At 40.5% G+C, this 72,089-nt stretch overlaps 1 non-coding gene and 1 pseudogene across 1 annotated transcript; both read right to left on the bottom strand.

The window, feature by feature from the left end:
- Nucleotides 1-12,598: 12,598 nt before the first annotated feature.
- Nucleotides 12,599-14,323, bottom strand: LOC133775957 (E3 ubiquitin-protein ligase Hakai-like; annotated as a pseudogene).
- Nucleotides 14,324-51,424: 37,101 nt separating this feature from the next.
- Nucleotides 51,425-51,607, bottom strand: LOC133776455 (U2 spliceosomal RNA). The gene has a single exon (XR_009868400.1). It is a non-coding gene; the product is annotated as a U2 spliceosomal RNA (small nuclear RNA).
- Between the last annotated feature and the right edge of the window lie 20,482 nt (nt 51,608-72,089).

Raw genomic sequence — 72,089 nt, forward strand, 5'->3', positions numbered from 1 at the left:
TTTGTGATGGAAATACACCCGTGGATGATCCTTCTAATTCCCTGGACTTGTGGTCCCTTTAACTCTTTTTTAGGGACCTTGTCCTTTTGCTTACCTTGGCATACACTTTTATGGCTAGTCTTGATCTTGTCCTGAAACACTATCTCTCCCAGCATCAATTTCAAGGATCCGACAACCCTCTCACCATCTTTCCTCTTCATTTCTTTTAGTGCCTGACATTAATAATCTCTGTCTCCACCCAGACCTTGATTCTTTTATCATTTTCATGTCTTACTCTTCTTTGTGACCTATGTTTAAATTCTTGTGATCATTTAATCATTTTCTTGCATACACCCTCAATTCTTGAACCCTTTCAGTTTGCCCTACCACTCGGTGAGACCACGGATGAAACTGCTCCCAGGACTGCATCCACAGCTGAAAATGGCACAGGTAAAACGTACAACTCTGCTGACCGCCCTCTTTTGCAGTATTGATGAGTAATCGCAGGTGCACATTTAAGGCTGCCCGGTGATTGCGTCGTATTTTTCAGACTTATTTTCATTCCTACTAACTCAGATGGATATTTCTTACTTTCTCTTCTGCCCTTTCCCTTCCTATATTTTCTCTCTCTTTTAGCTATCAAACTCTCCCAAAATTGATTGAAGGAATTTCCATAAACTCCCAAAACTATGTCTGCTTACCTCGTGCACAGTAAGCCAATCACTGACACCAGTGTGATGAAAGACAGTACCTATTTGTTGCAGAGGGTGGAGCAAAGAGGTAGGCAGGTATCATTTAATCTCCTGGGATCCCTGAAGGACTAACGACAGAGAAAACCTTATAAAATGTGTGTGTGTGTGTATGTTGAATATTATGTGATCAGCTCGTGTGGGGTCCCTAGCACTTGTGTCCTGCTTTTGATTGGTCAATGATGGGAGGTCAGCTTGTTCTGCTCAGTGTGGGCTCCAGCCATCTGGGACCTATGGGCAAGTTGGTTATTACTTTGTTTTGAACAGTGCTTGAAGTTCCTGAAAAACATCTCAATTAAAGCGTAGCACCATGATGTTAGCTATAGGGGCAATAAATGAATTTTAAGGCTTGCAATCTGGAGTCCTGTGGGGCCAATCCAACCTGTGTACCAGTCCCTTAATTTAGTGAGTTTATCTTTAGAAAGGAGAGAGAGGAATTGCAAGCTCAGGAAGAGATACTGGGACCTATAAGTTGCTGTAAAAGCTTACAGAACAGTGGCTGGCATTGAGATAGTAACTATGTTGACTGCAGGGGCAATTGTGTCGCTCCCATAACTTTAAGAAGTGGTCTTTACAGAAGAAAACACAAGCTAAGGGGGAGACACCGGGGTCAGATAGAATCTACATTAAAGGCATTAGTTGTATGGGCTCAGCTTCATCTTCATGAAGCAAATGATACCAAGAAGGATGAGTAAGTTAAAGAGATTCCACAAAACTTCTAACCATATGCAACTCCTCACTTGCATTGGTGTTTGCATTCTCATCATGCATTTTTTCCTATTTGCAGAAAACCTCTAGAAAGAGTTGTCTATTCCCATTGTCTAATTTTTCTTCAGTTCTATTTTCCTCCCTCTCTTCCTTCCTTCCTTCCTTCCTTCCTTCCTTCCTTCCTTCCTTCCTTCCTTCCTTCTTTCCTTCCTTCCTCCCTCCCTCCCTCCCTCCCTTTCCTCCTCCCTCCCTTTCTTCCTCCCTCCCTTCCTTCCTTCCTTCCTTCCTTCCTTCCTTCCTTCCTTCCTTCCTAAAATGATTGACTTATTTATATGAAAGACAGAGGTGCAGGGAGAGAGAGAGGGAGAGAGAGAAAGAAAATCTTTCATCTGCAGGTTCACCCCTCAAATGGCTGCAACCACTGGGGCTGGGCCAGGCTGAAGCTGGGTACCTGGCGCTCTATCCAGGGCTCCCAGGTAGATGGCAGGGGCTTAGCTATTTGGGCCATCTTCTGCTGGTTTCTCAAGAGCATTAGTAGGGGGCTGGATCCAAAGTGAGGCAGTCAGGACTCAAATAGGTATCCATACGGGACATCAGTGTGTCAGATGGTGGCCCAACACAGTCCGCCACAGTGTTGGCCCCCCTCAATTCTCTTAAACTCACTCTAAATCAGTTTACTATAACCTTCCAGTCTCAACGCTCTCACAAAGATCTCCAATGCCCAATCCACGTCTACATTTTTACCTGACCCGTCAAAACAGGTAAATATCCTCTTAGAAATCCTTTTCCTAGCCTTCTGTTCCCCTCTCACCTCAAAAACTGCTCTTTTCAGTCTTTTTTGTGCTCTTTCATCTAATTTCCCTAACTCCTAAACACTGCTCTGTGAGTCAATCCCAGGACTGGTCAATGGAGTTGTTTATATGCATTAAATCATTAGATAATCTTACCTGTCCCATGGCATTAAATGTATTAAAGCCAGAGACTCCAAGAATTATATCTTCTGCCTGGGTCTTTCTCCCTCTTCCTCCAGACCCATCTGTATTCCCAGCTCATTACTTAACATTTCCATTGGGATTATAAATGGGTGTCTTCAAGATAACAGGTCTCTAATGTAACTGTTGACATTTCTCCCAAAGTTTGTTCCTTGTGAGAAAAAGATTTCTAAAAAAATGCAATTAAAAGATAAGTTTTGAAATCTATGTATATGTAGGTCTTCAAAAAGTTCATAGAAAATGTGTATCATGAAAAAAATCTATGCATAGATTTAAAAAATCACTTGCATCAAAGTAAACTTATCTTTTAATTCTATTTTTCTCATGAACTTTTTTGAAGTCCCTGTGTATGTATTTACAAGGGCTTTGGATTTTACATGACAGAACACAGAAGAAAAGCAGTGTCTTTTTTTAAAAGATTATTTATTTACCTGAAAGAGTTACACAGAGGGAGAAGGAGAGACAGAGAGAGAGAAAGAGAGAGAGGTCGGCCTTCCATCCAATGGTTCACTCCCCAATTGACCACAATGGTTGAAGCTGTGCTGATCTGAAGCCAGGAGCCAGGACCTTCTTCTGGGTCTCCCATGAGGGTGCAAGGGCCCAAGGACTTGGGCCATCTTCTGCTTTCCCAGGCCGTAGCAGAGAGCTGGATCAGAAGTGGAGCAGCCGTGACTCAAACTGGCACCCATATGGGATGCTGGCCTGTAGGCGCAGACTTTACCTGCTATGCCACAGCGCTGGCCCTGAAAAGCATTGTCTTATTCAGGTAAAAGCACTATTCTACTAACACTAGAGAAAGACCATTTTTTAAACTTTAATTCATGCTGTGGGCAGATTTGCATATTTGGACTTGTAGCAATTTCATCAAATAGGGAAATATATTTTTATATCTTCTGAACATCTGTGGGTATAAAAATTCCATTGAATAAGAGACTTAGAAAAAATAGTGTTTTTATTTAGTTGCTTAATCAGCTCTCTGTATCTTACGTTTTTATTTGCAAGATGATTTATGCCACTTAGTTATTTCTTTTCATTTAGGCTATTGGGACATCTTTTGATTATTTATACAATCCCACAGCATCCAAATGGCCAACAGGAACATGAAAAAATGTTCAGGATCACTAGCAATCAGGGAAATGCAAATCAAAACCACAATGAGGTTTCACCTCACCTTGGTGAGAATGGCTCACATTCAGAAATCCACCAACAACAGATGCTGGCGAGGATGTGGGGGGAAAGGGACACTAACCCACTGTTGGTGGGAATGCAAACTGGTTAAGCCACTATGGAAGTCAGTCTGGAGATTCCTCAGAAACCTGAACATAACCCTACCATACAACCCAGCCATTCCACTCCTTGGAATTTACCTAAAGGAAATTAAATTGGCAAACAAAAAAGTGGTCTGCACCTTAATGTTTATTGCTGCTCAATTCACAATAGCTAAGACCTGGAATCAACCTAAATGCCCATCAACAGTAGACTGGATAAAGAAATTATGGGATATGTACTCTATAGAATACTATACAGCAGTAAAAAACAATGAAATCCGTCATTTGCAACAAAATGGAGGAGGAATCTGGAAAACATTATGCTGAGTGAAATAAGCCAGTCCCAAAGGGACAAATGTCATATGTTCTCCCTGATCGGTGACAACTAACCGAGCACCAAAAAGGAAACCTATTAAAGTGAAATGGACACTATGAGAAACTGTGACTTGATCAGCCCTTGCCCTGACTGTTGATGAACAACTTAATACGTTATCCCTCTTAGTATTTTTTTCTCTGTTCAACTTAATACTATTGGTTTAATTCTATAATTAATACACAGTTATTCTTAAGTGTTGAAACTTAACTGAAAAGTGATCCCGATTAAATATAAGAGTGGGAATAAGAGAGGGAAGAGATGTACAATTTGGGACATGCTCAAGCTGACTTGCCCCAAATGGTAGAGTTAGAAACATACCAGAGGATTCCAATTCAATCCCATCAATGCTGCATGTATCAATGCCATCTCACTAGTCCATTTGATCAATTTCTGTTCACAATTGATCATAATAATAGGACTAAGAATCAAAGGGATCACATAAACAAGACTAGTGTCTGAAAATACTAACTGATAGAATAAAAAAGGGAGAGAATGATCCAACATGAGAAGCGGGATACACAGCAGACTCATAGAATGGCAGATGTCCTAAACAGCATTCTGGCCTCAGAATCAGCCCTTAAGGCATTTGGATCTGGCTGAAGAGCCCATGAGAGTATTTTAGGCATGGAAAGCCCAAACACTCTGGCATAAAAACCACAAAACACAAAAAACAAAAAACCTAAATGAAAGATCTCCGCGAGTGAGATCCCAGTGGAAAGAACAGGTCATCAAAGAAGGAGGTACCTTTTTCTGAAGGGAGGAGAGAACTTCTACTTTGACTATGACCTTGTCTAAATATAATAAGAGTTGGTGAACTCAAAAGGCTTCCATAGCCTTGGCAACTCATGACGACAGCCTAGGGTGGTTACTGGCGCCATAAACTAGAGTGTCAATTTGTTAAGTCAACAACAGGAGTCACTGTGCACTTACTCCTCATGTAGGATCTCTGTCCTTAATGTGCTGTACATTGTGATTTAATGCTATAACTAGTACTCAAACAGTATTTTTCACTTTGTGTTTCTATGTGGGTGCAAACTCTTGAAATCTTTACTTAATACATACTAAACTGATCTTCTGTATATAAAGAAAATTGAAAATGAATCTTGATGTGAATGGAAGGGGAGAGGGAGCAGGAAAGGGGAGGGTTGCGGGTGGGAGGGAAGTTATGGGGGGAAAGCCATTGTAATCTATAAGCTGTACTTTGGAAATTTATATGCATTAAATAAAAGTTAAAAAAAAACCTCTCCTTTCACTTCCTTTCCCAATAGATAATGAAAAACAACATGTGAAAGAATGAAGTTAGGATTTGTCAAAGATTCAATTATTATTTATACTAAATTTAAGTAATCCAGAAAGTAGAAAAATTTACAGGGTGGAAGTAACCTGAATAAAACATATTCAGGAAATTTGAATACGTGGGTTCTTTAGAAAGCTAAGGAGTTAAATGATAAGCTTATTTTGGTCATTTTTAAAGAATCCATGCATAGATTTTTCATAATACATCTATTTCATGATCATTTTGACGATCCCTTGTATGTTGCAAAATATACCAGGAAGATATGTATACATAATATAATTTTTCTGTTTCTATAAATTGTATAAACAAGACAAATCATTAGGAATGGAAGTCAGAATAGTGGTTATTTCTTTTTTAAAAAAATTGTTTATTTATTTTTTTTTGAAAGGCAGCGTTACACAGAGAGAGGGAGAGATGAAGAGTTACAGCTCTTCCATCTCTTGGTTCACTCTCTAAATGGCCACCAGACCCAAGATCCAGGGGCTTCATCTGGTCTCCCACTTAGGTGCAGGGGCCCAAGCACTTGGGCCATTTTCTGCTGTTTATCCAGGCTATTAGCAGGGAGTTTTATCAGAAGTAGAGCAGCTGGTACCCATGTGGTGTGCCAGCATTGTAGTCAGTGGCTTAAGCTGCTATGCCACAGCTCCAGCTTCGGAATAGTGGTTGTTTTTGAGGGAAATTAATGTTTCACCCAAGACTTGCACACCCAAGACTTGTAAGTTATGGTTCAATAAGAAGAAATATTATTTATTGGCTTATATCATTAGTTTCTTCCCAATAACTCACAAGCTATAGATTTGCTGTGGTGTAAAATGAAAAATTTAATTCCTTGAAGTTTGTTTGTTGGTATGTCTATATCTACAAAGTTTCTTTATAGAATTTGCCCCTTCCTAAAATATTCATAGTTTATCTAAGGCACTGTGATTTCTGGTCTAGATTATTGAAGTAGTCCCCTATTTAGTGTGTCTATTTCCCTAAACACCTTACCTTTAGCACTCAGAGTATCCCTTTAAAATTCAGATCAGATCCTGTTAACTCTCTGCTGAAAACCCTCCAAAGTGTTCTCATTTTACTACAAATAGAAGCCAAAACCCACATGTCCCTTCCTGCAGGTCCCTATTCCAAAGTCATACAAATGGTGAACCCCCCGTGTGCTCCCTGTACAAACAGCATCCCTGCCATTTTCCTAGTACTTCCTATCCCCTTTGACTGCTTTATTTTTCTTTAAAAATCAAATCTTCTTGTATATTTAGTGGTTTATTTTTATTTAGTTTTGTGTTTCCCACCTCCACTAGTATGCAAGGCAGGGTTTATGTCTCGTTCTCCTGATCCTGGATGGATTTCTCCTGCTTGACCAAGAGAATGTGGTAGATGAAATGATGGACCAGTTCTCGACAGACTGATGGACAAGCCTGGACGGTCTGGGGGGCTTCCTTTTTGTGTTTCTTAGAACATACTTGATGGAATTTCTGATGGAAAGGTTACGTGTTGTGCGCTCCAGTGGGCTTTCCAACAGAGTCCAGACTTCTTGTCCTGCCTGCCAAGTTTTCAGACAACTGAATGATGCCACCTTGAATCTTCTAGACCAGCCATCTCTCTTCTGAACATCAGCAAGTGACCCCAGTTAAGGCTGTGTGCGGCAGAAACATTGTGCAGCTGAGCTCTGCCTAAATTTCCAAGCCAATAATTATGAAGATAGAATAAGATGGTTAATATTTGAAGCCACAACATTTGGGTGTATGTCATAAAGTAGTGCTCATTAATCAAACAAATTGTTAGGATGTGTGTATCAACTAGCAGGTTTAGTTCAGGTTGCGTGTTTGAGAAGCAGGTAGGCAGGTTTCTTCTCTCAAAGCTAACAGGGATTTCCCTGGGGCACCAATACCCACACTTGGAACACTGGCTCTCTTCAGGCAGGTTGTACAATTTCATTAGAGAGGAGATTTTAGACTTCAGCATGGAGACAAGGATTAGCTGTCCCCAGTCTTCCTGTGCATATGAGGACAGGAGATAAATACCAGGTGTGCCCCATGCACTCTAGAGGTGTTGACGGCAGAGTAGCACAGAGCCCCTTTGGCCTTCTCCCTGTGATCTGGACCACAGCCTCCCACTCTCTGGCTTGCTCTTTGATCCCCTACCCTTCCCTTTCCTGCCTATAAAAATTCATCAAAGGATCTGAGTCTACTTGTGAGTCCCTGGTTTATTTCCAGAGCAGTAACAGGTTAAGGCCTTTCTCTACATCTTTGCTGTCATTTCCATGGATTTGGGAGTGAGAGGAGGGACTGAAATGGGATTCATTCTCCCTTTTAAACTCAGGTATCCATTTCTATATTAAAAACTAGATGGCAGGAATTCTTCCAATGAGAGGATCTTCAAAGAAGTAAATGGAAGAAGCTCTGAGTTCTGGTCCATTCTAGGGTCACCCCATTTGCTGCTTGTTCAGGTAGCACTGTCAAAGCTTTCAGGAGACAGACGCAGTCCAAAGCTGCCTGGTTAAGAGAGGAGGAAGAAGAGAGAATTGGAGCCAGGGAAGAAGAGATTGTCTTTAAACCATATTCCCTAAACAGCCTTTCAGTGCAGAAAGTGAATCTGCCTCATGGAGTTAACTTCACGGAGTGGAAGGCCTAAGTAAAACGCATCATATTTTATTTATTTTCAGACCGTATTTTTTAATTAACTGAATTACACAACATATTACAGTATAATTTAGAACAGTTCATATACTTGTATGGCACAACTAACTACAATTTTTTTTTTAAGATTTATTTTATTTATTTGAAAGAGTTATGGAGAGAGGTAGAGACAGAGAAAGGGGTCTTCCATTCTCTGGTTCACTCCCCAGATGGCCGCAATGGCTGGAGCTGCACCTATCCGAAGCCAGGAGCCGGCAGCCTCTTCTGGGTTTCCCACGTGGGTGCAGGGGCACAAGGACTTGGGCCACCTTCTACTGCTTTCCCAGGCCATAGCAGAGTTGGATCGGAAGAGGAGCAGCTGGGACTAGAATCGCGTCCATATGGGATGCCAGTGTTTCAGGCCAGGGCTTTAACCCACTGCGCCACAGAGCCGGCCCCACTACAATGTTTATTAAGCAGGTTTTAAATGTTTTTTTATTTGAAAGACAGAGCCACAGAGAGAGAGAGAGAGGGAGAGAGAGATATCCTTCATTTGCTGGTTTGTTATCTAAGAGTCAGGACTCATTCCGGGTGCCCAGGTTTTGGCACTCTGAGTTGGGATGCTGGTGTCACAAGCAGTAGCTTAACCCACCACAGCACAATACTGGCTCATTTTTAATGGTATGAGCAAATGCTTTAACACTGAGAAGAAAAGCCAAAGAGAAAGCATAGTTTGAAACTTTACTTAGCTTATCATTTCGAGAATGAAAGGGAAACAAAGAATGAGGATGGTGTTTGAGGGCATTTGTTTTGTTGTTGTTAAAAAACTATGTTGTCTAACTAAATTATTTTTATTGCGAAAATATGCCTAATGTGTTACAGGGCTTCCTAAACCTGGTGTAATATGGGTAAATAAAGCTCTGCTATGGCTGGATAATTCTTCAGACTGTGCCACTAAAGACATTTAGCAGTACTGGATAGAAAGTTGTTATGCAAGAATGCAAGACAGTAAAGAATTTCTAGGGCAAATCCCAGTGCAGGTGACCACTCTGGGAAGTCAAGGGTGCACCAAAGTTCTAGCTGTTGTCCTGCTGTTTTTACCAAACTCAGTGGCTGTTTTTGCACTTGCTTGGTGAGGGAGAGAAGCCCAGTACCCATCCATGTTGGAAAGTCTATGAGGGGACAATCTCCCAGAAAAACCAAGACCCCAGTACCTCATATGAGCCAGAAATACCCAAAGTTGCCCCTTGAGGTGTGCAAAGTCCTGTTTTGGTTTCCAGTGAGAAGGGGTTAAAATATCCCCAAGAAATCATCACCAGTACTCGCCTTTTCTGCAATTCCCAGTTCTGACTTTCACCTCCTTTTGGTGCAGGATAAGTATATGTTTTGGGATTTGACACTTAAACAACTTGAGGTTGGGACACTTACTAATGGGAAAAAATTAATAATTAAAATATTCAACTAGGTACAATCATGCATATGCATTTGAAGAGACAAGTCACAAAGGATTCTGAATTTAAAAAGCTAACAAATATCAGAAACATCAAAAAATCAAGAAAAATGATACATTTTATGTATTAATGACTTGACAGAGAATCACTTAAAAAAAAGATTTATTTATCTGAAAGGCAGAGTGATAGGTATGGGGAAAGAAGGGGGACAGAGAGAGGAGAGAGAGAGATCTTCCATCCACTGATTCACTCCCCAAATGGCTGCAAGAGCCGCAGTTGGGCCAGGCTAAACCCAGAAGCCTGGAGCTCCATCTGGGTGTTCCATGTGGGTGGCAGGGAAGAAGCATTGGAGCCATCATCTGCTGCCTTTCAAGGTGCATTAGCAGGGAGGTGGATCAGAAGTGGAGCTGCTTGGACTCTGATACAGGCTATTGGTATCAAAGGCAGTGGCTTAACCTGCTGTGCTACAATGCCCTCCCCAGATAGAGAATCCTCTTTTCCCTACTCTTTTGGGCTGCTTTGATAGCCTCTTTATCCGACAATGATTTTGTAATGTAGTTTTCTATATGGAGAACATAAAAATGATTTCACATCCACTATAGTGGGATGATAGAAATTTATGTTATTATTGATGGCTTAGAAAAATTCCTTTAAGATTTATAACTCATTACTGGTAACGCCATGAACATTTTAAGGTTTGTCATCAAGTCTGGGCAGTTCTCTCCCAAGTTTCTTTTATGTATGAGCTATACAATTTCAGGGCATTAAATTGTTTTGGGCAATGGCTTATTTTAAATAAATTTTAAATGAATGATCCACATTAACTTGTTTGTTATTGAAATCCAGGTTGTAGTGGCATGAAATTAACTTTATATTACCTTAGTTGATGTAGGTGTTTTGTGTCAAACTAGCAAGAAATTTAGATCTTTTTTTAATGTATTCAGATATTTCACTCTTTCATTAATGGCATTTTCAAGCTACCTCAAAATCCATTCTCACTTTTAACTGAAGCTTAGGATGTCTCTCTCTTAATCATTTCACATTCTGCTATAGTTTTTTTTTTTTTTTTTTTTTTGGCTACTGTTTGCTTTCTTTGAAGTCAGAATACTGTTTATTGATTTCATCACTCATCTTTATCACCTCTGTTGAATATTTCAATAACATTTCATCAAAAATTTTTATTCAGTTTTAAAATAACAAATACAGGGTGGGGCCAGCACTGTGGTACAGTGAGTTAAAGCCCCAGCCTGCAGCATGGGCATCCCATACGGGTGCCGGTTGGAGTCGCGGCTGCTCCTCTTCTGATCCAGCTCTCTGCTATGGCCTGGGAAAGCAGTGGAAGATGGCCCAAGTCCTTGGGACTCTGCACGCATAGGGGAGACCCGGAGGAAGAAGCTCCTGGCTGCTGGCTTCGGATTGGCTCAGCTCTGGCTGTTGCAGCCAATTGGAGAGTGAACCAGTGGTTTGAAGACCTCTCTCTCTCTCTCTCTCTCTCTATCTCTCTCTCTCTCTCTCTCTCTGCTTCTGCCTCTCTGTAATTCTGCCTTTCAAATAAATAAATCTTTAAAAAAATACAAAGTAGACAAGAGGTGACCATGATATGGCTCTAGTTCAGGACACTGTGTTTTATCACTTGTTTTATTGAAACATTCTAAAATAATTTCCTAAATTGCAGTTAAAATGGTATATTTGAGCTTCACTTTTTGAGAAAGCTCTTGTTTGTGTTTTGATTTCTCTTCTGAAGCTTTGATATGTATACATTTGAGTCCTTACAATGTCCTCTATTCCTGCTGCAAGGTGGAACAGTTCACAATGGGCGAGGTGTCTCGTCACAGTTCTCAGATCATTTAAAGAAAACTTCACATTGGCACATGTATTTAAAATACTCTATTCAAAGGACAACTTGGAAAGAAACAGTGTAGTTTTGGCGGAATGTAGAAGCAGGCACCGATTTGGAACTGTGGAAGCCGTTTTTGTGAGATAAGCCTATGGGGACGAGTTGTGGTGGACGTGTTGAGGGTGCTTCCGCCCTGTGCCCCGGGTTACCATGGACCTGACGGTGTTTTTTATTTAACTGCAGGTAACACTTAACGGAGAAGTCATTTCAATTTGCTCAATAGACTTAGATATAGAAACTTTTCAGCTTAAATAGAGTTTAAATAATTTCCAACTGATTTCCTATGGTGTTAAATCTATAAAAATGTAATAATGTTTTCTGTCTCACTTATTTATTATTTTGTTTCAGGTGTATTTCCCATTATTTTTGTTAATGATTCTCAGACTGATTTAAATATTAAACTTGTTTTTCTTTCTTTCTTTCTTTCTTTTTTTTTTTTTTTTTTGCCAACTGCTGGCTATGACTTTCTTTTTTTTTTATTTAGTAAATATAAATTTCCAAAGTACAGTTTACAGATTACAATGGCTTCCCCCCCATAATTTCCCTCCCACTCGCACCCCTCCCATCTCCCGCTCCCTCTCCCATTCCATTCACATCAAGATTCATTTTCAATTCTCTTTATATACAGAAGATCGATTTAGTATATATTAAGTAAAGATTGCATCAGTTTGCACCCACACAGAAACACAAAGTGTAAAATACTGTTTCAGTACTAGTTATAACATTACTTCACATTGGACAACACATTAAGGACAGATCCCACATGAGAAGTAAGTGCACAGTGACTCCTGTTGTTGAATTAACAATTTGACACTCTTGTTTATGGCGTCAGTAATCTCCCTAGGCTCTAGTCATGAGTTGCCAAGGCTATGGAATCCTTTTGAGTTCGCCGACTGAGATTTTGCAGGTGATTGTCCAAAAATATTCATTAAGTAGATGGTTTCCATGACATTTCTGTTATTTGAAGAATACAGCTTTATCATTTTTGTTTGTTATTAAGAATTCTATTCTCATGGTCATTTCTGAAACCTCTTTTGCTCAAACACTGAATACCCACAACTACTTTTTAGATCACTTAAAAATGATAAATGTTTGTCACTTTCTTTTTTTTTTTTTTTTACAACCATATTGAAATTTAATCCTTTTATACAGGTTAACAAAATGTATCACAAGGAAAATTAAACATTGGGTTTAACAAAAGCAGTACTTTTGAAAGTGAAACAATGCAAATTTTTTTTTCAAATTTTTTACAAATGGTCACCTCTGGGTCAATTTACCACACTCAGGGAACAAAGATGTTAAAATACAGCTATGCTCAACTGAGCCACTTATTTGTACTACAGTATAGTACTTGAAATCAATCCTAAGGTCAAGATTTAAAACCATTTCAAGAGACCAGACCCTACGTGTTTTATAGCCTCAGTAAGAGGTACTGTTCCTTCCCCAAACAGTCAGAGCTTAATTAAAAGATTAACTATACAGAAGTTTTTTTTTTTTCCTTATCGTTATCTTCAGTTCAAAATACTATTATCATTGGTAATACGGTCTGTATCTTGTCTGATCTGGATGATGTGGTCCAGGAAGTGGGGTTTGAGAAGGCGGACCCTGCATTCATGGAGGAGCAGGTGGCCCTCTTGGTGCAGGCCATATACCAGGACTCATTCCCCCTGGCTGTGTGAATGGAGGACTCAGAGTTCCTTGATCTTCAGTGAACTGGGGTAAAGAGTTAGGATTGTAATGGTGAGGAGGAGGACTAGTTACAGGCGGGCCACCATGCTGAGGTGGGGGAGGTCCTGGAGGAGGATGGTTCATATAAGGTGGCATCTGGGCAATAATATGTCCAGGGAGAGGGGTGATTGGTGGTGGAGCAGAGGTCATTGGTGGAGGTGGAGCTTGGCTATATACCAAGTGAGGAGTACCTGCGGCCTGGGGAGGATGTGGCATTGGATGGCTTATTGGTGGTGGAGGAGGTGGGGTGGTGCGTAATGTTGCTGTGGAGGCATAATATGATGAGGGTGCGATACCACTGGTTGACCCTGATATTCAGGATGATGGTGAGCAGGTGCTGGGGCAGGAGGTGGTGGTTCTCTAGCACCTGAACTTGAGTCATCCTGAATAGGGACAGTTATTAAATTGCTGTGTTTTCTTGTTGAAATACGAAAGGTTTCCTGACTGACCAAACGAGGTGGAGGTGGAGCCATGGACAATTCTGCTGGAGGAGCACGGATATCCTTGTGAGGCTGATTATAGTGCTCATGGGGCACATGTTGCAAAGGAGGTGGTGGCATCATGATGTGCTGCTTTGGCGGGATGTGGCTCATGTGGTGCTTGTCTGGTGGCATTATAAAGCAGTCAGGGATTTCAGCTGGTGGTGGGGCAATAGGAGGATGAGCGTTTTCCAGTGAAGCTCGAGTTAACAGGTTTTCCAGCTCTCATATGGCGATGGTTGATATGAACCTGTAAGTCTCTCTGTGACAAATACGTTCTCTTGCACCCTTGAACAATGCTACACATGAAGAGAGAACCTCGTGTGCACTGCTCAATTCGCTGCACAGGACCACTACAGCATGGACACATCTTATCTCCCTTTTTTATGTAAAATAGCAGTCATAACAAAAAACATGCTTGCATGGAATCATTCATCCATAGATTTTAATAGGTAATCCACACTTGTCACAGAAGTGAACTGGTGTATCATCCTTTTCACCTAAGATGTTTATCTGAAAGTCCCAAAAAAGGTGTCCGGGAAACCTTCGCTGATTTCCAAACAGTTCACCCCCTTTACAGTCATATCGTTCCTCTTCATTATAATCAAATCCAGGTGCAGCCTTTGCAGGCATCCTGTTTATAGTCCTCTGAGTTCGAGGTGCAGGTTTAGCTTTGTTGGCTTGTTTGGAAATGAGCTTTATAGGAATTCGTCTGCGAACATCGAGACCACCCAGCGATCCAGAACTATTAGTGCCTTGTAACTCATTGTCAGTGTGATCCATGATTCGGCTCTGTTTGTCACTTTCTTTTGGGGAAGTGTTTCATAGTTTTTGATGCTCATGTAAACTATACTTTAAAAGTTTTGTTTACTCATATTAAGGCAGAGTTGGAGAGAGAGAGCGAGGAGAGAGAGGTCTTCCAACTGCTGATTCATTCCCCAAATGGCTACAACAAAGTCAGGAGCCAGGAACTCCATCTGGCAAGGCCTAAGCACTTGAGCCACCATCCACTGTCTTCCCAGGTGCATTAGCAGGGAGCTGGATTAGAAATGGAACATCCTACACTCTGGTCAGGTGCTCATATGGGATGCTGGCATCACAGGTGCCACAATGCTGGCCCCTACTTAAAATTTTTAATAGCCTCTCTTCAGTGATGCTGGATTTTGATGGGTTAGGGAAGAACAAGAGACCGGCTTAGGGTATGAGGGTCAGGGGGAGTGTTGAAAGGTGGTATATGAGGAAGAAGGCAGTGACAGCAGAGTCAGGACTGCTGGGTGCTCTTGCCAATTCCAGGACTGTCTCTACAGGAAACCTGGATGTAGGGGTGCAGGATCCTACACTTCTGCTGACTATACACGGCACAGGGTGGCTAGACCAAACCATTCCTGACTTGGCCTACATCTGATTTTGAACCTGTCCCATTTATATTCTATTATTCCAAATGTGAAGTAAAGTGGTCATTGAATTTTCCTTGGGTGTTGCTAGTCTGGCTTTCCTGACAGAGTGTGGGGTAGAAATGGCCCCGCATCCCCTTGCAGATAACTGAGGAAACTTCTCCAAGGGTACCAGGGCTGCAGAAAGGGAAGAAAGATCCTGACCATTGTGAGCGAAGGAGAAGAGTAGATGCCTTGAATTTTCTTTAAATTTATTTAGTAGAGTAAAAATATGCTTAATTTATTTATTCATTTATTTACTTGAGAGGGAGGAATGTAGGGAGGGAGAGGGATAGAACACTGAGAGAGAAAGCTCTCTTTCTTCCTCTCTCTCTCTCTCTTCCTCTCTCTTCCTCTGTCTCTCTCAGGGCTCTCTTAAGGTCAGGTTACTGAGCCAGGAACTTAACCCAGGTCTCTAATGTGGGTGGCAGGAATCAAGTTACTTGAGTCATCACCACTGCTTCCCAGGATTCATGTTAGCAGGGAGTTTGGAATCAGGTGCTGGAGCTGGAGATTAAACCCAGTTACTCCACTGTGTGATGTAGGCATCCTGATTGGCATATAACTGCCCAAAGACTTGCCCATAAAATGTCATTTTAACTCCACCATTTGGGACAAGTCTGATTGAGCATGTCCCAAATTGTACATCTGCTCCCTCTCTTTTTCCCACTCTTATATTTAACAGGGATCACTTTTCAGTTAAAATTTAAACACCAAAGAATAATTGTGTGTTAATTACAGAGTTCAACCACTAGTACTAGAATAACAACAACAACAAAAAATACTAAAAAGGATAAAGTATTACATTGTACATCAACAGTCAGGACAAGAGCTGATCAGGTCATTGTTTCTTATAGTGTCCATTTCACTTCAACAGGTTTCCCCTTTGGTGCTCAGTTAGTTGTCGCTGATCAGGGAAAACAAATGATATTTGTCTCTTTGGGACTGGCTTAATTCACTCAGCATGATGTTTTCCAGATTGCTCCATCTTGTGCAAATGACTGGGTTTCATTGTGTGGTGTTTTTTTTTTTTCTGTATAATATTCTATAGAGTACATGTCCCATAATTTCTTTATCCAGTCTACTGTTGATGGGCATTTGGGTTGGTTCCAGGTCTTAGCTATTGTGAATTGAGCTGGGAAAAGAGAGGGAGCAGATGTGCAATTTGGGACATGCTTAATTGGACTTGTCCCAAATGGTGGAGTTAGAAATGTGCCAGGGGATTCCAATACAATCCCATCAAGGTGGCATGTACCAATGCAATCTCACTAGTCCATTTGATCAATTTCTGTTCACAATTGATGACTGATAGGTCTACGAGTCAAAGGGATCACATAAACAAGACTAGTGTCTGCTAATACTAACTGATAGAATCAAAAAGGGAGAGAAAGATCAACATGGGAAGTGGGAGACACAGCAGACTCATAGAATGGCAGATGTCCTAAATAGCACCCTGGCCTCAGAATCAGCCCTTAAGGCATTCAGATCTGGCTGAAGAGCCCATGAGAGTATTTTAGGCATGGAAAGCCAAAACACTCTGGCAAAAAACAAAACAAAACAAAAAACAAACAAAAAAAAATGAAAGATCTCTGTGAGTGAGATCCCAGTGGAAAGAATAGGCCATCAAAGTAGGAGGTACCTTTCTCTGAAGGGAGGAGAGAACTTCCACTTTGACTATGACCCTATCAGAATAAGATCAAAGTCAGCGAACCCTAAAGGCTTCCATAGCCTTGGCAACTCACAACTAGAGTCTAGGGAGATTACTGACACCATAAACAAGAGTGTCAAATTGTTAAATCAACAACAGGAGTCACTGTGTACTTACTCGTCATGTAGGATCTCTGTCCTTAATGTGTTGTCCAATGTGAAGTGATGCTATAACTAGTACTGAAACAGTATTTTACACTTTGTGTTTCTGTGTGGGTGCAAACTGTTGAAATCTTTACTTAGTATATACTGAATTGATCTTCTGTATATAAAGATAATTGAAAATGAAAAAAAAACTGGTGTTAAATTGGAAATTGCATAGAGAATTAATCAATTTTTTAAAAATATCATGTAGGATCTCTGTCTTTAATGTGCTGTACACTGTTATTTAATGCTACAACTAGTACTCCAACAGTATTTTTTCACTTTGTGTTTCTATGTGAGTGCAAACTGTTGAAATCTTTACTTTATATATACTGAACTGATCTTCTGTATATAAAGAGAATTGAAAATGAATCTTGATGTGAATGGAAGGGGAGAGGGAGCGGGAAAGGGGAGGGTTGTGGGTGGGAGGGAAGTTATGGGAGGGGGGAAGCCATTGTAATCCATAAGCTGTACTTTGGAAATTTATATGCATTAAATAAAAGTTAAAAAAATATCATTTTAAGAAAATATTGAAACATTTTGAACCAGACTATAGTCCCCTTATATCCCTCCCCTCTGTCTGCCTGGCCGTCATAGTTCCCTCCCCTCATGAGCTCATTCGACTCCTCAGAGAAAAGTCCAATTATTTTGTTGATTCTCCTTCCAGATATGTCCCAGTGAATCTGTATGCATCCCCATGGCTATAGAAAATATATGGTAGAGTTGTGTTTGTGTTCAGTGCTAATTCTATCACATTCAGGTTACATTTTCCCCCTTAGCCTTTCACAGGATCCATGTCCTCAAAGATATCTTCAGAAAAAAATGCTGCAAGAGATATGGTGAGATACTTTTCCCTGGAAATGTTTGTCAGCGATGATAATGAGCTTGGCAATGGAAGATGCTACTGCCATAGAAACTCAGGATGAAGAAAATTGAAAATGGCTTAAATTTTAGTGGGAAATGGATAGCAGATAAAAGAAAAATGGGTACCTCAAATTTCTTCCATCCTTGCCTAGGGTGCCCTCACACCTTAGCAACAAAAAGAGCAAGTGAGGGCTCCAGTTGGCACCAAAATGCCATTAATCGTTTCTTCTTCTTAAGATCAAATCTGAATGAAGAAGCTAAATGAGTTTTCTGTAAGCATGAAAAGGCGCTTGTTCCATTGTGACAGGACTGCTGCAAAGATGAGGGATGAATATGAGGTGTGTGTTTTAAGGACTCTGCTTCCAATTATTCTCGTCCCTTTATTGTTGAGAAGTGGTGCCCATATTCGAAGGAGCAGGCACTGAATACCCTTCAGAAATTCATTATATGCAGCAGCCACTTTTTAACCTTTGCCTGTGAGTGATTTTCGTAATGCACTCATGGTAGACGAGTTTTAAATTCTAAAGGTGAATGAAATGGCATTGTCAAGGCAGTAATGCCTATGGTGATGAGAACACTAGTGCCTGGAAATTGAGTTCTCTAAGGGAGGGATATCATAGGAAGAGTCAGAAAGAATTGTGTCTTGATTTCCAATATACTAACTTATTCAAAGAGCTTCATCTACTTATATATAGGACTCATAGAATGCTAGCTTCAGAAAGACATTAGAAATAATCCAATTATTGAGAGAGGCAGACAAACCGCATTCTAGTTCAAGGTCACACAGTTGGTGAATGGAAGGGAAAAGAAAAACAGGTTTTCTGAACTGGGGCAGACACTATGGGCTGTCTCCCCAGCAGGTAACCTCCTTAATTTGGCCATGCACTGATCCATGTATTGATTGCAAAATTCCAATAGAATGAAGCTTTTGAGAGATGGTATGGGGTGGAAGAAGAGGCATGAGTTATAAAATGAGGCGCCTGAGCTTGAATTCTGAAACTTCCACTTGGGATGTGATTTTATGCGAATTCCCTTACTGGTCTAGACTTAGTGTATCTACCTGAAAGGCTTACCTTGCAGGGATTCGGGGAGAGTTAAATAAATAAAAAAAATTCTAGGTAAACACCAACTCAGGGCTTAGCACATTGTAGGTTCCTGATATGTGATAGTTCTTGCTTCTTATATCTTAAAAGTTATTAAACAGGAGGAAGTAAATCATGATTTATACAACAGACTGGGAGTAGGGGAAGCTGCCTTCATCCTGGTATGCCTCAAATACATATTCTTCTTGGAAGCAATGCAAACTATGCATTTGTTGCATATTTATTTTTAAATATTTTATTTATTTATTTGAGAGGTAGAGCTACAGACAGTGAGAGGGAGAGACAAAGAGAAAGGTCTTCCTTCCATTGGTTCACTCCCCAAATGGCCGCAACGGCCAGAGCTGTGCCAATCTGAAGCCAGGAGCCGGGAGCTTCTTCCTGGTCTCCCATGTTGGTGCAGGGGTCCAAGCACTTGGGCCATCTTCTACTGCTTTCCAAGGCCATAGCAGAGAGCTGGATTGGAAGAGGGGCAGCCGGGACTAGAACCGGCACCTGTGTGGGATGCCGGCGCCGCAGGCAGAGGATTAATCTACTGTGCCACTGTACCGGCCTCATTTGTCCCATATTTAAAGCCAAAATTGTTGTGGGAAATCTTTGTAGTTGTCCAGTTCATGTCATGCTTCCCATATTTTAGCATCTGCTTAGGTGTTCTCAGTTTGAACCATTCTAGGCTGTTAAATATACTGGTTTTTCTCCTGTTACCATTATCAAAAGACGTTGTGAATCTTCTTGTTAACAAACTATGGATTTCCCCTTTAATTTCTTAAACAAAAATAAGTGCTTGAAGATTGTCTTTTTAAAAAGGGAGAGTTAGTTTGTAACGTTAAAGTCTCATTTGATAGAAATTGAAATCATAAAAAAAAGAAATAGACATCGATCATAACAAAACTGCCTCCCTCCCCCCCCCCAAAAAAAAAAAAACAGAAATAACTCTTATCTTGGGCTATTTTCCTTTATTATTTATCCAATTAAGTAACCAATAATAGCTGCAGTTTTGCCTAATCTGCAAAGTGATCTTGGGAATTCAGGCTTGTTGGGATGGGCCGCCAGGGATCTAACCATATGCGATGACCCAAGAAGTAATACGGGGCCAGCGCTGTGGCTCAACAGGCTAATCCTCCGCCTTGCGCGCCGGCACACCGGGTTCTAGTCCCGGTCGGGGCACCGATCCTGTCCCGGTTGCCCCTCTTCCAGGCCAGCTCTCTGCGTGGCCAGGGAGTGCAGTGGAGGATGGCCCAAGTCCTTGGGCCCTGCACCCCATGGGAGATCAGGAGAAGCACCTGGCTCCTGCCTTTGGATCAGTGCAGTGCGCAGGCCGCAGCACGCTGGCTGCGGTGGCCATTGGAGGGTGAACCAACGGCAATGGAAGACCTTTCTCTCTGTCTCTCTCTCTCACTGTCCACTCTGCCTGTCAAAAAAAAAAAAAAAGTAAAGAAGTAATACGGAAGTCTCTGCAACTGTGGGCTCCAGGTCACCAGGATTTTGGCATTCAGCAGTTTTTGATTTCTTAGGATTTGCCCTGGGTGTGCACTTTGAAAATTTAGAAAAATGTTGTTTTACCCAAGGGTGAATACTTGTTGTGGGCAGGAAGGCACTGGTTTTTGTGTTACTTCATGGGGTCATCAAAAATGCAATCTGATGATGGGGCGGGGGTTGTGGCACAGTGGTATAAGCTGCTACTTGCAGTGCTGCCATTTCACATTGAGTACTGGTTCACCTCTCAGCCAGCTACTCTGCTTCCAATTGAGCTTCTTGCTAATGTGCTTGGGAAAGCAGTGGGAAATGGCACAAATGCTTGGGTCCCTGCCACTCATGTTGGAGACCAGGATGAAGTTCCTGGCTCCTGGCTTTGATTTGGTCCAGACCTGGCTGTTGCAGCCATTAGGGAGTAATCAATTGATACAAGATCTCTGTCTCTCTGTATGTGTGTGTCTCTCCCTGAATGCTGCTCTGCCTGTCAAATAAATATAAATAAAAATAAATTGATCTTTTAAAAATGCCCTCTGGTGAACCCCAATCCATGCAGTTTCAGTCCGGATTTCTAAACTTGCTGCCTATAGGTGTTGGGGAGTCCAGGATAAACAAGCCACTGTGTCTCACTTCTGGATAAAATGATCTCAGTCCTTGAAAGGACTGAGAGAAATCAAGATAGAAAATCGATATGAAACAAAGTAGTAGAAACAAAGACGTCGGCCTGGTTCCCGACTCCTCTGATCCTAATGGAAATGACCCAGAAGTGTAAATATTTTTTCATTTGACAAGAAGCCGTCTGCAGCCAGAACAGGCAGCTCTGCAGGCAGAACCAGGTGATAAAGAGAACCCAAGGTGCTTGCGTGGAGCATCTGCTGACGAAGGGCCCTGGATCTTACGGAATCAACTAGAAGGGAACTCAGGCATTCCGAGGAGGGAGAGAGAAGTTTGGAGAGAAAGTCAGAACTTGAGCAATGGAGAGAACAACCTGCTCAGATGAGGGGCTGGGAGCGATTTGTCAGGCGAAGGTAGCAGCAGTGGAGGTATTTTTTAAAATATAGATTTAGAGGCCTTCCCTTTTAATAAGGGTGGCGAGTCCTGGAATGAGGCTGCAAAATGCAAGGGGGCTGACCAGGAGGCTGCAAGGTAGGAAGGGGTAACTGATTCCTGGCAGAGTAGCAGCAGATGGCAGCCACAAAGTGTTTGTTGCAGATTCTGGGGCTCTCTCTTGGCATTGGGCAGAGCGACAACCATGTTTATACAAGGCCCTAGATGAAGTTTGGTAGAACTGGGGCCTGTTCAGCTGCAGCATGGGTTAGAGAGGGACCCTAGGCAGGGACATTTGCACAGGCCCAACCCCATAAGCATCAAGGCACACTAAGGCACAGAGGTTGGTGGGGTGAGAGTGATAAGCAGCCTTCCCTCTGGTTACAGCAAACTATTTTTCTAGCAATAACTGTGGGTTTTTGAATTGGTTCTTCATCCACTGCTCCATGGATTCTCTTATTGCAGGCCCAGATAGTGTCCTGATGATTGTCCTCTGGCTAATATGGATGAGAATAGCCTAGAAAGGAAAGGAAGGCAACGAGGAGAGAATGAGCAGACACCAGCTATGATATGCAAATGACAATGAAATGGAAAAGAAAACCAGCCCAGATTCTGGGAAATTATAGCTGGGAGACCCGGAGTCTGCTTCAACATGGGAGATATGATGTTAGAAAAATTAGTTGGCAGCTTGACTCAGCAGAAATAGTAATTCATGATAGACAAGTTGCTGGCCAGTCTGCAAGTCTTTGCAGGGAGCAAGAACGATGTCTGTGCAGTGTAGGGAGGTAACACATATCATATCAGAGTTCTTGTGGGTCCCTGCCCTCAAAATTGGAAGGTAAACAGTTTAATGTGGACACCCATGGTGCAGGTTGGAGGAGGAGAAAACCCCACGCATCATGTGTAGCGGGCAGCTTGAGTGTTTCAAGCTTGAGACCACACTCTCCTCCTCTAACTGGAGCACTCTTGTGAACAGCCATGGGCAGGTGAGCCACAAGTCCCATCCATTCTCATCCTGCAGCCTGGGCTGGAGCATGCCAACTCAGCTTCTTGTCATGGACTGGTGCTGGTACTCGGTGCAAGTCCTAAACATCTACGAGAGGTCATTGTCAAATCCATGACCTCTTGGCAGCTGACTCCCATCCCCCATTACTGTTGCTATGGCCCTGGCCCTGGCTCCTTAAAGCAAGTGGGTATGAGTGGACTATTCTGAGTCCTTTCATTGTCTCCTTGGCAGGTTTTTCCTTCACGTACTGTAGGCTGGCCAATTCTTCTCTCAACCTGATTTTACCTGTGCTTCCTCTAGCAGAGTTAAATGACATTTTTGGCTCATGGTTTAGAGATGTAGGAGAATGCGTTTATGTTTAAGCATCTATTATTATTATTATTATTATTATTATTATTTTTTTTGACAGGCAGAGTGGACAGTGAGAGAGAGAGACAGAGAGAAAGGTCTTCCTTTGCCGTTGGTTCACCCTCTAATGGCCGCCGCGGTAGCGCGCTGCGGCCGGCGCACCGCGCTGTTCCGATGGCAGGAGCCAGGTGCTTATCCTGGTCTCCCATGGGGTGCAGAGCCCAAGAACTTGGGCCATCCTCCACTGCACTCCCTGGCCACAGCAGAGAGCTGGCCTGGAAGAGGGGCAACCGGGACAGGATCGGTGCCCCAACCGGGACTAGAACCCGGTGTGCCGGCGCCGCAAGGCGGAGGATTAGCCTGTTGAGCCACGGCGCCGGCATATGTTTAAGCATCTAGACAGGTTTTCCCTCCCATAGACTTTTCTCTGGCCTAGATAAGGAGAAATTGTTAATTATGCAGGCACATAGTAACAGGAAATCCCTGGTACTCTTATATTTGGAAACCACCAATTATTAAAAACAACTGCCTTTGCAGAGAATAATGTGTTGTGACAGATAATACTGATGTTCTGCTACTTCTAGCTTTTTCTAATAATCTCTATCACTCAGTACTTCTGTCTCACTTCGTAGCTTTGGTATTGTTTCTCCTTTGCTTTTTGACCTTCTACCATTTATTTAGCATTTTGATTCTGTTTTTCTGTTCCTGCTTCATTTGAACTCCTTTTCCTTTTTCACATATGATTATGGCATACGCTGAAAGTTCAGATAACGTTAAGCTAGAAAGCCCCTGTTAATACGCTCTTGTACTACCAACAGGAAGTGAGCACCTTTGTAAGATAAACGAGAATGTGTTATCTTGCCAGAAGAGTGAATTTGAAGGTTAGGCAATACAAAGACTCAGTGATGTTTTCCTGAGTTCCAGGCCTGCGTGTGGGAATGATATTCCCCCTGGGTTAGAGGCTGGTGTTAAGTAGATACAGAACTGGAAGCTGATAAAGGAAGTACTAATATTGCCGTTTGTTTTTACAAATTTCAATTAAAGGATTTAATATGATGGTTAAGCTATAAATTACATTTAGTAAAGCTTCCAGACTGGCATTTTCATTAATTTAATATTCCTGATTAATGCCAGATGTCATTAATCTCAAAGGCACAGGGTGGTCTCGAACTCAAACTAAATCCCTAGTATTTATAAATCCTGGTTAAACAAGAAATACTGTGTATTAGACCACAGAGTAGAATAAAGTAATAGTATGTCTTTTTTCCTCTAGAGCCTGGAATTTAATATGATTCCATTACACTTGAGACATTTAACAGATCTCAGGATAAATCAAATGTTTGGATAAATCTCTTCAATTTCTCTTTCATTAGCTTGACAATTGCAAATAGATTTCACTGTGTTAGGTCTCCAGGCCAATAACAATGAATATTTAAGGAAAATGAGCATTGCAACACAAATGTGTATACTTAGAGTTATGAAATTATAAAAGTACAGAAAATCAGTTTTGTAAAATTTTATAATGAAAATTCCATCATCTTTCCAATCAGCTGAAGAGAGCTTGTTCAACTATGAAATTTAATATAGTTTCTCTCTTTTTACTTCTCCTATTTACTCTATCAAACAGCAAATTCCAAGTTGATTTGTGTGAGTGTATATGTGTATTTATGCAAACATGCAGAGAGTACTTCAGAAAGTTCATAGATAATGGAATCAAAAATTTTTTTGGTGCGAAACACTGAAATCCATGGATAGTTTTTTAATAATATGCATTTCCCGTGAACGTTTTAAGAAAAGATGTGTTTATTTATTTGAAAGACATAATTTACAAAGATAGAGCTCTTCTATCTGCTGGTTCACTCTCTAAATGATCACAACTACTGGAGCTGGTCCTGTCTGAAGCTAGTCTGCTCTGAAGCCAGACGCTACGAGCTTCTTCCAGGTGTCTCAGAAGAGTGCAGGGGCCCAAGAATGTGGGCCATTTTCCATTGCTTTCTCAGGCCATTAGCAGGGAGCTGAATTGGAAGTGGAACAATTGGGACTTGAACTGGTGCTCAAATGGGATGCCGGTGTGGCAGGTGGAGTTTTACCTACTATGCCCGGGCCCCTCCGTGAACTATTTGAAGACCCCCCTCCTATAGGATTGTTTCTGGACATCTGTGGAAGACTGATTCTAGGACACTCTCCTCCATGGATAGCAAAGTCCTTTATAAAATGGTGTAGATGGTGTTGTATATACCTACCCATATCTTCCCATATATTTTAAATCATCTCTTACTTTAAATCATTACTTATAGTACCTAATACAATGTAAATGCTATATAAAGAGATTGTATTGTTTAGGGAATTTTTACTTTTTTTCCCCGAATATTTTCAGTTGCAGTTGGTTGAATTGAAAGAGGCAGAGCGGCTGGCGCTGTGGTGTAGTGGGCGAAGCTGCCGCCTGCAGTGCCGGCATCTCATGTGGATTCTGGTTCCAGTCCCAGCCACTCCACTTCCAATCCAGCTCTCTGCTATGGCCTGGGAAAGCAGTAGAAGATGCCCAAGTCCTTAGGCCCCTGCACCCAAGTGGCCCAGAACTAGCTCCTGGCTCCTGGCTTTGGACTGGCGCACCTCTGGCTGTTTCGGCCAATTAGAGAGTGAACTAGTGAATGGAAGCCCCCCCCACCGCTCTCTCTTTCTCTCTCTCTTTCTATCTCTATCTCCTCCTCTCCTTCTCTCTCTGTGTAACTCTGACTTTTAAATAAAATAAATTTTTTTTAATAAAAGATGAAAAAGATGCAGAACTACTCCATGAGAATAAGTAATTCTGAAAACAAACAAAAAAACAAAGATATAGAACCTATGGATATGGAGGGGTTCTCTCTCTCTCTCTCTCTCTCTATATATATATATATATATATATATATACACATGTATACAATAAGTATAATTATAAAATTTGTAATACATACATTTTTATATATTTTCTTCAAGTTTGTTGAGTTTGGTTTTCCATTTTAGGACAGGATTCTAATATTCTTTCACGGCCAGGATCCCAAAGCTCCATCTGGGTCTCCCATGTAGGTGGAAGAGTCCCAAGTATTTGATCTATCATCTGCTGCCTTTCAGGGTCCTCATTAGCAGGAAGCTGGATTGGAGCTTGAGGAGTTGTGACTCAAAGCAGGCACTCCAGGATGGTGTCCCACTCAATTAAATACCCACCCAAGGTAAAGGGTGTAGGATCCAGTGCTCCATGCCTTCTCTTACTGGAGGTCCAGACAGTGTTCTGTTAACATGAGTCTGGCTTATATGGATGAGAATACCCTGGATGGGGAATGAAACCAGGGTATAGAGAATGAGCAGATGCCAGTGATGATGATGATGGTGATAATGAAATGAAAAAGAACAGCAGGCCAGATCCTGGAGACCTTTAACTGAGAGACCAACAACCCCTTTCTACATGGGGGGCATGAAGTTAGGAAAATTTACTGATGACTTGATAAGGAGAAGTAACTAAACAACGACAACTGCAGAACGATGCTTCATTACTTGAAATTCTTCCACAGATGTTATTCTCTTTAGGATCAGTTCCTTTATTGCGATTTTCCATGCTCTGGAACCTTGCTCTTTCTGTTCCAAGCCACATTGATTTTATTTCAATTTCTCCAAAATATCTTTCTCCTTTCTGCCCTCAGAAACTCTGCACATACTCTTTCCAGTGCCTTCATTGCTACCTATCCCACCCAACCCCATCCCCTGCTCCTTTCCTAGTCCTTTGGGGAAGTTTTTTTCTTTTCCCATACACAGATCAGGGCTCCTCATGATGTACTCTCACCCTCTGCCACTCACTGTTGTTGCATTCAATTACTCTTTAGTTATTTTAAAAATGTCTCTCTTCCTTGGTGGACTGGTAGTTACCAATATCTCATCTTGTTTATCAGTACACTGTGTGGCATATAATAAAAATTAATCACTTGAGTTAGCAAACAAGGCAGAAACCTGATGTTACAGTTTGAATTGTGTCCCCCTGAAAGATATGTTGATGTCCCTAACCTCTAGTATCCATTAATGTGATCTTAAAGGAAATGGGTCTTTGCAGATGTAATCAAGTTAAGATGAGGTCATTAGATGGGCCTCTAATCCAAGATGACTGGTGTCCTCATAAGAAAAGGAAGCACCATGTGAAGACAGAGTCACAGGGAGAACACTACATGCTTGTAGTGGTACATCGGTAAACCAAGAACACCAAGTATTGATGATCATGACCAGAGAAGCTAGGGCGGGGACAGGAAGGATTCTCTTCTGAGACTGAGCGAAAGCGCAGCCCCGCTGACACCAGGATTTCCTACTGGTAATGTTCAGAACTGCGAGGGAATAAATTATTCTTATTTAACAATAGTCCACCTAGTTTATAATACTTTGTTATGACAGCCCTGGAAAACAAATTCATCTGATCCTTAGTGCTGATGCTGAAGTTACAACTGAAGCAGCAGCAAGTCACACCGGCCAATCTGGCTCTTAGAACCTGGAGATGGAATGGTCCAGTAGGAGAGGTGTGAAGCAATTAAGCTGAGGGAGGAGGACAATCTCAGTTTTGGGCTTGGTTAAGTCTGAGAAAGGACACCTACGAGAAAATAGCCAATATTTACTAGTTATGTATATATGCTGATGTTAACCCAGTACCACATTTGCATAATTTTATTTATCCCTGATCATATCTCCTGTATCATATTCTGTTATTTTTATTCCATAGGTGAAGAAACTAGGGAAAGTTAGGCAATGGCATACCCTTAATTTGAACCCTAACACGTATGAAGGACAGACAGTAGGGAGGCATATCAGAAAAATGGCATCTTGTGTATAGCTATTTAGTCCTCAGAAATACTTATTAAGAATTCATATGGGTCAAATCGCCATCGTGTACTGAGATCCAGCCTATTTCAAAGTTGTTACTGACATATAGGTGTATGCTTTCTATTTTAAGTTTGTTTTTGACAATACTGTCAATCAGTCTACATGTTTTATAACCCCCTAGGCAATGTGGTCTGATGTTGTCATCATATTGAAACTTTGGTTTTTTATCCACCTCATTAAAACCCAGAAGTACTTACTATATTCTAGTCCTGACTTCTTCTCTTACAGGTATCTTTTCTTTCGTTTACAAAGTAGTTCAACCAGTAGCCCAGGAACAGAGGAGGTGAATACAGAAGAATCAAAAACTGGAAGGAATCTCAATGGGAACAGAGATCATTAATTCTTCCTCCAGAGAGAACTGCATCTCTCAAATTCTTGTAATTCCCAAGGGAAAGAGATTCCATTGTGTTCCCAAGGTAACAGAGTGAGAGGTAGTGGGAACAGGGCTGTGCAATTGATCAGAAGGTCTAGGCTTCAAATCTTAGCCTCCCTCTTTGGAGCATTCACCCCTGCACGCTGAGCCTCTGCTTTGTCAAGTATGGTATGAAAGCAAGAGTGGCTTGTTTGCTGTCCATTTTGGGGAGACAAAAATGAGAACGTGCAAAAGAAGGTGTTTTTGCATTTGGGACAATTGCACTAAACAAGTTCTACCAGGAAGGAGAATCTTTTCTTTCATTTAAGAAAAACTTATTGTGTCCCAGAGGTCTTTACCTTCTGCTTTGTTCATTTTTTTTAACCTCCATCAACTCTACTGCTCTTTTGGATATTTTTCAGTTTTTTGCTGCTATATAGCAGATAGAGGCTCAAACTGCACATGGCATCCACACTTTGAGCTGCACACATAAGTCATACATTGTCTAACTGTTGGGAGCCCAGCTTCCAACATAACATGTCCAGGATGCTGGACATAGAACTTTAGGTCTTAATGTTTGTCATGCAAGATTTCAGTCATGCTTTGGTTTGATCCACCCTTTCTACTGACTTGTCTCCTTGATTGTTCCTCCATACCGGCCATGGCCATCCTCCACCAGATGCCAAATTATGAGGCCACCCTAACGTGAACCATAGCCTCTAAACTGTAAGCTGAAGTAAGTCTTTTCCTTCCCAAGAAGCCCCTTTCAGGAATTTTAGAAATAGTAATGAAAAGTGAAGTAGTACATGTATGTACACCTTGAGGGAAATGTTGTTTAGAGGAACTGTATGTTTTTTATTCTGTAGTGCTTCATGATATCCAGAGGTTAATTTTCTTTTGACAGGTAGAGTGGACAGTGAGAGAGAGAGACAGAGAGAGAGAGAGACAGAGAGAGAGAGAGAGAGAAATGTCTTCCTTTTGCCCTTGGTTCACCCTCCAATGGCCGCCACAGCCGGTGCGCTGTGGCCGGCGCACCGCGTTGATCCTAAGGCAGGAGCCAGGTGTTTATCCTGGTCTCCCATGGGGTGCAGGGCCCAAGCACTTGGGCCATCCTCCACTGCACTCCTGGGCCACAGCAGAGAGCTGGCCTGGAAGAGGGGCAACCGGGACAGAATCCGGTGCCCCGACCGGGACTAGAACCCAGTGTGCCGGCACCGCAAGGCAGAGGATTAGCTTATTGAGCCATGGCGCCAGCCCCAGAGGTTAATTTTGGTAACATAGAGCAGATCAGTCATCTTTCCAGATAATTTTTCTTTCTCTGGATATGCTTCTCAGGTGTTCTTTGTCCTGTAACTCCATAATGACAATTTCTTGTTCTTAAGAGCATCTCAGTACTAGTGACATTATTCCAAAAACATAGACAATCATCTCAAAATACTGCAATGTTAGAAAAAGCGTTCAGGGCTGGTGCCGTGGCACACTAGGTTAATCCTCTGCCTGTGGCGCTGGCATCCCATATGGGCACCGGTTCTAGTCCCAGCTATTCCTCTTCCACTCCAGCTCTCTGCTGTGGCTGGGAGAGCAGTAGAGGAAGGCCCAAGTGCTTGGGTCCCTGCACCCGCATGGGAGACCAGGAAGAAACTCCTGGCTCCTGGCTTTGGATCGGCACAGATCTGGCCATCGTGGCCATCTGGGGAGTGAACTACACAAGGAGGACCTTTCTGTCTCTCTCTCATTGTCTGTAACTCTACCTGTCAAATAAATAAATAAAATCTTTTTTAAAAAAGAAAAGTGTTCATTATTCAAATCACGTGTCCTAGTAATGTGACTTGATCCCAAGCACTGACCTCTGAAAGTTCTGTTCAGCATTTATAGGAATGCCAACACAGGAATATTAAGCGTTGATGATATTAATGACCATACAATTAGAGATAATTCTTTAAGGTCACATTGTGTGACAGGCACTGGGTTAAGTTCTTTCTGTACTACCATCTTTCTCTATTAAGCATCTTCAGAGTATTATTATGCTTACTCTGCTGAGGTTTTTACAAGTTAAATAAATTAGAGAAAGCAAAATCAAATGATTTAGGTTCAAGAACTCAAAAGGCCATACCTTATCACCTGCTTCTGAATGCATCCTAGTGAGATCTGAGGTCTCTAAGGATTGAATAGAACTGGTTTTAGAACCTGCATGCATACAGGATGTGGTTATCACTATGTCTAGTAAGTAGAGTCATGGTAGAGTCTTCTTTCTAATTTCTGCAAAAATCTGCTTTCTTGTCCTGTATAGTCACTGTTCCATCCATCTGTTCACAATAAATTTCTTAATCACCTCTGGTGATGTGATTCTGACTCCTAAAGTTCTGTCCCTGCTCCCCATGGGGAATGCATATTGCTAAAGCATCTGCTCACCTTCCTACTGGTAAACTCCAAGGCAGAGAATGCACCAGAGAGTTTCCAGCAACATCTACGTTTGCTAGCTGGGAGGAGAGTTTGCCATCTGTCAGTGGTCATCGAGTATCTGTCACTGCCTCTTGCATTTAATTTCCTGGTCCAAGAACTCCTTCTCCATCCCATTTTCTCTAGTGGTTTTGGGTCTCTTCTTACATAGACGATTAGGACATTGTAACTTCTGCAGGAAGTGCTAAGGTTATGTTTCTAAGCAAGGTGAAGAATATATTCCCCTGTAATATGATTTTAGTTTTCTAATGGACATTTTTATTATAATATTGGAGTTTTTTGAATTTACTTATAATAATAGGATATGACTGTAAATGCAAACCTCCAAAGGTGTAGGTTAAAATTCTTTTGGTTACTCCCTCCACCTTCCTGGAAGCTCATACCTTTCAGGTTTTTGGAATAGATACGATAGATAGATAGATATTAATGTATCTTCATCCAAAGGGTTTGTTTTTTAAAATGGGTGACTTACCATTTGAAGAATAGAACTTAGATAAATGCACATTATTTTTCGTTCTGTAAATGCACACTTTCTTAGAAGCTGCCAAGATGATCTTTCCTCAGCTTCAGGTGCATTCCTCTAAAATGCATGGGTGTGGTTAATGGCACTCTCTCCATTTAGATACATCAAGGTATGACCCAACGATATTCAATATATATATATAACATTCTAGATTTTCTTGCATGCACTAGCAAAATTTCATGAATAATAAAAATCAGCACAATTAACATGTATGCAAGATGTAAAATATGATGAAGCCCTGTCTTCCTTCTCTCCAGTTCTTTCAGCAGAGTGGTATTTTCTTTATTCAATAGACTGGGACAGTCACTCCTTTCCCACTTTTTCTCTCTAGTCTAGCATCTGTTAATCTAGTCTTCATTTTCAGTTCTACCAAATGGACACTGAATTCTTTTCTCACACCTCACTTCCTGTACAAGCAATGAGCTTTTCTGATTTTTTGCTGGGAACACGCCATCTCTCCTGGCCTGCCTTTTGTTACACACAACAGTTTTCCCCTCCCTAGTTGTAATGGTCTCATTAAAGGTTTCAGAAATGGCGATTCTTGGATACCATTTACCCAAGTAACATCAAGGTTTCAGTGGAGAGGGGATTGTGAAAGATAGGAAAACACAGTGCTACATTTCTCTTCACCTACGGTCACCTTCTCACCCTACCATTTCAAGGATGGCTTCATAATTAATGTGGGTGACAGAGGCTGGCAAAACCACTGGCTGACCAAGCAAGTCCCTTTAATGCTTTTTCCTGTTCATAAGACATAAGCATGAATGGTAGCCATATTTTTATATTGCTTTAATGAAACACAACTTCTGAATGTGATATGAATGTTTCCTACATGGTAGCTTTTAAAATGCCTTCATACCTATTTTCAAAGAGAATTCGATGAACTGAGAAGGGTTTCAGGAGCCAGAGACCCCAAATGGCTTAATTATCCAGGTGGCTTGAGACATGCCTGTTCTTGGAGACATGATTTCTTTTTAATGTTTCAGATATCTTCAGCTTTTATTCAAATGCTAGAAAGGACTTTTACATTTTTCACTTTAATTTTTAACAGAATCACTTATTTTTTCATTCAACAGCAAAGTGAAAAGTTGATTTCCAAATAATGAAATCATCAACTGAAAAAAAGGTTTACTTTAGAATAAAAAATGAATTTTCTTTTGTCACTTAAGGAAATAGTTATTTTTATTTTGACTTGTGTTCACAATAGTTTCCAATAATTTGCCCTTGCTATTTTTTTAATAGAAAGCTTTTATTTGATAAATATAAATTTCAAAAGTACAACTTTTGGATTATAGTGGTTTCCCCCCATAACCACCCTCCCACCCACAAATCATCCCACCTCTTACTCCCTCTCCCATCCCATTCTTCATTAAGATTCATTTTTAATTATCTTTATATACAGAAGATCAACTCTATACTAAGTAAAGATTTCAATAGTTTGCACCCACACAGACACAGAAAGTATAAAGTACTGTTTGAAGACTAATTTTACGATTAATTCTCATAGTACACCACATTAAGGACAGAGGTCCTATATGGGGAGCAAGTGCACAGTGGCTCCTGTTGTTAATTTAACAATTGACACTCTTATTTATGACGCCAGTGATCACCTGAGGCTCTTGTCATGAGCTGCCAGGAGACATAATTGAGCATAATAGTTCTCAAGTATTGTTGTTCCCCAGTGGAGTAACCTTGGATCCCTTAATCACACCACTCCCTTCCTTTCATGAGCTGTAAAAGCAAAAGTCACCACCAAGCTGGACCTTCTCTTCAACTTGGGGTACTCACAATCCCAGGCACTTTTCTCACACTATAGTTGAACACAAAGTCTGAAAAAGAGCCAATGTTAAAATGGTCAAATGTCAAAAATGGAAGAGGTCAGCTTGACCCTAGACCTTCTAATGGCCACAGTGACTCCTGAGCTCCTTAGCTAATTTGCCGTTGTTTCTGTCTTTTCTGTCTTCCTCCCTCCTCTCCCTGCCCTCTCTTTGTATTTTGGTTGGTTTCTTCCTTTCTCTAAATTTGTTTTCCTTTTTGTGGACTTCAGATGTTGAGAGCTAGCATCATTATAATTCTCAGTTTGTGATTCATTAACATGAATTATTTTATTTCATCTTTTTTCTCCTTCATTGCTTGTATTTATACTCATTTCTCTACCTTCCCTAGGCACCCTCATAGACATTTAATATCTGTACTTGAACACATAGTGAAAAACAAAGTTTTATTTGACAAATGTCTTTTTACTTACATAAATAGTATTGTGTTATATAGCTTGATTTGTTTTATTTATTTAACCAGCTTTATTTTCCTAAAAATTTAATAATGTTGTTTGTAAATCTCTAGCCTCTTCTGACTGCTACATTCCATCATTTTCTATCAGATACCCATACTACATTTTGGTTATTTATTATTCTAGTGATGACACCTGGATTGCTTCTAACTATGATGTCATAAATTTTATCTATATGTATATATATCAATAGACATTTTAAATAGTGGACATGATCATTTTCTCAACTTATGTTTTTTTAAAACTTTTTTTTTACTTATTTGAACATTAGAGAAAGAGAGAGAGTTGAGAGAGAGAGAGTAAGCAAGTGAGAGCTAGCTCCTGTATGCCAGTTCACTCTACAAATGTCCAGGAAGGCTGAGGCCAGGGACAGGAGCCAGAAAGAACCCAGGTCTCTCACCTGGGTGCCAGGGAACCAACTACTTGAATTACCACTGCTGCCTCCCAGGGTCTGCACTGATGGGAAGCTGGAGCCAAGAGTTGGAGCTGGGAATCAAACCCAGCATTCCAATGTGGGACTCAGACTTATTTATTTATTAATTTACTTTCAAAAGCACAAAGCCCCTAGTTATTGGGAATATAGACAACAGCTAAAAATGATAATTGAATGAAAAAATGACCATTTCACCCATAAAAAGTAAATTTTAAAGTAATCACAGATCATTAAAACTATAGTAGAGGACTCAGACATCTTAACCACAAGGCAAAGCACTCACTCATAAATTATATTTTAATGAATATCCTTATATATGTATCATTAGGTTCTATATGAGAGTTTCCCTACTAAGGAGTATCATGTCTAAAGTCATAGGCATGAACATCTTTAATTTACCAAGTTTTGTTATTTTGCCCTCAAAAATGTCTTATTTGGCAAAGGTGTATAGAAGTTCCTGTTTATCCACATTACAGCTCTTGCTTGGTATTATCTGAATATAAGCTCAAAGCTCAGTTTTCACAGTCTAAGTCAGGTCCAGGTGGGTGATCATGTAGTTCTTTAATAACAACTCTTTTTGGTCTATGAAATTAAGGTGACAAACTGTTCAGTCTCCACACTCCCAACCATCAGGATGACACAGGCCTAGGGTAACCTATGTAGACATTCTTGTTCAAAAAGTGGAGAAATGGGAGGCCCAAAGAATCAATAGAATATAGCTGTTACTAAATCTAACTGGGTGAATGTTCGAAGTTCCTCCATTATGACTCACTCCTATTTCTGCCTGGAAATTTTTCCTCCATGGCTCTTAGTTACACTCTATGTGCCCTTGAAGCCACTCTTGGAGTCATCCTTTTATTTTATGAAATATGGCCTGTGTTTGTAGTTGAACAGTTTTCTCAGCTGTGTTCTGAGATTTGGTGGGGGGAAGGAAGCTCCCAAGATCTTTTTTGTACTGTTGATATTACCTTCAATCCAAGCTGGTGATGTTTCTACATATAGAATTCTGTTAAAAAATTTTGAGTCTCCTATGCATCTTTTTGGAATTTGCTCCATTAAACAAAAGTGTAGCTATAAATCTCCATGACGAGACTTTCTTTGTTTTAGGCTGCCATTTAGGGACAACAGTGGTAATCTTCCTAGAAACTCTAAAGGATCTGAGAGTCATACTCTTTTTTTTTTTTTTAAAATCTGATTAAAAGACCATTTGAGGCACTACCTTTGATCCTTCTGAAGGTCTTAATGAAGAACTTTATGGTCCCTCCCTCAGCTTCATATTTAAACCAAACTTTCTTGAGAATGTTTTGGACTCAATCTTTGTTTGGAGTCACTTATTAATTTTAGAATTGGTTGCCATTTGAAACAATTGAGAAACTTCAAAACTTACAGGTTCTGATTCTGTATCTTGGCTATTGTGAATAGTGCTATGATTACCATGGGAGTGTAGGTGTCTGCTTAATGTTCTGATTTCCATTTCTTTGTATATTTAACCAGAAGTCAGATAGGTGGGTCATGATATATCTGTTTTTAATTTTTTGAGGAACCTCCATACTGTTCTTCATAATGGTTGTTACTGATTTGCATTTTTACTCTTCAGTGTATTGGGTTCTTTTCTGCACATCCTTACTAGCATTTACTATTTTTTGTCATTTTGATAATAGCCATTCTAACGAGAGTGAGGTGATATTTCATTGTGGTTTTTATTTGCATTTCCTTATTGTCTAGTGATACTGAACATTTTTTTCATATACTAAATACATTGTCTACCTTTCACATTACTTCTGGTTACTGTTGCTAAACTTCTGTCCTCTACGTAAGACGGATCTCCTTTCTTCCAGTTTCCAATAACATTATCCTCATTTTAGGTATTCCTTGATGAGCTCCTGAAAGTCTAAACTCCTAAAGTCTGATCAAGCAATTCAGACTTTCACTGATGCTCTCTCTAAAGTCCTTTATCCACCCATTTTTTGTCAACTTACTCTCCCACATTTGAGAGTTTTGTTATGGTGTAGACACTTTTGGCATCCAACTCTATGAGATTTTTCTTGCTGCATACAAAATTATTCTAAAACTTTAAGTAGACTTAAACAGCCACCACTTATTATCTTTCATTCTTAGGTCAGACGTCTGGAAATAGCTTATCCAGTTGTTTCCCCCCTAACATCTCTCACGAAGTTGCAGACAACCTATTGGTCAGACTTGGAATCATCTCAAGGCTTCATGCTGGAAATCTTCTGCTCACTCACAGTTTTTGGTGGCCTCAGTTCCTCACTGCCTATTGTCTAGAGGGTTCAGTTCCTTGTCATGTGGACCTCTCTGGAAAAAAAAAAAAAAAGGCTGTCTGCTTCCCCTAGAATAAGAGATAAAGATAGAGAAATGAGATTATCTATCTTTCTCTAAAAGTCCAATGTGCTATCCATTGTGCCACGGAGCCACCTAAGCTATCTATCTACCTGTCTGTCTGTCTATCTATCTATCTATTATAAGATAAATAAATTAAATAAATCTTTCTCTCTGTCTCCATCCACCCAAACATCCATCCATCCATCCGGAGAATTTACCCAAGATGGAAATTGTTCTTTTATAACACTACTTTATAAGTGACATTTTGTCATTTCTACCATATGCTACTGATGATACAGACCAGCCACGATAGTGAGGAAAAACTTCTACAAGGCTTGTTGGATCAGGTCATTGGAGAGCGTAGCTATCGCAATTATGCCTTTTTATCAACACTATTAGTTAACAGTCTACTGTTTCTTCATTGATATTCAGTTGCTATCTCCAGCATTTATAAAGTTCTTACATAGCTTATGGCTTCTTCACTTTATTCCATTTGTCTATTTTTATACTTATGACTTTTCAGTATGTCATCATTTGTGGTCTTTCAATGTCTTCTTATTTATAAGGGCATGAAGAATATAGATGGTTAAACAACAGGTATATAGCCCTGTCTCTCCCAAAGGAATTTCCCTGGGCACAAAGAAGGGAGGCAATGAAGTAAAATCTCCTTGAAAATATGCTAATAACAGACCTCCCGACAAACAACTAATAGTGTTTGCCAGCAGGGGAGTTTAGCAGGGTTTCTTATCTAGGGTTGTTTATGATAAGCAAGCCCGAAGTCTGTGGATTTATGAGACATAGCTCCCTGGAAAATGTCACATAAGCCATGTAATGCTCTGATTCTATCAGATGAGCAAATGTTTCCTACCAACGCGGCAAATAGGTAATTAAATTTAGAGGCTTGCCCTAATTCAGTTTGTTGTTTTCCTCCAAGAATACTTCATAGGTGGGGTTGTAATCTTCCACAAGAGACACATAATATCTGTTTGTCTTTCGTTTTGTCACATTAACAGTCATTGCCAATAAATGCTTAGATTGATTAATTCTTAGGGGCCGCAGAGGTGGAGTTCTATCATTCCTTTTTTTATTAGCTGGGATATTCTACAAAGAGAAATTTATCTTCATCTACTTTTCGGTAATTCATTGGTATCAGTCTTATGAGAAATGCAGAATAAATGCTTTAGTTTTCCCTTTATTGATTACTTTTCAAGGGATGGGTTTGCTTTCTTTTAATGTTGACCCATTATTATTACTATTGTAGTATTAGTTTGAAATCATGGATTTAAATGTTTTATGTATTTAACTTCTGTAAATCTTTATTTATTTGAGGGAGAAGAGTGAGAGAGATTGGGCAAGGTTGGGAGATGGAGAGAACCCCCAACCACTGGTCCGTTCCTCAAATGCCTGCAATGGCAAGGGCCAGGCTGGAGCCCAGAACCCGGAGCTAGGAACTCAAACCCATTCTCCCACATGGGTGGCGGGGACCCAACTACTTGTGCCATCATCTGCTACCTCCTAGGGTCTGCATTAGTGGAAATCTGGAATCAGGAGCTAGAGTTGGGAATTGAATCCAGGTACACCAATGTGGAATGTGGGCATTTTAAAAAAGCTTTTATTTAATGAATACAATTTTCATAGGTACAACTTTAGGAATACAGTGTTTATTCTCCCCATACCCACCCTCCCACCTCCACTCACGTCCCACCTCTTACTCCCTCTCCCATCCCATTCTTCATTAAGGTTCATTTTTAATTAACTTTATATACAGAAGATCAACTCTATACTATGTAAAAATTTCAACAGTTTACATGGGATGTGGGCATCTTAACTGTCTTAATCACCAGGCCAAACCCTGTCCCACTTTAATATTTGTAAATCCTCTATAGTTACTATTTTTACTTCTGTTGAAATTGTCCCACTGTTGGTAAGTGGAAACCTCATTAAGATGACTCTTAAACATTTTAGACAGGATTCTAATATTCTTTCACAGCTTTATTATTGTTGAATATGACTAGAATTTTCTAATATGACTAGGATTTTCTTGCACATATCTGCTCCAAACTGGAAACAAAGTATTTCTTGGGGATTCCTTGTTTCTTTTAGAGGGAAATGGTGCTTAGAACCTGTAGTCTAAGTGGTAAGTTTCTTACAGTTAATTGGGTTTCTGCATAGTCTTGATAACAAACTTGATGGTCAAACTTTTAAGAAGTATTTACTTTTGATTAATTGGATCTCAGAATAATTTTAGTTTGTATTTCTTTAAATATGAGCAATTTTGAGATCATTTTCTATGGCCAAGATAATTTTCATTTTCTTTAAGTCGTCTGTTCATTTCAGTAGACAACTTTAACATTGGTGAGCTTTCTCTTCTTTCCTATTTTTGGAAGTTATTTATTTCATTAGTTCTTACAGTGGGGGGCCCTAGGATTCTCAAGACTATTTCAGGGGACATCTGAAGTAAAAATATTTCCAAGGCAATGCTTAGATAATATTTGCCTCCTTGCTGTGATTATAATATGAGTGTTCATTCACTGGAATTTTTCATGAGCTACATGACATGATATTGCAACAGATTGAATATAGAAACAGCTGTCTTTTATTAACCTGAGCATTTTGAAAAGCTATAAAATGTAAAGCAATAATAATCTCCTACTAATTTTTGTTTCCTTTTTTATGTAATTAAATTTACCAATCTGTTATGGGGTTTCTGACAGTTACCAGCAGATTCAAAGATACAAGAGAATAGTAAAGAAATACTTTAACTACTAAGGAAGTAGACTATCAGGGTGAGCAAGAAAAGTTATCTTTTGGAAACTTAAGGACTCAAGGAAGTTTCCTATGTGAGGATCCTCCTGAAAGCCGCTTAGACAGGGGAAGGGAAAGCAGGGAGGGTCAAGCCTTGCTCTCACTAACCTTGCTAACTTAAAGTAAGCAAAGTAATGCCTCAGGTGAAGATGAATGGAGGTCTAGGGGCATGCACTCTCCATTGCCGTGGGTAGTGGGCTTTGTTTACTGTTTGTGGCATGGTTTTTAGTAGCCATATGCTGTTGACCTATACTTATGCTAAGTTTTGTTTCCTAAGATGTCCTATAAATGACCTATTGTTTGCTCTTTACTTTAGCAGATCTGGGGGGAGGTCCAAGGATATTAATTACAGGATCTTATTTTTGAACTTGGAGTATTTCATCTTATGGTTCTCTGAGGAAACCTCCTGGGATCATTACTATGACTCAGTTCAGTGTTCCCTTCTCCATTAAGGGTGTGTATATGGGACCAAGTGGGGATCCTGGCTGCTTTTGTATCCTACTGACAACAGTGAAGCTCATCTCCAGTTCCATACTAGGAATCCCAACTTCCTCCCTAAACTATTGAAAAAAATCACACATGGAGGCTACTGCTGTGAAAATATTGGATTGCTTCTGAAAACCTATTTTTTTAGGACCTGATCCTTATGAGGTTAGTTTTATTCTTATGGAAAATAGCAGTTACACATTAAAGCTTTACAGCAGTCCCAAGCAGAGGGTGCATACTGCTGCAGCATTGTGGGAAACAAGCAAAAGCAGTCATCAGTTCCTGCAGTAATCAAACATTGTTATGTGACAGCTTGGGAGCAACCTTGGGAACCCAAATAGATGGGCTTCAGGATGCATTCCACAGCTGTGCCCTCAATTCTCATCATTTCTCTCCCCATGGCTTAGGAGAGAACAAACTAAAGTGCACACCAGTCTGTCATCTTCATTGCTTAGGAGATAAACCAATTCTCCAAGGATTTCTTACTCTCCAGCCCCCAGTCCTCCCCTGCAGTTTAATTTGCATTTGTATTACTCATTTGGTTATTACTTATAAAATGGCAGAGATTAGGTTTCAGAACAAAGTTGGATTTGGTGCTGGGGTTCATAACTATTTTTCAAAAATAAAATGTCTGTAATAGGCCCAAATAAGGGACAAGTACTCCTGGGAGAATGCTGACTTGGTATTACATGATCTGTTCTTCCTGCATAATTCCTGATTATGGCCATTACTCTCCAATTTTTGGATACATGTACTCCATGAAGCCAAAAGCATCACTTTGGAGGTATAATGAATGGTTACAAAAGGATTAAAAGTCAGTGAGTATTCTAGAGCTATGTTTTTTTTTTTTTAAGATTTATTTATTTATTTGAAAGGGAGAGTTACAGAGAGGCAAAGGCAGAGAAAGAGAGAGAGAGAGAGAGAGAGAGAGAGAGAGAGGTCTTCCATCTGTTGGTTTACTCCCCAAATGGCTGCAGTGGCTGGAGCTGGGCTGATCTGAAGCCAGGAGCCAGGAGCCAGGAGCCAGGAGCTTCTTCCAGGTCTCCCATGTAGGTGCAGGGGCCCAAGCACTCGGGCCATCCTCTACTGCTTTCCTAGCCCATAGCAGAGAGCTGGATCAGAAGAGGAGCAGCCGGGACTTGAACCGGCTCCCATAAGGATTGCTGGCACTGCAGGCATCGGCTTTACCTGCTAAGCCACAGCGCCAGCCCTGAGCTATGTGTTTTTAAAACAGAAGAGGGACTTTTGAAATCCGATTGATCTAGCAAGATCTTATCCTTAGGTTCGGGCCACCCAATGTTATCCAAACCAAGAGAGAGATTTGTAAACTGGGTCTTGAATTTACAGTTGGAGATTCTCTTTGATGGATTCTAACACTTAAACCCACTGTCTTGGACATTGTTTTCTGAGATGTGGCTCTACTTAGAGAAGGAGTCAATAGTCGGAGCCAGGTGAAATGGACTCCGGGTACGGTGATTTGGCTACTTTTACAAGTCTCTCAGGAGGCAGCTTCCGCTGACAGGGAGCCTTTGCCTTCCATTATAGCAATGTGGAAGCAGCATTCAACTGCACTTGCAGTGCAGCCCTCCTCTGTGAACTGTCACTGATCAATAGACCTCAACAATTATTCTGCAGTCACAAAGAGTGGCTCTCAGGTTTTCATCAGAATCATCCCCTTGTGTCCTTCTAGATTTGTGGTGCTTAGGGGTTGAAAGCCCATAATTAAATGTTCAGACAAGGAGACCTGGTTGATCTATTTCAACACATGCCATCTGTAGGCTTTGGGTCCATTAGGGTAGTTTCCTCTTACATAGTTCCCTCTCACAGTCAATAAGGCTGACAGGTGCGAACTCTGGGATATTGTAGATAGGGCAGAATATAACTTTGGAGGCTTGATCATGAAAGACGATGTCCTCAGTCTTGCTTTCATGGATCACTTGCACAGGAGGAAAGCAGAGGATGCTCAGCAACCCTTACAGAGGGTTACAGCTGGGAACTAACATTACCAGCCAATCGCTGCGTCAGTGAACCATCTTGGACAAGAAGCAGCCAGTCCCAATCAAGCTGTCAGAAAACCACAGTGCTGTCTGAACTGCAGCCTCAGGAGAGACCCTGAGCTAGAACCACCCAGCTCAGCCACTCCTGAATTTCTAACCCACAGAAACTTTGGGGTAACACCTATATTGTTTTAAGCTGCAGAGACTTGGGGGTGATTTGTTATGTAGTAATAGATAACTTACGCAGTCTAAAGGTACCTGATAAATCATAGACATTATTGTAGTCTAGATTAGATTTTAGTTTCTGTTGGTCTTGTTTTGATATGGGAGAAGTGCCAAGACAATCAGGGATACCTGTTGAAGCATTTTCGTGTGGACCATTTCTCTAAGTGGCTAATTTGTCTTTCAGTAGTGATTTTCATTAGCTTCACTTCTCTTGTGATACCTTAATATAGTTAATTTGAAAAGCGGCTACACCACTTATTTATGCCAGAAAGATTGGTTTGGCAGTTTTAGGATAAAAAAAAAATACTAGGATGTATGTAAAAGAGAAGAAATAGAACATTTAATGTAAAGTGCAGGCCAGCCCTTTGTCCTTGGTTATGTGTTCTGAGACAAGTGCCCCGAGAGAGTGTATTAGTTCATTTTCCATTGCTACAACAACACACCTGAAGCTGGGTAATTTGTAAAGAAAAGAGGTTTATTTAGCATTGGCAGGGGCAGACAACCCCAGTGACCTAATTACTTTGTATAGAGGCTCCCCTCCTTAAAGCTTCCACCCCCTTTCAATATTAGCAGGCTGATGACCAAGTATCCAATAAAAACCCAACCCACATGATGCCAGCCTTAGTGAAGTACACACTCCTAGCTATGCCATAGTGAATAGCATCCAAGAGGGAAAGATCACATGGCAAGACAGGAAGCCAGAGGTAAGAGGGGCCAGTCTTGCTCTTTCATAGTAACCCTTTCTTGTGGGAACTAATTGGGTCCCATGGGAGCTACATTAATCCATCCCGAGGGCAGCCCCTCCAATGACCTATTACTTTGTATAATAGGCACCACCTCTAAAACCTTCTACCATATTTCAACATCACTACACTGATGGCCAGTACATGAAACTTTGCAGACAAACTCAAGCCAAATGCAGAACATAGCAGAGGCCATGATTGTGAGACAGATTATGTAAGAAACTGAAACAGATTAAGATAATGAAGAACACTATAGATTTATATTCCAGTTAGTAATTCAACTTTTATTACCATTTGGGAAATTGACTTATCTCTGAAATATAACTAGGTTGCAACATTGAGTGAATAGGCAGAGAATTTTACCTATAAATATGTAAAAGAAAATACCTAGAATATATTGGGAGTATATATACCTTGGGAGATAAGGTATACAGGAAAATAGCTCTTGGGATGTCTTCCAGCTATAACTTCTAAGTTCTCCCAGCCTGACACAGGGAGAGTCCCATAAAAGATGCTGTAGTAATAGCACAGAGTCATGATATTCTGGGATATGTGCCAGGTTCAAACTGTAGCCCCATTTCTTGCCAACTCTGTGGGATTGAGGAAACTAACTTCTATGTAAATGAGATTTGCTATGTGAAAACAGAGTATCACCTCAAGTCTTCAGGTTTTAATAATGTGATCTATGTGACTCTGTGTTCCTTGCAGGGTCTAACACAGGGGAGGGAGGAGGAAGAAGGATGGAAGTGTGGGTGGGAAGAATCACTATGTTCCTAAATTTATATATATGAAATGCATGAAGTTTGTATACCTTAAATAAAAGGTTTCTAGGTTAAAACAGAATAAGTAAAACTAATATGGAAAGCCAAAAAAAGAAAAAGAAAAAGAAAAAGACTGAAGCTGAATGACTAGAGATTGAAATAGCTGAGGATTTGGCTGCTGAGTAAAAGACTTTTGTTGAGTTCCTTATCATGGAATGTGTGGTTCATGTGAAGAAAGGTCCCCAGATCTCCTGTCATCTGTGGTTACACAGACTTTGGTTTGTACTTCCATGATTGTACCAACTGGTCTGTATCACATTAATATCTTTATGAGCTTCTGGATCCTCACTAGATTTTGAAGTTCCTTTGGATAAAGAGTGTGTCTTATTTATGATGAATTTAAAAATATTCTAAATATTCTCAAGGCTTGGCACATAGTAGGTTCTTCATAATGATTTGATAAAGAAATGAATGTCACAGACTTTTAAACAGTGCTTATTCGAGTCATTGACACTGCTATGTATTTTCTACAGCCAAGCAAGCATGCAGCAATTGTTAGTTCAAAAAAAATTTTAAAAGAAAAAAAAAAGAAATGAAATAGATGATACATAAAAAGTCAAAACACATCACGGTTTGCAGTGATTCTAATTATGTGGAGCATAATCAATGCAGATGAATGTGCTTTTATAAAAAGTCCCACAAGCCTGTGCTTGCATGAACTGCCCTCAATAATTAACCTACACGTTGGATGTTGTTGGCACAAACACTTCTGCAGCAGTTAATGTATATGATATTTTTGGGCCTGTGTGAGGCTGTGCAGGGGGAAGGCCAGGTTCACAGTGAAGTACAATAATAATGGACATAGAGCATCAGATGGAGGAAAAGAGCCTGCCCGATAACTGACACAACTCAGGGCCAGCTAATTAAAAGTGCACTCTCATTAAATGCTGAAATTGAAATGTTAGAAAATGGCTGAAATAATTTAATTCATTAAAAATTGTAAGGAAATTACAACAACAACAATACCTTTCTCTTTGCACAAAGCAAACCAAGTGGACTAAGGTTAAAATATGAATTAAATCACAATTTTATCCTTAGAGATTAACAATGTGGCATTGCTTGAAGCATTATTTACTGAGAAAGGGAGTCTGAAGGGAACTAGGAAAGAAAACAGTACTGTTTCTATCCTTTCCCCAAATTCTTAAAAGAATAGTATTTCTTCAGAATGCTCTTCCAAATGATCTTCCTGGTTCAAAGAAGTTTGGAGAATAGTTAATGATATGCTATCCTTTGGGAATAGTGGATCTTTTTTTTTTTTTTTTTTTGGACAGGTAGAGTGGACAGTGAGAGAGAGAGAGAGAAAGGTCTTCCTTTGCCATTGGTTCACCCTTCAATGGCCGCCATGGCCAGCGCGCTGCGGCCGGTGCACCGCGCTGATCTGATGGCAGGAGCCAGGTGCTTCTCCTGGTCTCCCATGGGGTCCCAGGTACTTGGGCCATCCTCCACTGCACTCCCTGGCCACAGCAGAGAGCTGGCCTGGAAGAGGGGCAACCGGGACAGAATCCGGTGCCCCGACCGGGACTAGAACCTGGTGTGCCGGCGCCGCAAGGTGGAAGATTAGCCTAGTGAGCCGCGGCGCCGGCCAAGTGGATCTTTCTTGATGTCCAGTGGATTAAACATAATCATTACAGGCTCATTCTGTGGGTTGGGGGATAAAAACCACACAGAAACAAATTCAGAAAGGAGTTTAGAAGACTTCAATTAATTCCTAATTGCCAGATTCCACTCAAGAATTGGAAGTAGCTAGAAAGATCCATATCAAATTCTTTATTTTCATACCTATATCCACATAGTTTGGCTAATAGCATGGTTTTTTGGATTCAATTGGTTTGGAGCAGATCTCTGTTATGAGATTTCGGGTAAGTTAAAAGATACTGAACCTCTCTGTAACTCAGTTTTCTTATTAGCAAAATTGGGAAAATACCAAATTTGTGGTTCACTGTCAGAATTAATACAGGTAAAGTTTTTTTAGCTTGACATATTACAGACCTAATTCTGTGATTTAGAAATAAATCTGCATGTATATAAAATTTATCTTACTGTTTTGATAGTTGCATTGAATTTACTTTTATAAATTTAAGAGTTTGGTGATTTTTTTTTTTTTTTGACAGGCAGAGTGGATAGTGAGAGAGAGAGAGACAGAGAGAAAGGTCTTCCTTTATGCTGTTGGTTCACCCTCCAATGGCCGCCTTGGCTGGCGCATCACGATGATCCAAAGCCAGGAGCCAGGTGCTTCTCCTGGTCTCCCATGTGGGTGCAGAGCCCAAACACCTGGGCCATCCTCCACTGCCTTCCCGGGCCATAGCAGAGAGCAGGCCTGGAAGAGGGGCAACCGGGATAGAATCCAGTGCCCCAACCGGGACTAGAACCCGGTGTGCCGGCGCCGCAAGGCGGAGGATTAGCCTGTTAAGCCACAGCGCCGGCCGTGAGTTTGGTGATTTTTAAAATATAATTTATAATGGAAAGTATGTCATGAAACTCATAAAGCATAGATGAACAATTGCTAAGTTTAACTACATGCAAATTAACATCTATGAGGAAGAACAAACCTCATGACCAATGTTAGAGAATAAGTGGCAAAATTGGAAGAAAACTATTATTCTTAGGAAAAGACACAACTTCTTTAAAATCCAAATAATTTTTTCCAAATAGATTAACTCAAAGACCAAGTAGTTTCAATCACTCAGACACACACCCACAAATTGCTCATTTGCAAAGGAAATCTGTGAAACATTGTTTTTCCGTAAAAAAAAAATCAGTGAATATCAGATGGATTTCAGTTAATATATAAGTATGTATAATGTATGAGTATGTATAAGAAAACAGAACTACTAATGCACTATTTATGCATGTGTTACAGAACTCTCAACAGCCTAGGCCCAGTTGTGGATGTGCTGCCAACCAACCACCGACACTAGGTTGTTGGAAGAAAGTAGTTTATTTGCAGTGTGTGGAACAAGGAGTCAGGCAGGCATCATTCAGTTCCCAAACTCTTCATGGGATTAAGGACAGTGAATTTGCCCATTAAATTTGGCAGTGCATAATCAGCTCCTGTCCAGGTCTCTGGTTGGTTCACAGTGTATGTGGACTTTGTTTGATTGATTGTCCAGTGATAGGAGGCCAGCCTATTCTTTTGTGCAGGCAAAGTAGGCTTGTAGCCCAGCTAGGGTCAAGGAGTAGATTGGGTATCATTTTGTTTGATTAGAGCCTAAAATTCCTGTGAAACCTCTCAGAATAGAGTCTGGCATAGAGATATTGACTATAGAGGTGATAATTGAGTTCTAAGTCTATGATTTCGGTCTTTCAGAGGTTAGTCTTACCCTTGTGCCACTCCTGTGGTTTAGTGAGTTTATTTTAGCAGGGAGTTGACTGTATTCATAACAGTGGAGAGAGAGGATCTGCAAGCTGAAGGAAAGAAACTGTGCCCTGATGAAGTGGACATCAAAGGCACTAAGGGTAGAGGCTCAGTTTCAGAGGTTAGCAGGTGCATGTTTTCTTGAGGTGCAAAATATGAATTTAAATTAAAATTTCAGAAAGAGCACATTGAACCGAGAATTCCACTTTTAAGATTCTCCTGATCTAGTGATGTGCTTGTGCACATGCATAAAGATGTATGGATAAACATGTAGCACTATGTTTTGTACCCAAGAACTGAACATAGGATACATAAGGCTCTGAAAAGCTATGCTTTGCAGTAATTTTTTTTTTTTAAACTAGCATTTAAAACTGTGGGTCATTGAATTTTACTTGCAGATCAACATCCATCACTATGAATAGGAAATAGAATTGTGTAAAACACACTCTGGTAAATACTCAGCCTTTCCCTGGAGCTATTTGAGAATTTTATACAGAAAGTATACAAAGACCATGAAGCTCAGCCTTGAGCAGGTGCTGTACGGTCTTTGTTTCTGGAGGAAGTTCTGCCCTTGCTCCTGCTCCTGGAAGAGGACAAAGGGATGATTTTTTTTTTTTAACCCTGGTGGAAAGTAGGATACTTTAAGATTTACACGAAGAGGAGGAACAGAATCCCCTTACCCACGGAATGGAGAAATTAGCCAGAGCGCATTCCTCTCCCCTACAGAAGAAGAAAAGCCACATCCTCCACAAACTCATGGCTTTCCTTGCACCTGTCAGCTTCGTTGAGTGACGAGCCCGTCCAAAGCAACACAGACATGCAAAGTCCTTTACTTTTGGTTGTGCATGGTGTGAAGACGCAGCACCAGCACGAGGGACATCTGCTGTCTCTCTGAGCTCCACAGAGAGGGTAGGGGTCAGCCACCTGCTCACTGCAGGGTACAAAAGCCTGAAGTTGCCTGTCTAAGGGAGATGGGGGAAAGTGTGGAGGAGATGGAAGAAGGGTGGGGCCAGAGTTGCCTGCCCTGGGACCCACGGAGGAGTGGGGGAGGCCCAAATCAGAGGCTGCATCAGGGGAAACTCTCCCGTTCTTCCCAGGGAGCACCCCAGCATCAGGTAGTATGCACCGGTCAGGCTGTGGGTGGCCAGGAGCAAAGTCAGGGACCATGGAAGGGGAGGGAGCACTGAGGAAAATCCTTCAGCTCCCTCAGCACCTCACAAAGATCCAGGCATCCATAGCCTGACAGCAGAGGAATTCACATCTGGGGAGCCCTGATGGTCACCTAGCAACCAAAACCTCCAACTTTGCCCAACCACTCACCAGACTGACTCAGCCCCTATTCCCACCGCCCACAGAACTCTGAAGATAGGCCAATAGGAATGATCCACACAACCCAGGGAGTAAACAAGATGAAGCTGAAAGGGCCCCTGAATGTGGCTTGGGACTTGAGAACTGAAGATTTTTTTTTTTTTTATTTGACTGAGTTAGACAGGGAGAGATAGAGACCATCTGTCGGTTCACTCCCCAAATGGCTGCTACAGCTGGCGCTGCGCCGATCCGAAGCCAGGAGCCAGGTGTTTCCTCCTGGTCTCCTATGCGGGTGCAGGGCCCAAGCACTTGGGCCGTCCTCCACTGCCTTCCAGGGCCACAGCAGAGAGCTGGACTGGAAGAGGAGCAACCGGGACTAGAACCCGGTGCCCATATGGGATGCCAATGCTGCAGGCGGAGGGTTAACCAAGTGAGCCACGGCGCTGGCCCCTGAAGATGTTTTTATGAAATTATATTCTTGGTGAAGAATTCTACCTGGCTGCTGTTTCGTGACATGTTAGAGCTGTTAGCATCTTGAAGGGTGACATCAGTTGACAGGCATTTCTGACAAGTGATAAGAGGAGTTGCAGATTCCTGATAGGGCAATGACATTGGGTTCCTTACAAACAAATTGGAACCCAGGACAGTAGATTGCACAAAGAGAGAATTTGGTAACTTCTACCTCTAATCTTCTGATGTGACCATTGCCCACAGTGAGAAAGAGATTTTTCACCAGATGCGGCTCTAGTGGTATTTCTGTCATTCTGACCCTTTGGGATTTTATTTGTTCAGACAAATCTACCTGACATGGAGGATACATTTGTGGTTTTGTGCATTTTCCTTCATTAGTTTGTTCCAGAATCTGCAACCATTTCTGCCTCAGTTTCTCCTAAGTGGTTTGGAAGGAAGCAAGAAATCACTCATTTCATGAGCTAAAGAACTAAAGCTAGAGGAGACTGTGCATATTTTATGTTAAAGAGAGACAAGAAAAAGTTATTTAGTGTGTTATCTTTGAGTAGACCATGAGGTTGCTTAATTTTTCATCTTAACAACTTACTTTTTTCTCTGGGACAGTGACTACTTGAGGGAAATGATAAATCCATATCCGCCGATGGGTTTCCTGTTTATAGTTGATATTTCTCCATTGAGATGAAACAGCTGTCAATTCTAAGCCACAGCCCTCAAGCAAGGCCCCACGGCATTCTAAAGGAAGCATATACTCCTGGCACTTTCCAGCTGTCAGCCTTGCCACTCACCTTCCTTGCATTTTATTATAGATGCTTTGGCCAGGATTTTATAATGTGGAAGCAGGTGAGGAATATACTTGTTCCTTGTGGCAAAACACCACGTTGGTGGAGAAGATGGAGGGAAATCACAGTGGCAGCTGGAGAAAATCCTTTTGCCTCAAGAAGCTCCAATTCAGTCATCTCTGCAGGCAGTGAAGCCTGGTGGCTTTGCAAGCTGGGCAGCCCTGACTTTGACTCTTGGCATCCCTGTTTGCCAGTAATAAGACTTTGAACGTGATTTTTGGTAACAGTAAGCCTCAGTTTCTCCTAACTGAAGGTAGGATACTATATGCTTGTCATTGGGTCATGGTGAGGGTTACGTGAATTACTATGTGTGTATGTCTTGGTGCAATCTTGGGGTGAAGTACTTATCTGGTATTGAAGTCAGGAACTGAGTGCACACTGTGGTTTGAAGATTAGGCATATCTATCATGCAACAAGTGGCATCTTTCAGGGGGTTAGAAGAGATCCACCTGCAGTGAGGAGGATGAGAGCTGGCATGGCTGGGAAGCTTGGTGGCAGCTCTAAGTGATTACATCATTGTCTACTAGTCATGGAGATGAATGGACATGCTGGAGAAGGTGGAGCCTAGACGAGGGACAGAATTTAGGAACATCAGAGTGATGTCTGGAAATTATGGTAAGAACAAGGCAGTGTATTCCAGTCTTGTAAGGAATGAGCACAGGGGACACTACACAGGAAGAGACTATGCAGACTATGGACGTGTCTCCCCTTATTAATTGGTTTAAGAACAGGGACTAATCTGTTTTTACAGCTGGGAACAGATAAAAATCTAATCTAAGCTGCACTAGCATTCTTTAAGTCTCTCATCAGCTGAGGAGTATGGGGCATGAGGCAAGGATGGGAACGCCAGAGGGATTTGGAGGGATTTGTGTGGCTCCCACTGGGTAGGAAGGATGAGGCAAAGCTGTGTAGAGAACCAAGCAGGTGTTGCAGACTTTGAGCCCATACAATTGCTGAATAATATTGCAGCTTTCACGTTCCTGTTTTACATCATTGAAATTAAATTGTCCTGTAGGTAAGGGTACCTACCAAAAATGGCCAGTAGATGGGTTATAATTAGAAGGGTTCCATGTTCTCTAACCAAGGCCCCTGTGTCAAATGCTGTCTCTTTTTTAGGGTCTCTTCTGCCCTTTGGAAATATCCCTCTGCAGGGAGCTGGCATTGTGGCATAGCAGGTAGAGCTGCTCCTTGTGATGCCAGCATTCCATATTGGCGCCAGTTCATGTCCCAGCTGCTCCACTTCTTATCCAGCTTCCTGTTAGTGGCTTGGGAAAAGCAGCGGAGGATGGCCCAGGTGTTTTGGTCCCTGCATCCATGTGGGAGACCCAGAAGAAGCTCCTGGCTTCGGTCTGGTCTAGCCCCAGATGTTCTGGCTATCTGGGTAGTCAACCAGCAGATAGAAGATCTCTCTGTCTCTCCTCTCTCTTTCTCTTTCTTTCTCTCTCTCTCTCTAACTCTGACATCCAAATAAATAAAGCTAAAAAAAGAATTATCCCTCTGGAGGAAGGACCTTTCCCTGCTCTGCATAGGGGATGGACTTTCAGGCAACACTGGCCTTTATGGCAGACAAAGTTTGCCTGTTTCTTCTCAGGTATGGTTTGCTTCAGCTGGATGTGAAGTGCATCCCTGAAGAGCCATAGCTGTCCTGTCTTTGCAGACGTGCCCTCTGCTCTCACTTTGTAGATTTATGTGGCCTGCCAGAATTTTGGCTCCTTTCCTCTTTAAATCCAGTGATCTCGTTTCTGCATCACAGATTTTAAATATGGTTTCTCTCCAGATATACATGATTAAAATTCAGAACACATACAAACATCATGTTAGTCAGGAGAGTATAGTTTTTTTTGAAAGATAAAAAGCTGATAAATCATGTATGTATCTTATGGTTGCAATAATAGCTATACTAATGTTTATGTCAAATCTCAAAGGAGAACAAATAGCTGAGCTAATGGTGTGTAACAAAGACTCTCCCAGTGTGAAATACAATAGGACTTGTTAGTGTATAATGTAGGGGACCTGGGGAAAGATGGAATTTGAGTTATCTGGGATAAGCTGATCCACTATTTTTTAAAATAGCAGGAAAACAGCAGTTGCTTTGAATTTAGCATAATTTAAAACCAATAGCCAATGAAGTTTTACTTTGTGGATGTGAAGTTTCAAAAATGAGAAGACATTTTGGTCTATTTATAGCTTTCAGTTTCCATAGGTCAATTGTGTGTGTGTGTGTGTGTTAATGTCTCTGTGTTGTGCATATGTAAAAATATGCAAGTGTGTTATAAATACAGCCGCATGCTGCATAATGCCTTTTAGTCAACCACAGACTGCCTCTATGATAGTATGTACTATAGAGCTCTAGTGTGCAATTGGCTGTCCCATCTATGTTTTATGTTCACACGACAATGAATTTGTCTAACATTGTATTTTTCAGAACATGACCCCATCATTAAACAATGCATGACTGCATATGTTTGAAAACAGTATTGCTATTTACCTGATTGGATAATTAAATTGAGTCAAATTACGAAAATTTGTTTCTAAACTGTAAATATTAAACTGCTAAGAACAGATACTACACTTGATCTTAGCCAAAAGGCTGAGAAGTGATTTAAACTGTAAATATTTAAAATCACCTTTTTAGTTTGGAAAAATATATAGTGTGGAGATATTGTATATCTTGTTTTATAGATTCATTTGATTTTGGATAGGAGTGATTTATTTTCTTTGAATTATACATTTAAAACAGCCCAAACTGTGAACATTAAAGAGAAAAATGTTACCCATGCTTCCTTGCAAGGAAGGGCACACATCCTATGGGACAGTTTTTGTGACATAAGGCCAGGAAAGAGCATTTCCAGCACTGTTGTGAATTCTTTAGAAAAGCATGCTGAGCCATCTACTTTTTGTTTGTTTTGGGTTCACTGATGGGCCACACAGATGAGAGGTATAGCAAATTCCCATTTGAAACTACTTCATATGCCTGTTTCTTCAGTTGATTTACCATAACTGCGTGTATTAAGAGCTGTGGTTTGTGAATGGAGTTCAAAATACTTATATAGGATAAGCTCTGTAAAGGCAAGGCCACAGGTTTTTAACTCCCAGAGTTCCATTGGCTGCTCTCAAATACCATAGAGTTGGTGAAATATGTAATGTAAAGATAATCTGGAGATGAGAAAACCAGGGGTACTGATTAGGCCAGTAATAATCTCAATGGCTATTTGCAGATATAACCCAATCTCTCTAACCCAAAAGGCAGTGGAGGGACAGGTGTTTGATGCAGAGGTTAAGACACTGCTTAAGATGCCCACATCTCATATCAGAGTGCCTGGGTTCAAGTACTGGCTCTGCTTCCCATTCTAGCTTATTGCTGATGAAGGCCCTGGGAGGCGGTAGATGACAGCTCAGATAGTGTGGTCTCTGCCAGCCCTGTGAGAGATCTGGATTGAGTTCCTAGCTCCTGACTTTCTATGGTCCAGCCCTGGCTGTTGCAGGAATTTTAGAATTGAACCAGGGGAAGGAAGATATCTCTCTCCCTCCCTCGCTCTCTCCTTCACTCCATCTTTTTTCTACTTTTCAAATAAATAAAAGAAAATTATATTTATAATAGGTATATGTATATAAGACACTGTCCCCCATGAGAGAATCCCAATACTATACTTGTAGCTTTCTAATGAGAGGATAAATCTGGCATAAACCTATAATAACCTCTTTATTTTAAATGTTAAATATGTATGTTTTCCTAGAAAACTATGTCCTTGAGTTATTATTTTGGAACTTTTTTTTCAGTTACTCTGTGGTCTTTCAAAATTGACATTTAAATATTCTTTAATTAAGAAATTAAAAAAATCTACATGTAAGTTATGGTTTTGTTTTCTTTCACTTTTAGCCCCTAGAAGAGGGTCACTGTTCTAGTAAAACTGGTATTCTGATCATTATGAGCATCTTCTCAATTCCTCACCCATGGATTCTCAAAGTCCCTTCTTTTTACATCCATTCTGAATACTATTGATTCCCTCCCTAATCTAGCAGGGTAGCCTACATTCCAGGGACAATGTATTGATCTACTATGGTATAATTATCCTGCCTACGAAGATCTATGCCAGCTCTAATTTTACTTTATATTTTCTGTTCCTCCATGACAGGATACATAGGGCTTCTGAGACTCAGATATAAAGTTATTGATTAAAAATTATTTAATATATCTCTAAAATCATTAGTCTGTGACAGAGTCATCCTTTTTGCAGAATGCTTCCTAAAAGTTCTGGAATCTTGCAAAACTGGGTCGAGTTGCTTCCCTTTTCCACAGCTCTCTCCACACTCAGCAGGTACACGGTGCCTCATTCCTAGCCAATGATGTGCTACTAAATATTTAACAACTCTTCTTCTGGGAGCAAAACCATAACAACCAAACAAATCCCTTATGGATAGCATTTTCCAGTTTCTGTAATGTGAATACTTTCACCATGGCTGACTCCAAACCATCAGAGTGGAGGTTACAGGACATGGCATTGGGAAGAAGTCCTCCCAATTGCCTCTTGAGAGCGGGTGTGAGCTGGCTCCAGCACTCTACCACTCCTAGCATAAACGCCCCATCTGCTTTTCTGCTTCAAGTTCTGGAAGACTACTGCACTTGAAGTGATTCAAACTTCATTTCCTTTCGTCCACCCCTGGGAAACTCGTTGGCTGTAGTGGAGAATCTGTCCTCTCGTGTCACTATGTGGTGGCATATTATCTGTGCAATATTATTTCACAGATATTTAGCTAAATACTTTCCCCAATGCTGTCTGCAACTTGAGTCTGGAGTTAGTCCCGGTTATCATTGCTGGTTGAATCAGCTGGTTTTCAACCGAGGATCATGTTTCCACCCAGAGAACCTCTGTCAGTGTCTGGGGACATTCAATTGCCAAAACTTGGGGGAACGGCATCTAGTGAGCAGAGTGGAAATGCTGCTGACATTCTAAAATGCACAGGGCAACAAACATAATAAAGAATTACTTGGCTCCAAATGCCAGTAGTGTTGAGGTTGAAAATCCCTGATCTAGACAGATCTAGGCATGCCACAGGAATAGCTATGGCCTACACTGCAACCCTCACTGTACAACTTCTCTTTGGAATTTCTTACCATGTACTCCAGGTACTATGAGCATGTAAGGTACATTTGATCCCAGCACATTCAGTTTTATGATATCTTATATGGAATTCAGGCAAGAGTTATTCATGGAAGTACTTGGGTAGCAGTGTTTACCACAGCTTGCCTTGATGTTCTCGCTATTGGTACTTGAACCCACCAATGCTAGTGGAGGTCCCCAGGGATGGATATTCACTATCCAATTAGTCATCAACTACCTGGTTATGTGGGATGTCGCAGATGGCTTTGGGCTGTAAGGTCTTTGATCTCTTTTGCCATTTGAACCAAATAGACCTGTGTCTCTTCTGTCTCCGAGATGATTCCCTGGATTTGCGTATCTGGTTGTTATATCCTCACTGTGCCCTTATCTAGAAGAAGTTTGGAGAAAGTCTTGTCAAAGTTTCCTTTCTATTTAAAGAGCAGCAGCCAGTGATTCAACAGGGCATACTGCTGTCCAAAACTACATTTTTCTGTTAAATCTTGTAAATTTCCATGGCTTTCTTGGCACATACTTCCACCTGGAAATACTGCATTACAAGAGAAAATTCCCAAGAGCCCTTAGCCATTCTGGAAACGTAGAACAGTATTACTCTCCTTGTCTGTAAATGTCTCCTGATGTCATTTAGTAATTTTCCTAATCTCAGAATTTAAGTATTTGATTCGTTTTTTTCCTGCCAACCTACCAGAACCTAGAAGGCAAGCTGTTTTCTCTCCTGCAATCTTTATCTCACCAAGACTCACAAAAAGACTGCACCATTTAAATAAACTTTATAGCTTAAATATTATTTCATTTTGAAAAAGAGTGACTAGGTTCTCCTGATTTTCAAAGAATTACGTTTTATTTTTCAATCTGGATATAGTTTTTCTTTTTTTTTATTTTTATTTTTTATTTTTGACAGGCAGAGTGGACAGTGAGAGAGAGACAGAGAGAAAGGTCTTTCTTTTGCCATTGGTTCACCCTCCAATGGCTGCCGCGGTAGGCGCGCTGCGGCCGGCGCACTGCGCTGATCTGATGGCAGGAGCCAGGTGCTTCTCCTGGTCTCCCATGGGGTGCAGGGCCCAAGGACTTGGGCCATCCTCCACTGCACTCCCGGGCCATAGCAGAGAGCTGGCCTGGAAGAGGGGCAACCGGGACAAAATCTGGTGCCCCGACCGGGACTAGAAACCCGGTGTGCCAGCGCCGCAAGGCGGAGGATTAGCCTAGTGAGCCGCGGTGCTGGCCATCAATCTTGATATAGTTTTTCATTTATAGTAAGAATCACCAAGCTGATGGGTAAAATAGCAAAGTAGCAGAGTGAGCTGAAGATAGGCACAGAGTCTGTTAAACGGTCTCATCTTTTTAGGTCTTTGTTTCACTGTTCCTTAGTACTAATGCACAGCGTTCTTGTGACTTGCATGGATCATTTCCTGTCTCTTAAGCATTCCCATGTTTGAACAGTGGCCATGACAAGCAGATTCATTATGTAGCAGGTGAGCTAAACTGTCTTTCTGAATGTTTTGGAGTTTTTTTTTTTTTTTGTCCTATATGTGAATGATTTTGACCTCACAGAACCCCAGAAATGATATCAAGCATCCCAAAGATCAATTTGAGAACTACTGGCTTAACCTAAAGATGTCAGTCTGTCCTTAATGTGTTGTACTATCCGAATTAACGGTAAAACTGCTACTCAAACAGAACTCTATACTTTGTGTGTCTGTGTGGGTGCAGTATGTTGAAATCTTTATTTAGTATATACTAAGTTGGTCTTCTGTATATAAAGATAATTGAAAATGAATCGTGGTGAGGAGTGGGATGGGAGAGGGAGTGGACGATGGGGTGGTTGCAGGTGGGAGGGAGGTTATGGGGGGAAAAGCCGCTATAATTCAAAAGTTGTACTTTGGAAATTTATATTTATTAAATAAAAGTTGAAAAAAAGATCAGCCATGTTTGTCTTTTCAGAGATTAGTACAATTTGAGTTAATGAAGCATAAGGGAATATTTGATGGAAGCTCATGGAAAGATGCTTCACATCTAAGGAGAGCCATTAGAAGTGAACCTGTTCTTCCTGCCTGGAGAGAACCAGTGCATATTCTAGTAGCTATCTTGTGACTTCAGAGACAGCCAGCTTTACACTGACTTAACTCTGCATGGAAGGGGAGAGATGAAGACACCTCCGTCTTTGATGAAAGCATTTAATTCCCTGTGGCTCTCATGGACACCCTCTCTACCTCTGAACTTGTGCAAGTATGGGACAGTACTTCGAATAACTAGAGTGGCTTGGAATTGGATTATTTTTTGACAGGCAGAGTTAGACAGTGAGAGAGAGAGAGAGAGAGACAGAGAGAAAGGTCTTCCTTTTCCGTTGGCTCACTCCCCAAATGGCTGCTATGGCCGGCGCTGCGCTGATCTGAAGCCAGGAGCCAGGTGCTTCCTCCTGGTCTCTCATGTGGGTGCAGGGCCCAAGCACTAGGGCCATCCTCCACTGCCTTCCTGGGCCACAGCAGAGAGCTGGCCTGGAAGAGGAGCATCCGGGACAGAATCCAGCACCCCTGGAATTGGATTTTTTAACATGCTGCCAAATGCATGCACAATGGTATATATGTATTTGTAAAGCTTGTGTTTTGGAGGATTGCCCCTTGATAATTAGTGGATTCTCTATAACTTTTCTGTTCTTTGTATGAACATCTGTCTTGGGATAAAAGATAAAAAATAGTTCACAAAGTGGATAATTGTTTCCAAAGATTAGGAACAGAAAGTGGATTTTTGTTCACTTATTGATAAGCATAATGGAAAATGGATAAAGACTTCAAACCCAGAGTGGGAAATGGGTTATGAAGCTGAAGGCCCCCTGGACTCTTGCCATGGAAACAGAAATAAACAGCCAAGAGTTTAACTATCACCAGAAGTAGGAATAAACATTGGCACTTGCAAGGAAGCAGAGCAAGGTGCCATGTGAAATGGGAGTGCTGGTGGTGGTAGGGAATGAAGTGTGGCCCTCAAGAATGATTGAAGGCTGAGAGCTATCTTCAAATGATTTCATAACCTGAAGCTGCTAGAGACTTCTACCAAGAGTGATGAACAGAAACAACCTAATATCCAGAAAATGGGCCCAGCCTGGTTCTGGTTTTAGGACATTGATCTTTACAATCAATTATGAGTTGCCAAGGCTATGGAAGCCTTTTGAGTTCGCCAACTTCAATCTTATTTAAACAAGGTCATAGTCAAGGTGGAAGTTTTCTCCTCCCTTCAGAGAAAGGTACCTCTTTCCACTGGGATCTCATTCGCAGAGATCTTTCATTTAGGGTTTTTTTTTTTTGTTTGTTTGTTTGTTTTGTGTGTCTTGGCTTTCCATGCCTAAAATACTCTCATGGGCTCTTCAGCCAGATCCAAATGCCTTAAGGGCTGATGATTCTGAGGCCAGAGTGCTGTTTAGGCTTATTATTTTTCAAAACACATTCATGGAATTGAGTGATTAACTTATATTTTCCTTGTGATACTTATTTTTAGGTTGTAAGCTTGGTCCATGATTATCTTTTAATATATTCTTCCATCAGTTTTTGTATTAAAATGTTGAAGTTATATGGGACTTACCAAAGAATTTTTGGGGTCCAGTGCTGTGGTGTAGTAGGTTAAACCTCTGCCTATGATGCCAGCATCTCATATGGACACTGGTTCGAGTCCTGACTATTCTATTACCAATCTAGATCCCTGCTAATGGCCTGGAAAAGCAGTGGAAGATGGCCCAAGTGCTTGGTCCCCTGCATCTATGTGGGAGACCCAAAAGAAGCTCCTGGCTCCTGGCTTTGGATTGGCCCAGCTCCAGCCATTGTGGCCATTTGGGGAGTGACCCAGCAGGTGGACGATCTCTCTTTCTCTCTGTATCTCTACCTCTCTCTATCTGTAACTCTGCTTCTCAAATCAATATTTTAAAAAAGGGATTTGTGGAACTTTGTTTCTAATTTTATATTCTGGAATAATTTTTATAAAATTGGGATTACCCCCTAAAAGGTTGGTGAAATTTTTTAAACCCAGTGCTTTTTCAGGAATGGGAGTGGGTTGTTTAAATTACAGATTCTACCTTTAAAAATAATTTCTAGATTACTGAAGTTTTTAATAAAGTATTACATTTTATTTTTATTAAAAAATTTCCATTTTCTGTTTCAAGCTTATCATAGTTACTCATAATTATACTATTCTAAGAGTCAAAGGGATCACACAAACAAGACTAGTGTATGCTAATACTAACTGATAGAATAAAAAAAGGGAGAGAATGATCCAACATGGGAAGCAGGATACACAGCAGACTCATAGAATGGCAGATGTCCTAAACAGCACTCTGGCCTCAGAATCAGCCCTTAAGGCATTCGGATCTGGCTGAGGAGCCCATGAGAGTATTTTAGGCATGGAAATCCAAGACACTCTGGCCAAAAAAAAGAGGACCTAAATGAAAGATCTCTGTGAGTGAGATCCCAGTAGAAAGAACGGGCCATCAAAGAAGGAGGCACTTTTCTCTGAAGGGAGGAGAGAACTTCCACCTTGACTATGACCTTGTCTAAATAAGATCAAAGTCAGTGAACTCAAAAGGCTTCCATAGCCTTGGCAACTCATGACTAGAGCCTAGGATGATTACTGATGCCATAAACAAGAGTGTTAAATTATTAAGTCAACAACAGGAGTCACTGTGCACTTACTCCTCATGTAGGATCTCTGTCCTTAATGTGCTGTACATTGTGATTTAATGCTATAACTAGTACTCAAACAGTACTTTATACTTTGTGTTTCTGTGTGGGTGCCAACTGTTGAAATCTTTACTTAATACATACTAAATCAATCTTCTGTATATAAAGAGAATTGAAAATGAATCTTGATGTGAATGGAATGGGAGAGGGAGCGGGAGATGGGAGGGTTGCAGGTGGGAGGGAAGTTATTGGGGGGAAAAGCTATTGTAATCCATAAACTGTACTTTGGAAATTTATATTTGCTAAATAAAAGTTTTTTAAAAAGGATATGAAGAATATTCAAAAATTTCATGGAAATATGTATTAAAAGAAAGATATATATAGAATAAAAAATTTTCACACCAAAATAAACTTCCCTTTTAGTTCCATTTTTCCAAGAAATTTTTGAAATACACACACACAATATATATATATATATATATATATATATATACATACTATTTCATTGCTAATGAAATTTAAGATTGAGGTGTGTGTGTGTGTGTGTGTGTGTGTTTGGGTGGGGAGGAGAGAGAGAGAGAGAGAGAAAGAGAGAGACAGAGAGAAAGAAGTACTGTTATTATTCCTAACATAGATTGTATTTTACCTATATATCTTTTTTTTTACTCATCATACTTACCATGTAAATCTTTTAGTAGCTTTTTCAAAAAGCATTTTTGGCAAATGGAGTAAATTTGAATATGGATTGTACATTAGTTGGTTTACAAATATATTTGAAATTAGGTTAGCCATGTTACTCTTGTGGTTATGTAGAATATCTTTCTAAGAGATGTCAGCTTAAGTTTTGAGTAATAAAGTATCACAGTATATTTGGGAGGGAGAGACAGAGTGACAAAGAACTAGAATGAGAGAGAAAAATGGACAACTATTTAAAAAGTTCATTGAAGAATCCAAATTTCTATGAATCACATTTATATACCACTGCTATAATATATTAATAAGATGTCCATAAAAGAATAAGTGGTTAATATCAATTCAGTGAGTCTGTATTATTAGGTAAGTTTTGGCTGTTAAGAACGACCCCAAATAGCATTAATGAGGACCATTTCTCTCTTGTAAGTGACATCTGGGATGCATACTTTAAGGGCCATTCTGATTGCTTCACCACCACTCCCATCTTCTTACTTTATTATTCTCAACATAAAGCTTATATTGAGCACGGCTTCTCCAGCTTCAGGAATTCCATCTATATTCCAGGCTTGGGAAAGGATAATTAAAATCGGATATGCTCTCCTTTGAGGATGCTTCTTAAAGACAGTTCTACTTCAATCCCATTGAGCCCAACACACTTACAAAGAAGGCTAGCAAATATGGCCTTCATTCTCAGCTACAACATATCCTGCCAATAATCTGGTTCTGTCACTAACGAGGATGACGAGAGCCCACAGTGCAGCAAAAACTAGCAGTTTTCGTCCCAGATTGTATGGGGATCTGGAGAATCATTCTTGCCACTTGCTGCCTGCTGTTGTATGTCTGGCATGATTAGTAAAAAAGAATCTTATCTAAGATCTGAAGAGGAGGAAGGCTCTCCTGTTCTGATTGCCCAATTTTCTTGGAAAGCCTTTCTGGTGCACCTATGGTGATCTTTTCCAAATATTTCCATTTCCTACATTTAGAACTCATAGAAAAACCTGTCTTGTTAATTGTCAAAAACTTGATGATTACAAATAGCAATGCTTTTTATGGTTTCATTTTGTTTTACATGTTTCTTTAGTTTGATTTCTTTCATTTTCCTCCCTAAAGCGTCTTCTGTCTCCCTTATCTGTTTTCCCCATTTGCTCCTGAAAGGCCTTACCACACTGATGCTCACTCTTGCTAGAGCATCACATGATATGCAATCTATTCTGGTAGTGTTTTATCTTGATTTTTTTTTAGATTATGTCAAGATGAGTATCAACATGAGTACCCTCAGTTCTCCCCTTCCTAATAAAGAATTAGATGTTTTATGTTTAAGTCGTTAGTCTTCTTCTTTCTTGTATCTCCTAGGATACAAGTGAATGATTTATAGCGAGGAAAAATATTGTTTGTTATCTGAATAGGAACTGTACTGTTCTCTTCAGATAAAAAAGGTTCTAAGCTAGCGCACTAGACTCACATACTTCAGATTAATTTTCTTTCCCTGAATGTTCATAAGGTTTCAGCAGTCCAGAGCTTCACTGTGGTATACGGCTGCCATCTTGCGTGTTTGATTGGCTTATGCATGCTTCAGGCACCATCCATGATGTCATTTGCCCGTTCTCTTGTTCTCACTGATGGGTCCCCATGGTCTTGCTGTAGTGCTGCTGCTAATTGATTAGCCAGGAAAAAGTGTTAGAGGTCCTGATGACTTTGAAAGCTGTTTCTGTGACTCCTGGGTATTATAGAATCTACAGTTAATAAACCTTAGAGCCAATTCACAGGAAAAACTGAAAATTCTTTAATTTTAACGTTTTATATTATGGTAAAACCACAATCCGCAAAGCCGGATACACTTTTCAAAGTATTCATGTACCAATTCTCTCATTTCATATTTGCAGAAACTTGGGCAGCACTGCCGCCAATGACAGGGAAGACAGTGGCCAAACAGATGAAGCAGTTCATCCACAGGGTCATTATATGGCTCATTGACACCAGTTTTCCTCTAACGTATGCCCAAATTTGGGCAATGAATAAATCGTTCTACCTGTTAAGGAAAGGAACCCAAGCCTCCTAACTTCCAGCTTGTCTGCATAGAGAATAAGATCTAGGCACTTTTACTGTTTACCTCCCTAGCCTTTGAGTCATTATATTGAATACTTGTCGGGGTAGGAGAATTTTCTGTGGACATAGCTGTTTTCTGTAGGAGATTTTGAGCTTTTTTTCACCTAGCTACACTTGTAATATTAAGTGTCCTGAGGACACAATTATATGAGCACATTGAAAAAGTGAGACTGGTAATCAAGATATTTGAATTATATTATTCAACAGTGAAATCATTAAGCCCAAAATAATGAAAACATGGGTACGGTTCAATTCTGTATGTAACTTTTTATAAAGAATGATAACTAAGCTTATTAATTTTATTCATTGCTCTCTCTCTATATATATCTGCAACTAGCTCGGTACCTGATCTGGCATTTAGTAGGCAGTTGATAAACACTGTTTAAATGACTGAGTGAGTATTTCTTCCAGTGATTGGAAATCATTAAACAACGATTTTGAATCATTAAGCAGTGATTTTTAATAGATTTATAAATACAAACTTATAATCATATATTATTCACATTGAGATGCAAAAGAATTACTATGTAAATTAGACAACAAATGTGAACCCTTTAAATTTAGTGAAAGATTATAAGGCCTTATAAGTTTTGCTAGAATCCCATTGCTGGTGGAAATATGTCAACCTTTCCACCATATTAATTTACAACATTTTGAAGAAAAATATTAAAAATGTAAATTATTTCATACTGGTGTGATTTTAATAGTTAATTAAGCAAAATAATTCAGATTATCTGTAAATGTTTATAAAGTTTATTAAACATGATATTGGAATTTTTATGGGTGTATGTGTGTATGGGATGGAGATATATATATGTATATACATATAAAACTCAACTAGATGGGGGAAGTTGTTAATAACATGTGTTCCTAATGATGCAAAGATATATAGAAAAATATTGCATAATCATAAGACACTAACAAATGAATCATTTTGTTACTTTGGGAAGGGCACTGCAAATTGTATTTTTAAAAACTATCCTATCTGTAAAATTAAAAAAAGGTGTTGGCATTCAGCCTAGTGGTTAAGATGCTGTTAAGGGTGCCTACAACTGAGTGACTGTGTTTGATTCCCAGTACTGGTTTCTGATGCTAGCTTCTTGCTAATGCATTTCCTGGGAGGCAGTGATGATGGCTCAAGTGGCTGAGTCCCTGCCATCTGTGTGGGAGACCTGGATTGAGTTCTATCTCCTGGCTTCTCTCCTACAGACCATTGTGGACATTCCGGGGGTAAGCCAGTAGCAGATGAAACTGTGTGATCTCTCTCTTCTTTCTCTCTCTCTCTCTTCCCCTCTTCCCTAGATAAATAGATAAGTGACCAATTTTAAAAACAGGCTGATGTTCTGGCACAGAGGGTTAAGCTGCTGCCTGCAATGCCAGCGTCCTACATGAGCTTTGGTTTGAGTCCCAGTTGTTTCCCTTCTAATCCAGCTCCCTTAGGCCCTTGCCACCCACATGGGAGGCCTGGATGGAGTTCCTGACTCCTGGCTTTGGCTTGGCCCAGTGTAGTCCTGGCCCTTGTGACCGTTTCGGGAGTGAACCAGGGGATAGAAAGTCTCTGTCTGTCTTCCTTTATCTGTACTCTGCTTATAAAACAAATAAGTAAATCATTTAAAAAATTAAAAATAAAAAAGAACTAGTAAAACATTTGGTCTGACCTTGGTACATGCCTTATCAACCCAGGTTGCCTTTGACAGAATGTGTGAGTTTGTCTGAATGTTTCTGTTTAAATATTAAAGGAAATAGAGAAATAAATATCATATTGATGTTGTATATTCTATTACTTTTTCCTTCTTGTTTGTCTCATGTCTAGCTGGAACCCAGTCATTGATTCATGTGCATGTGTTATCTGAAATGAGTGTGATGATAAAAGGTGTCACTGAGTATTTCTATCATATCTCCTGCTAAAAATTAGCCTAGGACTGTGCAAATTAACTTTTTCAAAAGCTTCCCAGAGTGGTTCCATTACTGTGCATGTCCAACTGTATGCCTTCTTTTATTAGTAATATTTTCAAAAACTATTGTTAGATGTATCTTTTAATAAGATGCATAGATGTGTGGATTCACATAGATTCAATGTAAATCCTCACATTTTAATTTGGGTAATTTTAAGAAGTTCTTATTTTATATAGAGATCTATACTTATAGTTGTGTTAGTCAACAAATTGATGCTTGATATGTCAAATATCTGTACTTCTATTTACTCTGAAAAATTCAGGTTAGAGACAGGATTATATTATTACTAAAATGAACCAAGGATTGAGTTAAATATTCAATTCGATATTGTATTCATCATGAACCACTGAGCAGCCTGCTAATTGACCTCACTGCCTTTTGTGTCTATTTTAATCTTTTTTCCATATTTTCATTAGAATTAGTGGCATCTTATTCAAACACAGATTTGTGAATAAATCAGAAGTTCTATAGCAACATATTTAATTACCTCCACTTTCTGGCTTGATATAATTTCCAGATATAATCAGCATTAACCTCATTTATTCCTCTACTAGGTTCATTCATACTAGATCACTTGCTCCACCCAGCACTCACACTGTGCTTTTCCTTTTCCCTAAATTCATACTTCCAGAAATGTCTTCTGAAATATGTGCTGGATGGCTTCCATGTTTTTTTTTTTTTTTTGACAGGCAGAGTGGACAGTGAGAGAGAGAGACAGAGAAAAAGGTCTTCCTTTGCTGTTGGTTCACCCTCCAATGGCCGCCTTGGCTGGCGCGCTGCGACCGGCACACCACACTGATCCGATGGCAGGAGCCAGGTGCTTCTCCTGGTCTCCCATGGGGTGCAGGGCCCAAGTACTTGGGCCATCCTCCACTGCACTCCTGGGCCACAGCAGAGAGCTGGCCTGGAAGAGGGGCAACTGGGACAGAATCCAGCGCCCTGACTGGGACTAGAACCTGGTGTGCCGGCGCCGCTAGGCGGAGGATTAGCCTATTGAGCCGCGGCGCCAGCGGCTTCCATGTTTTCTTTGAATTCAGAATCTGGTGGAGGAAATGGGCTTTTTGGTGTCTCATTAAAGAACCATCCAGGCTTTCACAGTTATGTTTTAGTGAATGAGATGGGAGGAAAAAAGAATCCAGTGAGAGTTCCTCCCAGGCTTCCAGGGATCAACTAGTTCTAGATATTGCTCAGTCCTGATTGAGAATGAAGAGACATCTAAGTGTCCTCTTGGTTGAGTTCATTAGTTAGAAAGTGTAACAAGACAGAGTCTTCATGCTCTCATGATGGAAGCTTGATTCATGGCCTTGAAATGTGTCCATATCCCAATCTCTGGAAGCCATCAATATCACCTTACACAATTAAGCTTTGCTTAACCACAGGATTGTGTTCTGAGAAATGCATAAATAATTATGTCATTGTGCTAATGTCATAGAGTGGTACTTAGATAAATCTACTAGTATAGGTCAATCACTTGATGTGGCTTCCTGATACAATTAAGAGATTCAGGAAACATAAGATGTGTGAGACTGCTGCTGATATAACATGGCACAGTGTTTTTTAGTAAACTTTTTTCATAAGAATTCTCTAAAATAACCATAAAACATAGTAAAAACATAAAATAGTAATGGTTGCTTATTAACATGATCAAGAATTATGTACTGACAATAAACGTGTATATTATACTTTTTAAAAATTATTTATTTGGCAAAAGAGAAACACAGACTATAGATGGAAAGAGCACCTATCTATTGGCTCACTGCTCAAATGCCTGTAGTGCTTGGGGCTGGGCCAGGACCGAAGCCAGGAGCCAGGGATCCAATCCAGGTCTCACAATGAGTAACAGGAACCCAATTACTTGAGACATCAGAGCTGCCTTCCAGGGTCTGTCTGTGTTAGAAGACTGCTTTGAGTTAGATAGTATTAGCTCATTTTTCAAAATTTGAGATTGGTCGTAAGTAGAAGGGAAGAAGGAGGGGAGGGAGGGGGATATCAATCCTACCTACTAGATCATTCCTCAAATGCCCATCATGTCTGGCATTGGTTTGGGCTGAATCCAGGAGCTGGGAATTCATTTTAGGTCTCCCACATGGGTGACAGGAACCTAATTATTTGAGCCATCACCACTGCCTCTCAGGGTCTACATTGGCAGGATGTTGGAGTCAGGAGCTGAAACTGGGAATCCACCCCAAGTAATATGATGTGGGATGCAGACAACTAAACCACTAGGCTAACAGGCCTGCTTTACTCTTTTCTGTGGAGGAAAGTGAGGTTCATTTAATCTTCACAATCCTTGTCTGTCAAAGCATGTAACAGATCATTTGCTTAGAGTATGCAACAAAAACTTGGTAAAGGCAAAATGTGGACATGGGCTTTCAGGTGCAAAATGCTCTGTGTTTACTTCCCTTGCTATATAAACTCAACTGTATTCCAGGGACAAAAAGCAGAAGAGAAAGTGTCAGTCCTGACTTTGGAGGACCCAGGCTTGAAAGTCAAATCTGCTATTCTCCTACTGCAAACTTGAGCACGCTGATTCACCTTTCTGTGTCCCGATTGGTTAATCTGTTAAAATGAGAATAAATTTAGGATGTTTTCAAAGGATTGTTGGAAGGATTAAGTCCTATACGGTATTTAAAATGCCCAGTGTGCAATAAGTGCTTAATAAATGTGAGCACTTTAACTCCAACAACATCTTGTTTTTACTCTGTTTATATCTAGGGCAACTTTTGAGTGTAATTCAAGGTGAAATAAATGCACTAAGGACTGACTCAAAAAGCCTAGGAAAGGTTATTCTATACTTTCAAGTCCCTTGAAATAATTTATTAGGTTTTAGTTGTCTCTTTCAACAGCAACTAGCTTGCTTATATGTTCTTTTAAAAATAAAACTGGATTACACCCAGGTGTAAGGTAAAACGTTTGTATCTGTCTCCTCTTGCCCAGTTCACTTCTCAAATGCAATTTTCAGATGAAAATTTTTGGGAAACCTTCTTAGGTCTGAATTAGAAATAATGGCAGCCCAAGGTACAAGAATATTTGTGTTGGTTAAACCTGTATTTGCCAAGTAGGTTGTGAAATAAAAACACAAGAGCAATGTTTTAAGTAAAATGCTTCGATTGCTTTTGAAGTATATTGAAATACATAGTTGCTTGGGAGTTTTCAAGAAGACTAGTTAAGATTTCAAAAAATGAGTGTTTTTTCTCTTGAAAGAGAATGCAATATGTTTTCATTATAAAACAGGTGGTAAAATGAAAAGGAAGTAAAAGTGTATGTGTCCCTGTGTGCAAACATGCGTGTGTGCATGCAGGTATTAGGATAGCAAACTCAGTCTTTTTAACTGGGATGTACAAAGCAGTTTAGTGTCTACTCCTTGCAAAACTATCTTGATTTTCTGCATGAGCTCCCTACCATCTCCCCTCAATGAGGGGGAGAATGGAGTAAGAAAGGCAATAACTATGTGTATTCCAAATTTGGAATATCTGTTCTTTCCAATCATTTAAACTGCCTTTTTAAGAAAATTGGTCTCTGTTTGGATGACTCTGTTAAGTGACTGTTCTATGCTTACCTTTCCCAAGGTCACCTTAGCAATAAGGGGGTGGTGATTTGAGGACAGTCCTTCGTGATGACAGAATCAACACAGTGCTCTGTGGATCATGTTTTGTGTTTGCATCCAGTGACCAATCAGGACTGAGCCCTCTTTCATGGCTTTTGTGGCATCATTGGCTCTATCTGACTTCTTGAGATATGGCGGCACTACCTTCTGCAGTCAGTAACCGTCATCATTTGTCTCTGGTTTTAAACCTCTGTATCCAGAGTTGGGGCAGGTCTTTGAACCCAGGCTGTTTCTGACCTACAACCCTTCTAAGACTTTCATGTCCCCTCACTAATGTGCTCTGCAAGGGTATTCAGGCTGTGGCAACCAGGGGAAATGCCCTGTTCTGTGCGTCCGCCAGGCCATGGGCTCATACAGTTTGGTCTTTTCCTGGAACTCTGAGGGCCTCTGAGAATACTGGTGTCCAACTCTCTGGACTCCCATCCTTACCTGGCTGAGTCTGACGGACTGCCTCCATTTTTGTTTGCTCAGACTCTTAGAACAAAAGGCCGTACTCTGGTTGTCTCACAAGCAACAACACTTGGTGAATATTTCTCATGGTTCCGGAAACTGGAATGTCCAAACTCAAGCTGTCAGCAGATTTGGCATCTTGTGCTTGCTTTCTGGCCTATAGAGGCTTGTTTCTTTTTAATTTTTGCTGTGTCAAAAGAGTTCTCTGAGGTCCTTCTCAGAAGGGCTCTGATACCATTCATGAGGGGTCCACCCTCATGATCAACCCACCTCCTAAGGCCTCACCTCCTAACACTAGCATATTGGGAATTAAGTCTGGACATAGAAATTTTAGAGGAATGCAAACAGTCTATGGCAGCCATACTCTTTATGATAGTAAGAGCAGTGACAATGGCTTCTTCCCATTTTTACCCTTTGTCAGTCTCATCTTTATAGAATTCAGCTGGACTCACAAGAGAGTTTTATTTTTCTCTTGGCCTCTCTCCTTATCTAGTTTTGTCCTCACCAATTCACTTCCTCTTCCTTGCTAAATCCAGACTCAACATTAAATTATGATACATAGAGTGCAGGCAGTGAGACCCATTTCTTGATAAGGCAAAAGGAAGAACTTGTAACTATTTAACTTGGTGTTTGCCTTCCTCTGATGTCCCTCCCAGGAGCAAAACTAACAAGCAGCTACAGTGCAAAACAAGACATGAATTTTTCTCCATAAATAAATGTAGAGATATTGTACATTTCTAAATCCTGAAGATGTTGGAATATGTAGATGAAATCATATTTTACACCATCTAAAAATTTTCTGTTGACCAATGAATTTCATGTGAAATGCAGACTTAATGTGTTTATGTAGGTTTTTGGTGATGGAAGGATTTCTAAACTGAAACTTAGAGGAATAAATTATGTCATATATCACATGAGAATTAGTACTAACATTTGATCACATAAAAATCCAGATATCCTTAAACACCATTCAAATTTAATACTAAATACAAGCTGGCAAAATGCTACTGTAAAATATTTGATGAAAGACTACTTTTTTTTTTTTTTTTATTTTTTTGACAGGCAGAGTGGACAGTGAGAGAGAGAGACAGAGAGAAAGGTCTTCCTTTGCCGTTGGTTCACCCTCTAATGGCCGCCGCGGTAGCGCGCTGCGGCCGGCGCACCGCGCTGCTCCGATGGCAGGAGCCAGGTGCTTCTCCTGGTCTCCCATGGGGTGCAGAGCCCAAACACTTGGGCCATCCTCCACTGCACTCCCTGGCCACAGCAGAGAGCTGGCCTGGAAGAGGGGCAACCGGGACAGGATCGGTGCCCCGACCGGGACTAGAACCCGGTGTGCCGGCGCCGCAAGGCGGAGGATTAGCCTGTTGAGCCACGGCGCCGGCCTGAAAGACTACTTTTAATCTTACAAAGAGTCTTTATCAACAAATGGGGTAGAACCCAATGGGAAATTATTAACAGTTGCAATCAAGGAATTAACAAAATATGAAATGCAAATATTCCATATGTTTAGGAGATCTGTTTCAGTCTCACTAAGATTCTGATAACATTCTATTAATTCTCAGATACTCTGGATTCCAGTACATTCAAGCAGATATAATTTCTTCTAATCTAGTGATATTCTCTGTGCTGGATGTGAACATTTCTAGACAGTGTCATGCTAGTAATTATCTAAACATGCTATATCTTTTTCATCAATAATGCCACTTTTACAAGTTTTATCTAAGGAAACACATTATTTTCTTTTTTTTATTACTTCACAACTATTTATTTATTTGAGAGAGAGAGTGAGAAGTCTTCCATCTGCTGGTTCACTCCCCAAATGGCCGCAATGGCCAGAGCTGCACCAATATGAAGCCAGGAGCCTGGAGCTTCCTCTGGGTCTCCCACGTGGGTGCAGGGACCCAAGGACTTGGGTCATCTTTCACTGCTTTCCCAACCCATAGCAGAGAGCCTGATTGGAATTTAAGCAGCTGGTACTCAAACCAGTGCCCATGTGGGATGCTGGCACTACAGGCTGTGGGTTTACCTGCTAAGCCACAGTGAGAACCCCTCACAACTTTTAAATTGTTTTGCCACATTCACTTGAAATGTAGACATTATATACATACACATATGCACTATTTTTTCTTGAAAACAGAGATTAGTATCACAGATTCATGACAATGATCATAACATGGGGAAAGAAGAGTATATTTTAAGTTAGATGTTACGATTTCAGTGAAGCAATGTCTGTAGCTAAATACTAAATGATATGACAGCCACACAATTTTTATACTATCTATATATATTAACTCCCACAAATTATAGAAAACACATGACATTTGCCTTCCTGGGTCTGGCTTCTTTCACTTAGCATAATTACCCCCAATTCCATTCATTTTGTTGCAAAAATTGATTTTATTTTTAACAAAGATTTATTTGTTTGAAAGGCAGAGTTAACAGAGAGAGGTAGAAAGAGGTCTGTCATCTGCTTGTTCATTTCCCAAATGGCCACAATGGCTAGGGCTGGGCCAGAACAAAGCCAAGAGCCAGGGGTTTCTTCCAGTCCTCCCACATGGATGCAGGGGCCCAAGTACTTGGCTATCTTGCACTACTTTCCCAGGTTTATTAGCAGGGAGCTGGATCGGAAGTGGAACAGCTAGGACTTGAACGGGTGCTCGTATGTGATGCTAGTGTCACAGGCAGCTGCTTTACTCACTATACCACAATCTGGCCCCAATTTCATTCTTTTTATGGCTGAGTAATATTCCATCATACGTGTGTGTGTGTGTGTGTGTGTATGCCAGATTTTCTTTATCCAGTCATCAGTTGATGTATATTTGTTGAGTCCATATCTTTGCTATTATGAATTGGGCTGCTATAAGGAAATATATATACACATTTTCCCCATTTTTATTACTCATAGCATTTAAAAAAAATCCAAAACTGAAAATATCCAGGTGATCAAGTATTAAAATTGGTTTAAAAAGAGATAATGTCTACATTAATGAAGACCAGACAAGTATTAAAAGTGCTGTTGGAGATATGCCAATATACAAGCAACACACTGTTTAGCTGAGTAAACTGGAGTATAAAAATGTAGTACTCAGGATTGGTATTGTGGCATAGCAGGCAAAGCCACTTCTTGCAGTGTCCGCATTCCATATGGGCCCCAATTCATGTTCTGGCTGCTCCACTTCTGATTCAGCTCCCTTCTGATGGCCTGGGCAAGCAACAGATGATGACCCAAGATCTTGAGCCCCTGCAACCACATGAGAGCCCTAGAAGAAGCTCCGAGCTCACGGCTCCTGGCTTTGACCTGGCTCAGCGCTGGCCATTGCAGCCATTTGGGGAGTTAACCAGAGCATGGAACATCCCTCTCTCTCTCTCTCTCTTCCTCCCTCTCTCTGTAACTTTGTCTTTCAAATAAACAAATAGATCATTGTTTTTTATAAAAGGTAGTATTCCTTTGGAATATATGAGTGTTTTATGTATGTGTGTAATGTATGTATATGTATCACATACAATAAAATAGTATTGTTTTTCTCCTAACTGAGTCCTATTGGTGCACTAAATACAATATGTGAACTTGGTCATGTTTGTCTTTTTTCTTTGATTTCACTGAGATTTCCCTGGGTTGGGGTTCTATGCTGCCCATACTCCTAATCCAAGTCTCAATTCTTGAGATCCAGGTCAGCTGCCACTCACAGCTCTGCCCACAGCAAAGTGTTCAGGAGGAGCATCTGTCCCTCCACACCTGTGCTATTTGTAGACCAACTGCAGTTGCCTCTGATTAGCTTGGAGCTCACTGCCACACTGGTCAGGTTAGCTCAGGAGTCAGAGCTGGGCATCCAGAAATGGATGTGATAGAGAGAGGTGCTGTTGTAATAGACAACAAAATGTTTCAGGAACAGTCAATTATGTTGTTCTTTCCTCCCCAGCAAAGATAAGAATCAGAAAGTATTTTCTTGAAGCTGAGTAGTCTTTATGTTGACATTATTGTATAAACTTCTTTAAGTATACAATCTTTTTAAAATATATTTTTAAAAATTATTTTTTGAAAGAGTTATAGATAGAGAAAAATAGAGACAAAGAAAGAGGGATCTTTCATCCTCTGGTTCACTTCTCAAATGGCTGTAACAGCCAGGGATGGGCCAGGCCAAAGCCGGAAGCCATGAACTTCATCCAGGTCTCCCATATGGCTTTAGCAGCCCAACTACTTAGCTTATCCTGGGCTGTTTTCCTGGGAGCATTAGCAGGGAGCTGGATTGGAAGTAGAGTCGCTGGGACTTGAACTATGCCTGTATGGGATGCCTTCATGGCATTACACCACAACACTGCCCCTAAATATACATTCTTTTTTAAAAAAATGTGTATATACATTAAAAGATATAATCTTTAAAACCATAATCAATTTGAGGTCCTTTTTTGTTTGTGAAAAGTAAGATATAATCTTGACCACAATATTTATTTAAAATGAAAGAATTAAAAACATAATTACATTGCATTAAA

The sequence above is a fragment of the Lepus europaeus genome, chromosome 17, assembly GCF_033115175.1.
Source record: "Lepus europaeus isolate LE1 chromosome 17, mLepTim1.pri, whole genome shotgun sequence".
Taxonomy (NCBI): Eukaryota; Metazoa; Chordata; class Mammalia; order Lagomorpha; family Leporidae; genus Lepus; species Lepus europaeus.